This window comes from Xiphophorus hellerii, chromosome 3 (genome assembly GCF_003331165.1).
Source record: "Xiphophorus hellerii strain 12219 chromosome 3, Xiphophorus_hellerii-4.1, whole genome shotgun sequence".
Lineage (NCBI taxonomy): Eukaryota > Metazoa > Chordata > Actinopteri > Cyprinodontiformes > Poeciliidae > Xiphophorus > Xiphophorus hellerii.
In genome coordinates this window covers 7,069,722-7,128,514 of record NC_045674.1, presented here as the reverse complement: position 1 = coordinate 7,128,514, position 58,793 = coordinate 7,069,722, and the positions used below count along the sequence as shown (strand labels likewise).

Genomic DNA, 58,793 nt, shown 5'->3' with positions numbered 1-58,793 from the left:
GTCCTCTGTAAGCTGCAGTTAGCCCTATTCCGTGCTCACTTTTTTGTGTTTTTTCCTTCCACTCAACTTTCTATTTGCATTCTTGTATACAGAACAAGGAACAACCAGCTTCTTTAGCAAACAGTTTCTGTGGTTTCCATCCTTGTCAAATTTGATTGTGGTTGCGTAGCCCATACAATAGTCCTATTGTAACATTTTTTACTTTAATGATTCATAGTTATGCTGTAAATTTTACTTTAGAAAATAAAACTCTCCTTTCTTTTCTAATAATTAAAGATTCCTGCATAAATATTTTCAATATGGGAAAATGTTGCTTTAAGTTCAATAATCTCTCAGTGGAAGTATCACTTTTCATTAGGGATGCACCGATATCGAAATCCAATGTTAATATTACCGATATTTACTGATATTATATATATTTCACCATCGTTTTGACACGTTTGGAGAAAAAAAAAACAGAAACAGATGGAAATAAGATAAAAATAAATATTGGCCTGGTTTTATTCATTGGACCAATACCAATATGTTAAAAAATGACAAATATCAGCTGATACTGATGTTAGTGGCAATATATCATGCATCTCTACTTTTCATCAATATTAAGGAATTATCCTAAATTTATCATGTGATTAATTGCTTTTTGTGACCAGCTTAGTTATGATTGAATGTAATCAGATTTTAGTTAAATCTGCATAATTTCACCCAGAAAGGACTTGCAGATGATCTGAATAGTGAACAGATTAACAGGTTAACCTTTATCTTTTTGTTGCAAAAGATTTTAACTGAAATTCAAATTAAACATCTGTGCTTTTTTATAATATTTTGAAATTCTCAAGCAGCCAAAACTCCCATACATAACTGGATCCTTACAACTACAGGGGGATAAAAATCACTTTCTAGAAATCGTGTTGTTAGCGTCTCCTTGGTCTTGATCTGTTTTTGGGTAAATCTGGACTCCAGATGGCGAAGCAGGGAAACATAAGACTGACGTCCCTGAAGAAGCGATCCAGAGCCGCGCAGTAGTGGTGAATCTCTTATCTGGTGTTGTCCCTGTGGACCAGCAAACGTGTCTACCGTGCCACGTCTGTCTGCTTTCCCAAGTGGCCACAGGGGAGGCCCAATTAGCTGTTCCCATGGAGAGGCACTGAGGCCCTAATAAGAGACGGAAGGAGAAGGAGAATCAATTAAACCTGCGCTGACCCCTGGAAACAACATGGAGGGATTTATCTTTGAATAACCTTAAAAATGAGACAGCAAGATAACGGTGGGAATCTCTGCTTGTCGATTTTTATTTCACTGTAATGGCCTGAACCCAGCATGAATGTGTGAAACCAGGACTGAAACGGGTCAAAAAGAGACCTTTTTAGTACTTTATTTATTTAAAAGAGTCATGCTTATTTTTGTTTTATGTTTCTGACACAACTTCCTAAGATAACACTTAAGTGTTATAATTATGCATTTACACATTAATATGCTTTTTTTCTAATATTATGTTAAGTGTGTGTAAACGTTTTTGTAATAAATGTCTTGTGCTATGATGTGGACCCCAGGAAGAGTAGCCATTATTTCATCAATGGCTACTAGAGATCCACATAACAAACTAAATTTTTTAATTGTGTAGGAAACTCTCTTGTATGAGTCCCTTGCAAAGTGACGGAGGGAGCGCAAGATCCCGCCCCCATCTCCCTCCTGGAGGCCAAAAAGCTGCTTGCTAACAACAACTAGCATTGGTTTTAGCTGTCAAGTTATCAATATATCGCTCTAAGTCTTAAATGTACGCCTGATATATGAAAGAAAAAGGGAGGCAGTGCTTTAACTATGACAACTACAGTAGATAACAAAGTCAGGAAACTTTTAATTAAGAAAAAATAGCAAGGGAGAGGGAAGTAGTTCAGTTATGCTAGCTTGACTTTGACAAACTTAACATGTAGATGTGCTGTAGAATTTGGTGTGTTTTGATTCAGCTAAAAAATAAAAAAAGGCGACCCACACAACAACTCTGACAGATCATCAGAAGAGCAGGTGTTTAAATTAGCTAATTAGCCTTGGTAGGTTAGCTAATAGCAGCGGTAGCTAATCTGCCACAGCTAAACATCAAGACTAAAGACATAAAGATGTAACAGACTGAATGGTCTGTTCTTTGTGTGGGAAATATTTGAGTGTATTTTGGTGTTGAAGCCTGGAACATAAAGTGGCGTTGTTGTCAGTTGCTACGGCAACGAGTCTGCATATAGCGCAGCCAACACCGAGGGTGAGAAAAAAGTGGTTTTGAGTTGTTCGTCAACAGCTTTTCTGCGTTGTTTTTCCCTTTGCTGTGGCGCACTGCACTGAATTAATAATACCTACATCTCCAGGTTTCATTTAGTTAACATACAGTACAGACCAAAAGTTTGGACACACTTTCTCATTGAATTCAATGAGAAGGTGTGTCCAAACTTTTGGTCTGTACTGTAGTTGTTCCATATTAGCAGTGATCAATGTGTTTTTCCATCAGTACAAAGCATTCAGGGTGATTTCTATCTAGAAGAAACTGACAACTTTATCAGCATTAACAAGTTGTAATTTTTCTTACAGAATGGCTGCTAAAATATTATTTTCTTTTATCATTTTTCCCTCTCTGCATAATTTAGATCTCTAAAATATCCTCTAAACTTTGCAAAAGAAGGCAAATTGTGAGACTAAAAATAATTGTGGTGGATAAATGAGCTGATTTAGATGTTGCCTCTAGCTGTTGGCTTGACTCACCTGATGATTTAATTTGACTTCACATTGACTGTAGATGAGGGACTGACTATTCATAGTAACACGACTCTCATTTGACCTTTTAGTAGTCAGCAGTTTTTGTCTTTTCAAGTCTAACATTTTGGAAAGTTACCACTTTTTGATTCAAAGTAATTTCTCTACTAATTTAGCCTACTGTAAGTAAATATAGTAATTGTCATCTCCTGCAATATTTTTATGAAAATGAGACACAGGAGAGTCAAACTTAAAGCCTGACTTCAGTGTTTTAGAGTTTGACTATTAAAGAATCTGTTGCTTTAATAAAATCATAAAAACTTACATTCTCTCTGTCTTTATATCGTTTTCTATGCTTTCCCTGAATAAATCCAAATATTGAATATTAATATGCTTTATTTAAGAGATCATCTGGTTACCAAGGTCACAGATTGTTCCCAAGAAGATGGATTATTTCCACTTTTTAAGAGACATTATAGCTACTTACCTCTACAAGTAGAATCAAACTTGTTCAGGACCCAGCTGACAGATTAAATATATTTTATTTTTTGGTTCTTGGGTGTCCCCCCCGTTTACTGATACCATCCCAGGCAGCTGCCCACATCAAAAATCGCCTCTGTGTGGATGATTTCATAAAATGTTTAAGAAAATGTTTTATTGTCTCAAACCGAACATGTCTGAGAAGTCTGATGTTTTTATATTTAGGCATATTCAAAGGAAGTAACGTTAATTGAGAAAATGTCTCTCTCCATTCATTTCCCATGGCACTTGTGCGCCGAGGGACTAACAGTGTTTGTGCATGTAAAACTTTGAGCTCGTACAGGTCGATGTGCATCCGCCGGCTGGCAACACAACAAAAGACAGCTGAAAAAATTTCTCAGATGTTAGGTCAAAATAAGTAGTTAAAGTAATCTGCAATTAGTAATATTAACACGTTAAAACTTTCAGATTAATCACATGCATTGACAACACTATTTTAAACATATTTTATCACTTCAATCAAATAAATACATGCTGAACTGGACCCATTACTTAGTCTAAAACCCAGTCAACTGAGGCAAATTGAAGCGAGTAAAAATGAAAAATAACTGTGCTGTAAATTATAAGTATTGTTGGTAATTTGTGTTACCAGAAAACGGTGTGTAGCAAAATCATGGCGAGACCTCAGGAGGCAGAACACGATAATGAAAAGTTTGATTATGCAAGTTGCACTCTGTTTTCAACAGAAGTTAAATTCTGCATACAGTTCTCCTAATTTGACTTTAATTAAACAATACTCTATCAATGGTACTTTCAATGACCAAATGTTCCCTCGTAGCCCAGCGAAGGTTCCCAGCCGTCAAGCCTGATATGAAGTTGGTCTCAGGGGAGCTCAAGCAGAGTCTGACGTGCAGAAATGACAGCTGATGCCTTCAAAAAGTTAATTAACTTTTCAATTAGGACGAGTCTGATGCTCTTGTGTCTGCTTTGAAACAACAACACCACTGTTCGGAGAGAAAAACACACTTGTGGAGAAAGTGAAGCACTTCAGAGGCTTCAAACACTTGAGTTAAGGTTTGTAACGTGGGCCTGTGCAACTGAAGCACTGCGAGTTGTTTTTATTGTTACACATTTTGTATTATTATATTTTTTTAGATCCGATTTTTCTCTGCCGAAATCTGAAAATGGATCTAAAATGATGTGGCGATTATGGGAGACAATAATTTGGGAAACTCCTGCCTCTTTAGACAGAAAAACAGCAGGTAAATGGGACCCAAAACCAGATTTTATTTTTCATCTGAACTGTCCCTATTTCCCAAAAAAAATCCACTGTGTGCCATTTCGGTAATAATACGGATCCGATTGTTTTGAGTCTGAACAATCTCATTTTATCTGACTTTCACGTCATTAACGCTAGATATTCATCATTTTTGCACCAGAAGAAACCATACCTGGTAAATCAGAACGTAAACAATAACTTACAATTATTATTATGAACTTATGAAAGAAATCTGTCACTGAAGCGCATCACACTCTGACTGCACGTTCAAACAGACTTACCTGCAGAAGTTGCAGCCGATGCTCCGCTAAAAGACACTGCTACTAGCTAAGCCTTCTTTCTTTTCTTCTCTCCTTCTTTTTTTAAGCTTTGTTCGTTATGTTATGATCTTGTGACGATACTGTCGGCTTTTAAAGTTGCTGAACAAACTTTAAAATCATCCATGAGCAGCTCCCTCCATTATTACTTCCGTAAACAGTGCGCTGCTGTGTGACGTCAACGTTCTTTTCTTCTGCGCATGCGGGTCGCTTTGGGGACGTGAACCGTTCACACCAAAGCGTTATCCTGGTATGAACAACCAAGTAAAATAAAAAAAAATAAAAAAACATTTTTCATCTAAGAATCAAAATTTAGCTGTATTTACTTATACCAAAAAAAAGACAAACTTACAAAAAAAACAGCATAAATATGCAACAGCTACCAACTGTGCAGCTAAATATACATAGATAAAAAAAAAAAATCAGTTCACAAATAATCATAACTTCCTATATTTGTTAAAGGTGAAAGGATGTCTTGATGTATTCCGTGATGTATAGCGAAACCTTCTGAGATTTGTTTGCATGGTTTGCAGATTTTAAATATCAACAGACAAATTCATTAACTACATATGAGAATCAAAGTATGAAATATGTCAACATACGTCTGTTGTCACCCAAAAAATACATTTCAAAAGAACCATTTTAGTCATCTTGTTTCATGTCTGTCATCCATGTGAAACTTTCACACATCATTTTAACCAAGAACTTTTCTGTAAGGGCCTTTTCACCACCTACTGTATAAATTGCTGCAAACAGATTCGTACATCTGTTTGCAGAAGCAGAAGCTCTACTTCTGCTTGAAAAGCAGAAATAGAGCCTCCTGCACAACCAACAAGAATGCTGCAAGTGGTTTCTGGATAATAAGTCAACATGGAAACACTTTGGGCTTTCCAGCAGCCATTGTTCAGAATGTAAATTAGCCGACCAAATGTGCTGGAGCTCCACTTGGGTTGCTAGGTAACAGGGTGGAATTATGGGGTTGCTAGGTAACGTGTTGAGCTTCACTGGGGTTGCTAGGTGAGGGGCAATGCCTGCTGATTTTTGACATTGCATTCCGGTAGTTTTTTAAACATTTCATTTTCCAGGGACCAAAACGAAAACCATTAACTTATTGCCCAAAACAATTTGGCTTTTAGGTTGTTTTTATTAAACAGCCTAAAAATGGAAGAATAATAATGTACAAAAAGTGAATTTTGCATAATAGGTCAAACTTCAAAAAGGTGTTACGAGATGTTCATGTTCTTCCAAATAAATGTTTCACTTTTTGTTGTCTTTCGAAATTAATTTAGAAAAACAAGTTAACATAACAGTCGTGTTTTTGGCTTTACTCTTATACACAGTATAAGAGGAAATCAGAGTACCCAGAGAGAACTGATACCAACTTTAAGGCATAACTGAGAACTTTACAGGAAAACAATCCCAGAAAATCTCATGCTCATTTCCTTACAGCCGTAATTTTATTCAATGCTACACTTTTCATTAATGCGTTTTCCCTCCATTTTCAGGCTAATATCAGGGCGCGCGACAGAAGTGCTCATGTGCACTGATGTGAGGACAACGTGCCGTCGCGGAGCCACTCATTAGCCCGAGTCTGCCTTACACCTGGGGTTCATCCAGAGCACAGGTCAGGGGGCTCGGGATTTGCGCGATAATTATCGACAAGCAGATGTTATAAAATCATTTATGATAATGCAATCATAATAAATGGGCTTTGTGCAGCCGGCCAGATGAGTGGAGGAGAAGGAGGAGGAAGTTTACACGCGAGAGAGAGAGAGGGAGAGAAATTTTACACCAAGCTGCTTTGAGTGCATAAAAAAATAAAAACGTATGGATGAAGAGCAGCTGCTTGCAGCATAAGCACAGATAAAAATATCTTCATATCAGTGAGGATAAAGCTGCTTTAATTTGCTTTGTTTTCTGTAAGTTCATCAAAATCACTGCACATTCAGCACAGATATTTGGATCTAAATTAGGAAGTGAGCGTGATGTTTTCTCAGCAGCGTTTTCCCAGAGTCCCACATTAGTTGTGCATTTTTAGGTATTTCCATGTGTTGCTACTTTTGATCACAATGCTGCCATTTAAATATAAAAATAACCTTCATCTCCGATGCAATGAGGCTCCTCACAATAAAATATTAGGAACTAAAAGAGGAGGATGGGGGGAGTTAGGTGTCTTTACATATATTGTCATTTGCTATAAGACACCCTATCTGTCTCTCGAAATGTGTCAGGAATTACCACCAATTCCAAAAACATGCATTAGCCCCCACCTTAGGTGCAATACTTCCTTTTACAGCGGGCAAATATCGCAGCGAAACACGGCTGTGCGCGGCAGCTAACCTGGCAGCTGGCGGAGAATAACCCTGCGCAGGAAGAAAGCAACCATGTTATCATGCACACACATGTGGTCTGGGTAAAGATTAAGCCGTATTCATCCCTGGCTGCTTCGCTCTCTCCTGCCTCAGTCCATCACAAGATATGGCAGCCGTTCAGCCAGGAAGCCAGGAGAGGTGCCACGGATTTCACGGCGTTCCCAAATCAGGCCGTCTGGAGACTCGGGCGAGGTGCTCTGCATTCGCGCTTTGGCTTTCCCACAGATCACACAGCTCTGGGTTTGGGATTTTTTGCTGCTAGAAGCTCCCCTTCACCCACTCCAACACACACACACACACACCCCCACACACCCACGCACGCACGCACACACACCCACACACACACGCATTTAGCCTGAATACAATCCCCTGTTGTGTGTATGGAATTGGGAATCATCTGCTGATTCATCCTTTCTGAGGACTATTGTCTAACAGCATGTTAATGTTTTCAGGGAGTTTTTGTTGTGCTTTTTTTTTTTTCAGGAAAGTGGATTTACGTGAATGGAAAACCAGAATGTAAGAATGAAAATGATTATTTAGCATGGAGAAGTGAGGGATCACAGCATGTCCCTGCTGAGGTGTACATTATGACTGAAAAGGAGGTTGGGAGTGCTGTTGGCCTTGACTTGGGAGGGAGGCTTACACCCCGAGAGCTACTTAGAGGCCTCTCGATGCTAAGCTGCTAATAATTCCTGCGGTTTCCTTAAAAAACACAGAACAAAAAGGGGAAACAAAGTGATGAATGTGTTGGGGGAGGCCGTCATACTTCTTGCAAATGGGTGGGAAAAGAGGCGGACGAAAGGTCAAGAGCAGTGGCAAAGAGAATAAATAATTAGGCACAATTAGCATTTGTTAAATATAAAAGCTGCAGCTCATAATTATTTCACTGGGGGAAAAAAAGTGAGTTTTTGTCTCGTTATAATGCAAATATCTCGAAATAAGACAGAACTAACTTACAGGTAACAATAATTTCTTCAAATTCATTAAAAAGTTTTAGTTCCACTGGCAGATTATTTCACTTATAACAAGAGATTTTTCCCATGTTCTATTTGAAACAATCTGCTAGTGGAACATGTACTTTTTAATCAATTCTAAGGGATTAATTACTTAAAACATATTAATTTTGAATTGTTAACCTATTAAATATAGTTACACGTAAAAATACAAAATCTTACCAAGTATACGTTTGCCTAGTTTCCATTGTAAATGTTGTATTATACTTGAAACAGGACAAAATTAATTTGCAAGTCACTTTTGAGCAAGATATTGGAGCTTGAGTTTCATAAATAATTTCTCAGTATTGATGAAAAAGTATTAGGTCCACTGTCAAATTAATTCACTTATAAAATGGGGAAAATGTCTTGCTATAAGTGAAATAGTCTAGAACTTTTTCATCAATATTAAGAAATTATCTACTTAAAACAAGCTCCAACATCTTCTTCAAAAGTGACTTGTAAGTTAATTTTGTCTTATTTCAAGTATAATAAGACTTTTGCACTAGAACCTAGACAAACATATAGTTGATAAGATTTTGTATTTTGCAGTGTTATTAAATTTAAGATGTTGAATGCATCATTAACAGGTGAAAATTAATATCTTTTGAGTAATTAATTCCTTAAAATTGATTACAAAGTGTTAGTTTCACTGTCAGATTATTTCACTTATAAATAAATTTTTCCCATTTTATAAGTGAAATAATCTGCCAATGTAACTAGTACTTTTCCGTCAATATTTAGGATTAATTGACTTAAAACAAGCTAATTTATGTAACTGTAAAGTTACTTGTAAGTTAGTTTTGTCTTATTTCAAGTGTTACGAGACAAAAAAAACAGGTAAAATTAAAATTTTTTGCAATGTTGTGTCAGTCTTCTGATTATTATCTGACTCGGCAGCTGCAGAGGGTTAGAAAATACTCAACTGTGATCATTTCTGACAGATATAAATTCATCCAAGAAGTGAAATATTCCACTTTCAGAAGAATAAAAGCTGAAACTTCACTGAAATGAAAGCAGGAATTAATTTAATCTTATTTAATGTGTGATCAAAGACAGGAAACAAAAAGTACTGAGCCTCCCCAAAGTGACAACAGTGGTGTAAATGTGGCTGAAAATTTGATCATTTGCACCAGCTGTTACGTGGGAAAAATCACCTTCTCCTCGTTGTTGGTGTTTGTCAGAAAAACTGCAGACTGGTTTGCACTTTGCACGCGAACCGCAGGTTGTTGGAGCAGAAGAAATAACATTTATTGGGATGGTTAAGTCTCGTTGTGCGCTCTGAAACTTTTTAATGGAGGTGAATAAAGACAAAAGGCAATCTGCGTCGCCTTCAGGGAACTCAGAAGTGAAGCCAGGTAATGACAACAGCGTATCCAGGCAGAAACAATTAGCTTACCCATCTGAATATTCAAGGTGATGCCCGCGCCATTTGTGTTGGGCTTCCTACATCCTCGCTTCAGCAAACACAGACGAAGGAGGGGGCGCAAATCCAAAGTGCCTTCCCTATGTCAGTGGGTTTTTTTCTCCTTCTCAAAAAGCCACTGGTGCAGTGTATTAGTCATAATTTATGTTTATCATCTCTTGTACCCTGACTGACTTCAACAAACCGTTTAACGCTCAGAGTGTACGTGCATATGGCTGCTTTAATAGTTATTCTGCATGGAGGAGCACTTTAAAGACTCTAAATCACTTCTTTGTACAAACACTAATGAATTATGTCACCACAAGTGCAACTGAAAAGTGCAGGCAAACCGCCGGTAATCATTGGGAGTCTCTGGGATTTTAATTATCAGGAGTGGGCTCCTTCAAAGTGTAACTAAGAGGCTTCAGAGGGAGGACAGCAGCGGCAAAAAGAATCAGCTCTTCTGGAAATAAAGGACTCTGGACCTGCTTTAACTGGTCATAAACCTCAACACCACTTATGTATGAGTCACTATGTGTCTAAAAACTAAATAGACAAACATACAAATTATAAAATATATGTGTTTACGTATGACAAATCTAAAGATTTTAGGTGACACTTTATTTGAAGGGGTGTGAATAAGACTGGTATGATATTGTCATAAACATTAAGGAGTTTTTATGAATGTTTATTACTGTGGTCATGAAGTGTCATTTGGTAAATAATGACATTTTTAATGCAAAGTTACTTTAAAAGTGTTAGCTTTGCATGTAAAGTACGCTGATTTAATTTTGTATGCTGGAAAATGTGTGCAACAAACAACTTGATTGAACATTTAAAACAAGAAAACTTAAATGACCATTAGAATTTGCTTTACATGCGATCAAGATTAAGTGTTCAGACTCTAACATATAAACACACACCCACAGTAACGAGTGGGTTTATGATTTTCACCTCTAACACATTTTTTATAGTCAAACAGAAACTTTCCGTTTATTGCTGGCTGGATTTCTCAGAAAAGTTCTTGATGCCCATTTAAATTCATTTGTTTCCTGAAACTGACCCATTTTAAACACACTTAGTCTCAGTCAGCAGAACTGAAGTAAATGTTAGCTGAAGTTTTTAGTCCTGATGAACATTTTGAATCGTTGCATTATAAAAAACAGCCAGTTACCACCAGGTTTCATACATTTGGTTTTCTTTGACTTGTATACACACTCATCTTGTCAGATAACTTAATCATTGTCTTTTCCATGCATCCATTATCTTCCACTAATGGTGCATTCACACCAGCCCTGTTTGGTCTGCTTAAATCGAATTCAAGTTGCCTAGAAAGTCAGATTTGTTTTTGTGGAGGTGTGAACCAAAACAAACCTCGGTCTCAGGTCGATTTAGGTAAACTCTGGTGCGGTTTGAATGCAAATGTGAACAGCAAAACCAGGAAGTGGACTAAAGCGCAGGGCATTCTGGGTAAAAACAAAGCAAACACGAGAGTCTAATGCTAACAGGAGAAATGGCTCGTGGTCTTTTACCGAAGACAAAAGAGAAATCGTGCAACCGCTAAAATCTGACGCCGCTCCACTTTTGATTACAAGTTGTGAAGAAGGAAGTTGCGCTCATGTCTTCTTCTGAGGTTTTTCAGTCATTTCCATCAGTAGTTCTTGGTGCAGCGCCACCAGAAGCGAGGATGGGAACAGGTTTTTCAAAGAGTTTGGTTTATTTGACAGTGCGGTGTGAAAGTGAACTACAGCAGCTGAAAATGTAACAGATGTTGCAATTTTCGGCCCCCAATCAAATCCCAAACGCTCTTTAGCCCCTCCACTAGTGGCAGGACCTCTACTGTTGTCTTTTCTGACTATAAAACTTTGGTTTGTCCTAAGAAACAACTGTACACTTTAGTCAGGTTTGGTGAAGTTGGGTTTGTTTTGCGACAGCACTTTCTCTTGTCCCTGGTGACGTAAAACTGGCTTCACTACGGACAGAGATACTGGTGATCTCCAAAAGTTAATAGTTTCTGGTTTGTTTTTTTTATCTGCAGGTGTCACTTCAAGTCAGATGGTTAAATATTGAACAGTTTGGCTTAACAACTGGACATTGGTCTCAAATATACATAAAAATAGGTTTTCTATGCGAAACAATTTGCTAGTGGAATTAGTACTTTTATTTTAATCAAAATTAAGGAATTATTGACTTAAAACAAGCTCGTATATCTTGCTGAAAAATTTCTTGTAAGTCAGTTTTGTCTTATTTCAAGTGCAACAAGATTTTTGTACTAGAAACAAAACCAAAAAACTTGGTAATATTTTGTGTTTTTGCAGTATTGCATCAACCTTCTGATTATTATCCGACTCGGCAGCTGCACAAATTGTAAGTTATTTTTGTCTTATTTCAGATATTTGGACTATAAACTAAACAAAAGATACTTGGTAAGATTTTTAGTTTTTGCATAAAAGCTTAAAATCATGATGATGAGTGTAAACTTCTTAACACCTCTTCATATTCTGTACATTTTTGTTTATAAATTGTGAGAAGTTTCTGGTTTTAAAGGTGAGAAACATTAAGGTTTCCGCAGATGTTTAGCTGGGAGCAGTTTTTTATTTAACCACGTTAAAGCTGATTTTAAACGCCTTCTCTTCGTTGTCTTGAAACGGTAACTTGTCTGTCAAAAGCAGCTTAATGCATTCGATCCTGGCATCGTTTTATATGCCAAAATTTTTGGAATATTTACTGACATTTTATGGAGTTTCTGCTTGGAGCCAGAGGGGGATCTTAAAGCCCCTCTCAAGAGTATTTACGTCTGAATAGGCAAGAATGGCCATTTTTAAGTGTCCTAAAATCAGATTTATTTCTGTGACACAAAAAAAGCCCTCATTTTCAAATCATTAAAATGTCAAAACGCTCCATTTTTCCTTTTAGACACACGTTAGAAAATAGCTGAAATATTTCTTGTGAGGAATGTGCAAGGTGGCCATCTTACAGAAGGTGTAGAGGTGGGATAAATTTAATTACGGTTTCAAATATTCATTTGGCAAATGTATCAAGGTTGGAAACACGGGCCCAGAAATGCCAAGCCAGCCTGGCAGGCGCTTACAATAGTGGATGGCAAATGACGGTAATCCATGAAAAGAGACCAGACATTTATAGAATTTATAGCGAAGGACTCGCCATTCCACACCTCTGATGTTTGAGGGAATTGGCAAGATAAATGTGGGGAAAATATATAAAATAACCCAAAGCTGTTTTCTTTCCTTCACTTTGGTGGCTAAATGTCCAAATTCATTTGGGTTTAGAGACATGTGTGAACAAAATTCAAACAAATCTCTTTTTTTAGGGAATCAAATGTGGGTTATTTGGATTAACGAGGTGCATGAAGAGCGTTTTTTTTCCCCTCCGTTTCTGCTCATCTTTTGTTCTCAGGCCTCAGACGGTCGGTCACTCAACGCGCCGACAGACGCAGGAAGACACGCGTACGTCTCTGCTCTGTGATCTAACGCACCCGCCGTCTCGTCTCCAGCTGTGCAACGGGTTGTAGCGGCGTCGCCAGCGAGGCACCGAGCACAGGTGAAGGCACACCAGGGCACTTCCTCTTCCTGTGACAGCGAGCGAAGGCGGCCTACTTTGTCTGCGTTATCTCGCTTTTGCCCCGTGTAGGTTTGATTTAATCAGCATGTTGGGGGAAGAGAAGGATGGGAGGGGGGAGAGCTTGCCTCACCTTCCCAAAGAACGGAGCCGGAGGAGAAGACGGGGGCGGAGAGAGGAACCCACATTCACATGAACCCCCCACAAGCAGCAGCAGTAGCTCAGGTCGACCTTTGACCTCCAGCTTTACCGATCCACTGGGCAAACATCGGGGATCAGTTTTGCTGGAGCTGCACAGAAAATAAACGGGTGCACAACAGTTTAAACTATCATGGAAACTTGTTGGTGACCTACATTAGCGAAGCCACAAGCCATCTTCAGTTCACTTATTCACCACATGCGATGAAGTATAATCAAATTAAAGCCGCAGGGAGTTTGCAAATGCAAGATTAGCGTAGTGAGGTCAGACAAAAATGAACTGATAAGTGGTTCCAGAGTTTGCTGCTTTGTCGCCCTGTGCAAAGAGTCGGAGCCGCACCTCGCATCTTTAAGTTCACACACTGAAGAAAAGAAAAAAAAAAGTCCTCTTGTGGCCAAACAGGATCAAACGAGGAAGTCGGGTGATTTTCAGAGTAATAACATCACTCGCTGACATGTTTCGAACCAACAGCTCGGGGTTCCTGTAAATGTTTCCGGCTTTCTCGTAAAACCAGAAGCTAATAGGACGGCGCCAATGAGCCTAATCTGCTTTGATTAGTCAGCTCTGATGGCCTGAGCGTCTGCAAGCCCGCTACTCTGCATCAGCTCTGCACCAGTCAGGATGTGCCTTAACGTTGCGATACCACAAATGGTTGCAGAGCGCCGCCTCAAAAACAGCATCAAATACAAAGTCAGCATATTTTTTCACCCATTGTTGCTTTGACAAACAATAAAATTACAGCTGTTACACCTCAGAGAACTCTCCTGTCTAAATATGACAGCGTATGGCTTCAAATCGATTAAATTTGGTCACATTACTCAGCTGAGGTTTTACACAAAACACCAAAAGAAAAAGCGGGGATTTACCAAAAGGTATATCGGTCGATAAATACAAAGAAAACATTTTACCGGGTAAGAAAGTAAAAAAAAAAACAGTTTCAACCCAAAAGGTGGAAATCCCAAACTCTCTTTGATGATTAAAAATGTCTGAGTAGCGATTCTTTAATTTTTGTTCAACTACAAAGCAAAGTTCTGATTCCTTTAGTTTGAGCATTCAGCATTTATTTTATTTATCAGAGCCGTTAACGTTTAAGACATAAAAGAGAAACATGTTGAGCTCCAGGAAGAAAAAAAGCTGAAAAACCTTTTAATAAACCTTTTATTTTGGGGTGCAAGTTTTAAACAACTATTTACCAACTAACCACAAATTTAAGATATACTAAAAACTTTACAAAACAACCTACCAAACTGTAGTCATTTCCTCTTGGATTTTAACTTTCCCTCTTCTACAGTTGATAAAACCAGTTCAACTTTTACTTTCATAAATACATTTTTTTTTTTAAAAACCTTAACATCTTTAAATTAATTCGTGTTCAACTTAAAGAAATCAGGTTGCAAAGTTTTGGATAAAATGTTGTAGAAAGACCAGAAACTGAAGTGTTTTTATTGTTTGTATAGGCATTTTTTAAAAGTTCGATAGATTAAAGTATAGTAAAGTACCGTTCCTACAGCAAACGCCCATCAGAGTAGAGTCAGTTTTTAATATTTAATATTTTCTAAACTGAACAAAGTTGGTATTGCTACACAAACTACTAAAATATTTTCTTGCCGAGTCATCAGTAGGTTTTTCTTTTACATGATTCTCCTTTAAAATCTGATTAATAAAAACCTTTTCTCTATATAAGTCATATAATTGTACTGTATGAGTTTTACTGTGACTTTTGGTGAAGACCAGGTAAGGACCAAATGGAGTCAGGACAGCTAATGAGAAAAAAGTTGTAAACTTTAGCCCGATCTTTAACAGTTTTTACATTCTTATTTTCCTTTTTTTAACATCTGTGTTGCTTTAAAGATAATTAAACGGGCGGTATTTTGTATTTTCAAGGCACATAGTGCAAATAAGTAACTATTACATTCAGTTTTTATAAAAATGCTGCATATGTCAAACATAACTTCAAAGTCATTTGACTTTGCAATTGGTTGTCTGTCTCTTTAAAAGCTCCTACTCTTGGCGAGCTTCACAACAATACTCCTCCATCATGCCGTTTACAGCCGTTTTATCAGGTGCTTGCTAACTGCTGCTGCCGCTAGTCTGTAGGAGCCGCTAAAAGATGAATCGTTCAAACACACGGATATTTGTTTCAGGTGAAAACTAAAAGTAAAGAACATTACCAGAACACCCAGTGTAAACAAGAGCAGATTTTATTTCCCTTGAAGTTGATAAATTGACTTCATCAAAAAAATCAACAAGCTCCAAACAAGCAAACCGAAATGTTAAAATTATCCATCCGTTCGTCTCTGCTTTCTAAATGAACTTACTCACTTTTAGAAATTATACATTTTTACATGTGAAAGTTTGTATGTAAGTTTAATTAGATACAAACTGTCAGACGGGCAAATAAACTGTTTATTTTTGGAGAGTAAAAATAGAAAACAGCATCTTTCAACTCAAACTGCTGGAAAAGAACATTTCTTTTCTCTGTTTTGTCTTCATGAAGAAAACACAACATCCCTATTATTACTGCTTTACCTCTTTTCTGGAAAACTAAAGCTCATGTCACACCTGCCTCTTGATTTGTGTCTGACGATGTCTGTCAGTCAGAGAAATATTCCTCTTGCTTTACTTCTGATTTGAAATTATTCACAATTTGAGAAAATTTTGGAAAAGCTTTCCCATCAACACTGCAACTTCCACAAATCAGTGACCCAATTTGGTTTAATTTACTCACCTCAGGATGCCAGATGCTTGAAACTGAAAGTAAATTGACTATTTGTGGGCATTTAAAGAAAGTGCACTGCCAGGCTCTAAGAAAAATAAATAATATGAGATAAAGACACCAGGGGGAAAGTAATGATGGAGTGATCCCAAAACATATTTTTGATATGGGCAGCCGCCCAGGGCGGCACTGCAACAGGTTGGTGAGGGGAAATGCACCAGATAAAAAAAGTATATTTATCTGAGTTGGATTTTGAAAGAAAACTTTGTTTGGTGTAGGGGTGGGTGACATGGAGTTGCTAATTGTGATATTTTGTGGTAATTATAATAAAGATTATGATAAAAGTGTATATATGTTGCTTCTTTTTTAGGTAACTATATCTGACTTTGCCAAAAACACGAATATTGTTCTTAAAAAACATTTCCACAGGATGCCACTGACTTAATGAAATGTGGTTTATATCACTAACCTGCACACAGTAACTGCATTTAATCAAATTTTTGAATTTATTGATATTTATTGATGCTCTTATGGAAGTAACAATTTTTAAAAAATAGCAAAGATATAATTTCTGATCACACTTGCTTTTTTATTTTAAATTTATCATGACGGCAATAAATCAAAATTGTTATAAGAAATTTTTCACAATAAAAGATAAACTAAACGGTACCTAGTTTAGTGTTATGACTTTTATGACAAGTCAGAGAAGCACTGCTCTGCATAATGCATTTACAGCATTAATTTAATTAAAATAAAACATTTTGTCATCAATCTTGAAGTAGAGAGTATTAGGGCCATACTAAGAAAGCATAAATTACAAGAATAAAGTCAGAATATTACAAGACGTCCCAATAAAATGAGAATAGTCATAATATTTTGAGATTAAAGTAATAATTTTATGACGATAAAGTTGTAGTATTGCGACTTTATCCTCATAATTTTACCACTTTGTTCTTCTACGGCTTTATTTGTAATAGTATGATTTTATCCATGTATTATTTTGACTTTATTCTGATGCGCTTTATCCTCGTATTACTTCAACTTTAATTTCTTATAACTATATTTGCAATAGTATGACTTTATTCTTGTAAGAGTTTATTCTCTCATTATTTTGACTTTATCTTCGTACAACTATGTCCTAGTAATAGTATAACTTTATTCTGGATATATTATGACTATTATGACTTTATTTTTATATTACTTTGACATTATTCACATGCAACTTTATTCTCATAGTATGAATTTATTCTCCATCCCATCATTTTCGTAATAGTATGACGTTATTCTCGTATTATTTCGACTTCATTCACATTCACATGATTTTATTCTCAAAAATTATGACTTCTCGTGTTATTTCGACTTTATTCTCATAACACTATGATTATTCTTTTCATAACATTATGACTTTATTCTCTTATTTTTGCTCATTTTATTTTATTGTGGCTCTAATTTTCCGCCGTATTAAAGTATCTAGATTTACCTTTTACTCAACAACGATGGCTTTTTGTTTCTAAATAAGAGACTCTCATCACTCTTAGTGATGTGGAGGAATGAGAGATGATGGGACATTTACAGCAGAGGCAGGAAGAGAGTCGAAACCAGGATGGATGGATGGATGGATGGATGTAGGAGGAGGAGAAGAATCCTGATATATCCTGATCTGAGCCTTGGGGCATTTATGGCTGTTGGGGAGGCAGTTTGAGGTGGGGGGACGGGTGGGAGGAGGCATTGTGTGCTGTGTCCGTGCGTTTATAGGATTGAGCTCAAGTTTCCTTTGTGTTTCCATTTTGTTGAGGGATTATGTTCTTTGAGAGAGTTGTGCATGCAGGCAGACACACAGAGTGGAGGCGGAGAGGACGGGTGAGGCGGCTGGCGGGGGGCGAGGAGGGAGACGAGGAGGGAGGGAGGATGTCTTTGTTGAGAGCATTGATCATAACAAGACAGATAGCAGAGTGTAGGGGTGTGTGTGTGTGTGTGGTGGAGAGAAAACCAAGATGTCAGGACATGTAAACCAGCCCTGTAACAATTTAAAATCAATTTGCCTCCCAAGTAGGAATTTTTTTTAAATTTGTTTTTCCTCTGAGCGTTTTCCCAGGACTTCGTCCGATCTGAACAGATATCAGTTACATAATCAGGTTTAGTCTCTCTGCCCCTGGAAAGTTTGTCACGCCGTAATTACCCGACACGTTTTCCTGCTCGCCGTTGACATTTGCAGCATCACTGATCAAACACTCATAATGAAGACACAGAAGAAGAGCCGAGGTTGAGGCAGCGTGGCGAACTGAAGCAACAGTTTAACTCCAAGTCTCCTCCAACCCTCCCAAAAAACACTAACCTAGCCCAGCTTCCTCTCACTAATCGATTGGGGATAGATGAAAGTCTGCGTCGTGGTGATAATCCGGGCACTTCAAAGTTTTCCACCGTGTCTCATTTAAAATATACATCCTGGTGTGTTTGCGTGGCTCCAAACCCGCTGGGTAGCCATTGTGCTTTCCTCGACTTGTTAAAACACCACATGGTGCATTTGCATAGGATAACCAACATATAGCAAATCATTTGCATGCCTGAAAGTGCACTTGAGTAACCGTAATTACACGTGACACCAATTACTCTGTTACTTTGTATTAAATTATAATGGAAAATTCCACCAGAGAATTGGAGCCTAATTCCATCTTAATTTGCATAATTTTGCATATTAATCACATCTCAGATGAATAATAAATTTTGTTTCTTTTTTTTTTAATTTATGCATGGTTTAAAAAATAAAAAAAACAGGTTATAAGATAATTTGTAGGCAGAAACTATTACTAAGAACATTTTGGAGCTAATTACCTTTTGTTAGTTGTCGCTGAAGTTTAATTATTAACCCTCACTTTGAGTGAAAAAAAAAAACAAAGAAAATATGATTTTCCTCCAAACTTTGTTATTCCATTTAAATATAGAAATGCCAGATTCATTCAGCAACCACAATTTAAATCTTATTCGTCTCTTTCTTTCTTTCTTTCTTTTTATCCTGATCAACACCTGTGCCTGCTATTTTGTGAGGCTCCCTTCCAGCTCCCACAAAAACCAATACCTGTAGCCCAGACTACATTTGAATTTACAAAATCAACATATTTTCAGATTTAAAAAATGCAGTCCTCACCAGCACAGAGTTCTTCTAAAAACCCCTCACAATGACGACTAAAATGTACTTTTTAAGGTCTTCCATGAAAGAGGTAAGAAACATTTCAACTCTACTGATCAAATTTATCCAACCTCTACACTTGTTTTCAGAAATAGACGTTTTTATGACTTTCTTAATATTTTTGTGAGTATTTAAAGCTGCATCTCTTTCCTTTTTGTTGGAATTTTAATCCCTACACTGAAAAAATGTAACAAAAAAAAGCATATTTTAAACGGGGCGATGATTTTCTAAGTCTCTTTTTAGTGTGTTCTCCGTCTAGACTTTTTAAATTATTCAACCAATTTGATATGGTGTAAAACAAGTCGGTACGGATGTGTGGGAGCCTTCAGACAAATCCCACCGCGACCAAAAATATACAAATAAATTCAGGAATGTTTAAATTTGCCACTGCCTGCACACATGATTGCTGCACAAACCCAGGCCCAGTGTTCAAACGAACCTGCATCGCACACTTTGGAGGTTTTCCCCTGAATATCTTCAACCCTGTTGTGACCCAGAGGCTCTTAATGTGGACAACAGCGCCACTCAGCGGCAGCGGAAAGGAAACGAGAAACACGCAGCTGCTCGAGATGGACGTTCACTTAAAGTCTTAATAAAAGACCACAATAGATTAAAATACCGCTTTTAATTTGACTGCATTTATTCAGTGGGAGAATATTGAGTTATTGTTTTACACAAAACAATTTTTACAAAATAAAGACGGTTAGAGGATTTTTATTTATTTATTTATTTTTACTTTTTTTAAACGTCTAATACTTAATGCATGATGGGACACAGAAGAACTTTTCCCTTGGCTACTCTTCAAAATGGGAAAGACTACATTTGTATTTCAGGAAGAGCAATAATGACGGAGTTTAACACTGAAACTCTGCCAAAAAAAAATCATTGATCAATCACACATTTCAGCAACAAGGCAGTTTCAAATTGTGTTACATCATAAAAACACAAGAATAAAAAGTCATAAAAACAACATAAAGTCAACATTTGAGAAACCAGATTACATTTTGAGGAGTGCCATTATCAAACCCATTGAATCTGTGAGTCAATGTTGAATTTATTATGGTTCAGAAGCAGCTCTGAGCATTTAAAGGAACTCTGTGTTTCAGCTGTTTTGCAGTTTTCTGAAAGTTTGCTCCAGATTTGTGGTGTATAGAAGCTGAACGCTGCTTCTCCATGTTTGGAGAAGAGTTTGGATTCGGGCCTATTTTATCTCGCTGTTAAGGAAAGTGAGGACGGAGGTAATAAAATGTGGAAAGCTCACTTTTAGAAACTCGCTGCAAATCTTTAGCAGACGTGCTAACAAAAATGGAGAACATATAATGGCTTTAAGAACATGGCAACCCGCTTTAATTAAATGGAGGATTTTTAGAGAACTGTCATGAATCTATCAGGGATTAGTAAATTAAAACACTAGAAAGTCAAAGAAATATGATGTGAATCTTATATACTTACTCCAATACTGCAGTCTGAACCGCGTCAATTCATTGATCAGTTGATCAATCGTGTGTTTATGCCGTGTGCGCGCGCACAGCTGAAACCGTTTTGGTATCGACACGATATCACTCTGATCAGGTTTTATATTTAAATTATCTTTAAGAAAACAAAAACAAGAGGCCAGAAACAGCTTGGGCTACTGGCCGTTTTCTACTGGTTTTATTTTTTTCAGATGTTCCGGCTGGATATGACCGACATAAAATTAGTCCGCTGCTTTTCACAAACTTTAAAAACACAGAACCAGTGAAGCCCAATAAATTAGTATTTGTCTCCCCCTGCTGGACACGTTTGGTGAAACACCTTCAATTTGAACAGTTATTTATTTCAAATCCTTCAACTAAAAAGTTAAAGATTTTAAAATATTTGTGTCGTTCGAGAGTTATAAAGGACAGGTGCATTTACTTAACAAAATAAATATAATTTTACTGAGCAAGCAACGCAATCCTGGAGGACTTTAAAATTTCGTAACAAAACTCGTGGACTCGTTATAGTAAAAACAAAAAGTCTAAAATGTTTTAGAAGTACAATGGCGCTGTAAATCAATACTCAAAATTATCACCCAAATTAATAATGTTTGGGATCATAAAGCATCGGTTTCTTTTCCATAGAAATATAGAAACTGTAAAGGGTTTTATTTTGTCAACAAGATCATTCCTTTAGAGCCATGAGATAAAAGTGAAAAGCAAAAGCTAAAAGCACAAGTCTTTACTATAGAAAGCAAGTAGAAAACATTGAATATTTAATCTAAAATATTTAATCTAATCAAAGAAAAACTGCATTTTGTGCTTCAGCTTTAATTTGTTTACATGCAGACTCTGAAGTGTATTGATGTTTTCTTATATAACTTGAATTTCTCCGTATTGTTAAAAGTTATCTAAATAAGTCCAAGGGCTGACATTTCTAAAAAAGTTTCCATATGGTTGCAGTTGTAGAGTTTCCTACAGTACCTGAATGCAGCAGCAGTGACAGTCCGCGTCATGTTGACTAAAGCATTATGGGTAGAACATGGGGTGAATTGCGTAAGGTTACCATCGGTCTGAGAACCGGCGGATGCGGGGAGTGACCCGATTCTTGGTCCAGTGACTGGACTCCAGTCGCTGCCCGATGCAGCGGATCGCCGGCCTCGCTGCACGCCGGGACCTCCGCGGCCTCGCAGCCGGGGCTCAGGCCTGGAGCAGCGGCTCCATCTGCAACAGGGACCCGGCGTTCCGGTGCCAACAGCGGGGGAGATGGTGTTCGGGTCCTGGGCGTCCTTTAAGCACCGAACCCGGGCAGAGATGCTCCAGGCGGAAGTTCGTGTTTGCCGGGGGGAAATGCAGACTGTTCAGCTCCCGGGCAGGAGCCGAGGAGCCGCCGGGGAGCCCCGGATCCCAGCCCCACATCTCTGTGGTGGGCATCCCGGACCCGCTCACCTGGATCCGGTGTAGAGTCATAACGCTCCTGATTGAGCTTTACTTTGAGGTGGACATCAACTCTGCAGAGTTTCACAGAGGAGTAAAGCAGGTAAACTACAAAAAATACAAAAAAAATCCTTAAGTTTAACTGCAACAAACTGCATAAAAGTCATACAAAGGTCGATGTAAAGTTGCATAAATGTGTTTATGTGAAAAACAATAACACAGAAAAGTTCAACTGTTTACATAGCAATGATAATTTATTTCTAAATATTCACCAGCTGATATGGTAATCATAAATGTTGAGTTCAGTTCTAGACCTGTCACCATAACCAGTAGGAGTAGCACTATGTCAACATATTTTTACTCAACTAAAAGTAGAAAGTACCAGTCCACGAAATTACTCAAGTAAGAGTAAACAAGTATTTGGTTTACAAGCACAGAGTAACTGATCAAATTATCAATCATTTAATATTTAGAAATTACTCCATCAGATGGTCCAAAATATAAAGTTAAATGAAAATTTTAGTATTTTTAAAGACCAAAATCACAATAATTCATATAAGTAACAACAAAAACTCGGGTATAAGAAGATTTTTTTTTCAGATCAGTTTCTTTCAATAAAAAACTTATGAAACTTTAAGAAAAACTGCAGGTGTCAACTGTGTCTGATATTTTTTGTTTTTCATTCATTGGGTAGAGAATCAAGAAATTTTACTCAAATAATAGTGAAAAGTACAGCGTAGTAAAATTACTCCTAAAAGTTATTTTTTTCTAAACAGTTACTCAAGTAAATGTAACTAGTTAGTCTCTAACTCTGATCATAATAAATTTAGCTAGACGATAAATTGTCCCAGTAATTATTGCGATAAACAATAATGTTGTTGTTTATCGTTTTTTTTACACAATTTTTTTTTTTTTTTTTTTTTACCCCTCCAGGGCGTCTTTTGTGGGCTCTAGTGTCCCTTATATGATAGTAGGCTGACAGGAAATGGGGAAGACATGCGGCAAATGTCGTCGAGTCCGGGAGTCGAACCCGCGATGGCCGCGTCAAGGACTCAAGGCCTCCAAATACGGGTCGCGCTAACCACTACGCCACCACGGCACGCCCTTTTTACACAATTTTTAAGTAATGTATTGGTAGCAGCATAGCATTCCAAGTTCGGCTTCTCAAAGACAGTAAATGCCACAGATAATGTTTTTATCACATGAGAGTGGACAAAGGAAGACAAATTTATTTTTATTTCAACCAGTATCATCATAATATTTAGCAATAATGTTGCTAAATATTTTATAAAAGTATAAAAATATACTTTTATAAGATCTCTTATGCAGAAATATATGAGCAGCCAGATTCTTCAGCAAGATTTTTTTGTGGCTTGTGGAGGCCATTAGTAAAATAAATGTACTTTTCAATATTTTTTTATTCAATGTGTTTTCTGTAGGGCTAGACAATAAGTCAGTATCGATAACTATTGATTAGGTTTTTTTTTATGCATCTAAAATAATACCAAACTGATGGTATGACCTTTCCTGTTTTATCCAGTTTTCACTCCACGCCATTATTTTTTCATTCTAAGCAGTGATGAGGCACAATAGTGGAACCTTAAACTGAAAGGTTGTTGCTGAAAAGTAACTGAAAAGGTTGTTGCTAGGTAACCAAAGAGTGAGTGAGTTAGTTGAAGCCAAAGAGAAATCCCAGAGAATGCTCTGTTTCTTGATCAGAGGTCAGTGAAATTGTTGAATATTCTATTCAACAATAGAATATTGTAGATATCAGTAGACATGCTATCTACTGATATTGATTATGTGTCAATTGTTATAGATTGTTATTGATTTATTGTCCAGCCAATAGGTTTCTTTTTTTTTCATTTGTGGAAAATTCTCTAATTATACCATGACAAATAGCCAAAGCAAAGCCAAAAATCTGTTAAAATCTTTGGTTTTATTTGCCGCAAATCTATGTATAACACAATTAAAATAAAATATACGCATTAAAAACTAAATAAAAAAGATTAGCAATAAAATCATGATGCCAAAGTCTGATTAAAAACAAAGTTTTGAAAAGTATTTTCTCGTTTTCCATCGCAGGCTTTGGTCCATGTTTCCAGCAAGATGTCCAGAGGGAGATACCATGAGCTGAAAGGGGTCGTGACCGATGAGGTAGCACATTTAAGTAACCCAAAATTTACCCACAAAACATTTCATGATTAGTTTCAGGTGTAATGCTGACTCAAATCAACAACTTACAGAAACATTTTATTTAAAAAAACCCCCTAGAAATCCTTTTTTGTTTTGTTTCTGAAGATGAGGGAATACGTGGAGGAGAAGTGCAAGCCTCTCACTAAGGCGCAGAGGAAGCAGCTCGCCGTCAAAATGGAGGACATCATATTTGTGCTACCGGAGGACCTCTCTGTTGTCTTCGATGAACACGGTGAGTTCTCCTGACGTGAAACACTGAATTTCAGAGATTCACTCTAATTCTAAGGTGTTCATCCTGAAATTGTTTTTTGTTTTTGAAAATTTAATTTTTTCCCCCCACCAATTCAGTCCTGGGGTCTCTATATTTCAGAGTGATGTCATTAAGGCCGCCATCTTGTTTTAAAACTTCTGTTTATTTGGACTCAACTCTACAACGAAATATGTAGTGCCAGGCTAAAAAATGTTTACTTTAATTATGAGAATAAAGTTCTAATATTACAAGAATATTCTTGAATGACATTATGATTAAAACAAAACATATATACAAACATTAAGATACAACAACATGGGCTCATAATACTTTATCTTTGTTTCTTTAACGCAGAAAACAAACATTTGAATCCTGTCTGGAAAACAAACATTTTTCCATCCTAAATGGTTTTTCCAACCATTTTGGCTGGTCAGAGAGTCTGACCTTTTATAAGGTCAGACTCTCTTCTCTATGGCATCCTATAAGGTCCAAAAATAAACAAAACAAAAAAGTAATTGAAGACTACAAATACCATTAAATCAAAACAAAAACATTTATAAACAACCGTTATAGTTCACATCTAAACAAACAAACATCTGTGAACAATCCACACAGTTGAAAAATTAATTTGAAATAATTTACGGTCCATTTGAACAAAAATAAAGTGATAATATTAGGAGAATAAAGTTTTATGAGCTCATAAAAAAAATTCAAATGAGGAATGCTGACGTTATATTTTGGTATATGTTTTACTTAAAAGAAATAGTATAGAAATAGAAAGTTTCTATAATTTCTTTATGCACATATGAAAATATTTTCCGTCATTTGTAGTTTCTTTTATAAGGAAAAGAAAGACTAAAAGCAAAAGTGGCCTGAAAAAATCAGAGCATATATTTTAAAACTACAGTATATCACGCAGCTCTACTGAAAAGTTAAGCTTCAAAGTTTTTACACAGTTCCTGCTGCTAGCTGAGGCGCGGCGTCTCGGGTCTCCATAAATCCTCCCCACTGTCCCTGCAGGTAGGAAGTTCTGCTTTGTCGTCATGAGATTTTGGTTCCTGTCGTCACACGAGGGTCCGGATGACCCAGAGGGCACCAAAATCTTCAAGGTGACCTCTGGAGAAGACGGGAGCCCTCAGAAGAAACTGGCAACCGCAGTTTATGAGTGAGTTGACGACTCAAACTGTGAAAAATGTGGAGCAACGCTTAGGGAAGATGAGACCTGCGCAACATCTCAGATATAGGGCTGAAACGATTAATCTGATTAATCGTGATTAAAGGATTATTCAAATAATTAACTGTTTTAGTAATCGAGTCGTTTGATTATAAAGACTTTAAAAAAAGTAAGCTTGCATTTTTAGAGCAGTGATTAGGCCAAAACTGAACAAAAACAAACATTTTTCATTTAAGATGTAAACATGTTTTACTATGAACTCCTCAAGTCATAGTTTAACTTCACCTGGTTCAGATACTGTAGGAAAAAAACAAACAACTTCCTATTATTGATGTTAAATCAAGTAGAAAGGGCTGAAATTTTCAAATGTTGATGTTAGAAGTTTTTTTTAATGAATTATATTATCAGTTTATTTGCATTTTTTAAATTTATTTTTAATATTGTATTTTAAAAAGTGGTTAAATGCAGAATGTGCCAAATGTTTTATCCGGTTATTTGACTAATCGTCAGAATAACTGAAACAACAATAACCATTAGTTGCATTAGTTAATTTCTGCATTTATTTCCTCTGGCGGGATAGACTTTTTCTACGATTGATGCAGAAAACTACATTTTTATTCAGAGAGCGGTGCTAAAGCTCACAAAGAAAGTTGTTGGCTTTTTGATGAAGGAAAACATGGATAATGTGAGTTTCTCATTATGTCATCATCACAATTTCTTGGCGAAAATATCAGGTTTGTGTTTTCCTAACATGGTGCAGCCTTACTTTCACTCACAAATAAGAAACCAAGATATTCGAACGCATCTGCTCCTCTACATACAAAGAAAAACTGAGCAGAATATATTTCGACCCAGTTTAAAAATACATCTCGTATTTTTCTGAAACATTTGAGTCTTCTGGCAAACACAGTGTTTTTTTTTTGAAGAATAAAGAGTTACTTTTGAATTATATCTGTCACAATAGCAAATTTTACTGGACAATAAATTGTTGGAATAAATGAAATATTGTCTTTTTTTTAAATACTGGTATAATAATGCAGGTTTGCACTCAAAGACCAATAAACTTTCAGTTTGCAAAGAACACTTAACACTAGAACTGAAAATAAAACAGAACCACCAATAAAATTACCCTTCAAAAGATATGAATCATCAGAATAAAACTTATTGAGCTCATTTCAACTTACCAAATGATTAACGGATTGTTTATTGCAACATTTTTATTCAACACATTGTCTTTAAACACCCACACATACGGTCTTTAATATTTTTATATTCATTCATTAACCCACAGTACTTTTTGTATTCTTCCTTCTCATGAATGAAATGTTTTAATGCTATATAAATTGTATTTTGATGTGTAATAAATAAATAAATACAGTCTTTTAGGGAAAAAAATAATCTTCAGAATTGAAATGATCAAACTCATTTTAATTTATGATGTGATTGATTGATTAACTGCTTATTGCCACAGGCTTAAATGTAAGTTAGATTAATGTCAAATACATACATTATTCTGCAGAAACAGAAAAAACTTTATTAAATCCTCCAAGAGAGTAAAAATGCCTCTTCACTTCCTCCATGTCCAGGCTCTAATACAGCCGTTCAGAAAAAGCAGGATTTGGTTCAGTTTTTGTGAAACTGCAGCTCAAACAAAACGGAGGAAATCGGTTCTCAGTCAAAGCCTCTTTCTGCTCTTCCCCAGTAATCCAGTTAGTTGTTGGGCCGCAGTGTGTGGCGGTTCTGCCTAATACCGCCGATCTGGTTGGGCAGATTGTTGTCCCTGTGGGTTCAGGTCTGAGAAAGCCTGTTTCCTGCTAGCATTATCCTAAAGGCGAGCCGACCGACTGCTAAGCTGGATAAGAAACCTTCTTTCACAATCTTATTACCGTGAGTCGCAGATATGTTCACACGCTAAAACTTTTTCACAGTTTACTGTTACGACCAATGACTTCAGGGTTTCTGTTGTTGAGTTTTACGTGATAAACCAACACAGTAATTGTAAAAAAATAAATCAGTTTTTTGCAAATATAAATCTGAAAAGAGTGGGAAGGGTTTGTATTCAGCAGGGCTACAATTAACAATTATTTTAATAATCAAATATTCTGATGATTAATCGATTAATCATAAAAAAATTGGCATATTCTGCAGATTTTTCACATAAACCTTTTTATATAATATTTTTCAGACAATTTGTCAATTAATCAACCTTGATTTTGAAGTCTCTTAGATTTATGTTTTTATGTAGATCTGTTTGCTTTAATATGTATAGAAATATCTATGAGTAACAATTGTTGTAATGAATAAGATTATACAAGGCTGGACATAAATTTACATAGTAAATAGTGCATATATTTATGTATAGAGGAAGTCAGTGTTTATATACAGTGGCATATCCTTTAATTATACTCAAATATTTCACAAAATATATTTATACTGTGTAAATTTTCTGCTATTAATTTGTGTAACTTCTAGGTATGTTAATATTTTTCTTTTTTGATATCTAATAATGAGGGTCCATCTGAAAATATAGTATGAATTTATGCAGTTCATAAGTTTTTCTCTTCTTATTACTCCGTTTCGAACATGTTAAGATTACTGTGGTTACAAAAGTTATGTGTCTCTTGTATTTCCTGTTATGTTTGTTACTTTATACTGCTAACATTTTTGAAGTAAATATTAGATACTATACATTAAAAGGTGCAAATAAATTGACTTAACAGGAGTTTGGTTTTTTTTATTACAGAATTTGAATCAGGTGAAGCTAAAGTTTTTAGTGTTTTCTTCTGGAATTTCAATAAACAAATGAACATAAACCAGTTTTTGCTCTTTTTTAAAAAAAAACATGTTTGTCTCCATCTCCACAGATTCCACGGAGAGCTAAAACCAGGGACGTCTCCTGATTGGATGGTAACAACCGTCTGGCACTGGCACTGGAAAATGGCCGAGTGAATTCACTTTGCAACAACGTCAGGATTAATCTGGAGAACTGACTGCTGGATTTAAACGGTTTGAAACAACGCACATGATGCAGATTTCAGTCACGGGAGAAAAGACTCGGCAGTATGATGGAAAAATATGTAAGGTTTTACATATCAGGACATAGAAACATCTTCAAATTGTTTTAAAATTTGGGTAAATACAACCTCAAATGAACAATTTTAGACGTATTGCATCATTCTCCCAAATGCTGAAAATCTTGGAAAAACATAATCAATGACAGATAATAGAATAGAAAATCCTTTATTGTTAAAAAAACTGTTGGAAAATTCAACTGTAACAACAAATATACTTAACAACAAATATACTTGCAAATGGAAGCATTAATATTGAAACTACGGTAAGAAATATAAAACCTGAACATGTAGATTTTGGAAATGAAACTGGGAAGGGTTCTAAAAGGTCTCAAATTGACTTTAGTTTTCAACAAAAGAATTTTAAAAATCTTTAAGTGAGAGCTATTATGTAAAATGTACTTTTATAAAGCTTTATGTCATCTTATAATGTTATTGAGTGTTATTACTCTGACTCATCCATTGCATGGTTGAGAAATCCTTGAATTTTAAGATACGACTATGATGCAAAGTCAAATTTCCTTTAAGTTGTTTTTGAAACATACAGCATCTTCATAAAACTGGAAATAATATAGTTACTTGACTGTGCTGTAAAACGGCACGATGTGGGTCACTCTTTTTGTATTTAGCCGAGTTTATTAAATTAATTAAAAGCAGATTTGGGTGAAGCAAAATTCACTTTTGAGTAAAAGTCTCTGGTGCTTGAAGAGAATGCAGAAAGCGAATCCTTTGTACTGTATCCAACATTTTACTTGTTTGTGATAATTTTGTCCTAATTAAAGAAAGAAAGTCTCCATTTATATCAAGTACTAGATATAAATGGCCCCTGGGCTGCACTTTGGACACTCATGATTTAGCTGGTCTAAGGGTAAAAATGACTCTCAAAGGAAACAACCAAGCTGGTGTAATGGGACAGACACTGCATCTGCAAATATTGCTCTGAAAATGTACATTTTGTTTGTCTGTTGTTGCTTTTACCTTATTTTAAGACCTGTTTAAGACTGTGTACTTGTACGTTCTTATATGCAAAGCTAAGCATTGAACATGGGTGAGCCTGCTGTAAGCAAGCCCATATCCCACTTGAATTATTCCCTTGATGCCTTCAACGCTCCAGAACTAAATGTTGCCACAAACAAGCTTCACCTCCACTCCTTTAAGTTAGTTGTTCTTTTTTTTATGACTTTACCAACAGAAACCCATTTGACATTTCATCAGATAATTAAGTATGCAATCCCCAAAACAACTTGTTGAGCCATAAACTGAAAAAAATCAACTTTCTCTTTTTTACTCCAAAGTCTAGAATGTGACTCGGGACGACTGAGTTTTATTATTTTGTTTAAATAAAGTGCTTGATCTAAACTGAATATGCCACTCCTGAGCTTTATTTTTACACTTGTACTACAAACATCTTAGTACATTTGAAAAAAGACAAACCCAACCAAGCACTAGTTCCACTGGTAGGTTATTTAACTCATAATTAGCATTTTTCCATTAATATTAAGGAATTATTTACTTAAAACAAGCCCTATATCTACCTGAAAAGCTACTTGTAAGTTAGTTTTCTCTTATTTCAAGTATACAACTAAGATATTTGCACTAGAAACTACTTCAAAAATACTTAGCAAAATGAATGTCCAGTGTCTTTGAAATATGTGTGAGCCCTTTATTGCGTTCCCATTGTGAACAGTTTGATATATCTGAATTCAAATGAGGGAAATTCACAATGTTCTGCTGCGTTATGACCGGATACCTTAACTTTCCGATTTTCTTTTTTTTTTATAATTATGATCAACTGACCAAATTTTAACTAATTATTATTAGCTAAACTAATCAGATAGTAGATGTTAGGTTAAGCTGCTTCAGTTACATTTGGAAGAAATTTGTGATTTTTTAAAATAGGAGGGTTTTTTCCCCTCTGAAGGAATTTGCCATGAATTTTTCTACAAAAAAGTGTGAGATTATGTTTCTGCAGTAAAAGATTAACTTGAGCCTTTTATTTTTTATATCTTTGGGTGCCAACAAATGTGGAGGCTGCTGCATATTTGCATTTAAACATGTGAAAATACATACATTTAGAATAAATATGCACGGCTTACCTGTGCAGCTTGCTAAGTGCTGAAATAAAAACAAGAAAGCATCTGTACAAAATGTGAAGTTGGGATTCAGCTGCATTTAAAAAGTAATAAAAAATCTTACTTTTAAAAACAATTGAGGTGAAACAAACTACCAAACCACACAGCAAAGTGAAAGAAAGTCACTTTGATGCAATTTACAATTTATGTTTTTCAGAGGTGGGGACTCCAGTCACATGACTTGGACTCGAGTCAGACTCGAGTCGTTAAAACCAGGACTTGAGACTTGACTTGAAAAAATGCTCAAAGACTCGGACTTGACTTTGACTTTCATGCCATTGACTTGGGACTTGACTCGACTTGAAGCTGTTTACTTGAAAAGACTTGATATTTTTTACTCAAAGTCTTAAAATTTAAAACACATTATTTATAAAGTGGCGTCATTAATTAATGTCACTCATTCCGTATCAATATGCGCAGACCGTCACTATGTTTTTCCTCTCTCCTTATGTATGTATGTGTACGTAGCTGCAGCACAACCAATCAAATTAACAGGATTTGGACGTTTTAAAAAAACGCGGCAAAGCTACAGAGCTCAGGGAACGAAATACGAAATAACCGCGAATATGCTTCCGCGAGTAATTTCTTTTGGCTACGTAGGTTATGAACTTTCGACTAAAAAACGAACTGCAACTTGCAAAACATGCAAGAAGAGAATATCGGATGGAGATGCCATGACGTCCAACTTTGTCCGGCATTTGAAGCTTCACAAAGATCGGTAGGTGGCACTTTTCTTTTGCTGTAAGATAGTTGACTTTAGCTAACTTCGTGTTAGCATGTGTACTCCGGGTTAAATTGGTGATGATTTACCATAAATCCGGTCCTTCAAATGCCTCCACAAATAATGTGCACCGTGTTAGCTCAGGAAGCCGGTGGATAGTGAGCGGGGCTCCGGAACAGAAAGCAGATTCTGGACCTGAACACAGGGAACAGAGTCTCTCTGTCCCATCATGATGATGAGCCGGGTCTAGTATCATCTAAGGATGGTTGGTGTATTTGAAGACATCTACGTTGGTAAATTATATTGACAATATATTGTTTTGACAGGTCAGAGAAAAGAGGAAAAAACTGCTGTTATAGTTATTTGTATTGTGCTGTGGAAATGTCAGCATTTTCGTCTTTTTTTACTGAATATCAAGTTTAACAGAACTGCGCAATAAAGTGGTCCAATTTAAAAATGTTTTTTATACTTTGTGTTCAGCTACACATGTTCTATCATTTGAGATAAATACATATTTTAAAACGAACAAATGGTCTATTATTTGAATTTTATGTATAATTGCAAATTATAAAAAATAAAATAAAAACGACTCGAAATGACTTGAAATTAAAGGTTCCTGACTTGAGACTTGACTCGACTTTTGCCTGTCTTTACTTGAGACTTGACTCGGACTTGAGGACAGAGACTTGAGACTTACTTGAGACTTGCAACACAGTGACTTGGTCACACCTCTGATGTTTTTTAACAAAACAAATGGAGAGTACAGCATCTTCTTCTGTGTTTGTCTCAGGTCCAGCAGGCTGATTTCACAACAGACACATTCAGGTTCACTGTATTCTAACAAAAGAGGAAATCAAGTTGATGGTTAACACCAGTTCAGCCGCTTCTGCCCCTATACATTACATTAAATATAATAAATGACCTTAAACAAGCCACAAAGCAAAAGCTCCCAATGAGCAGTTAGCAGCAGTTAGCATTTGTAAAATTAAACATAGCTAAAATGGACAACATTAATAATAACAAAAACATATACAAAACATAGTAAGATTACTCGTAAAACACTGCATATGATTAAATATGTGTTAAAATATAATATTTTGTAAAGAAAACACAGATGATCCTAATACAGTTACAGAATGACAACAGAAAAAGGGGGCGGAGCTGTCAGTTGCTGGTTGCTACGGTAACCACCAACCGTCAAGAGCAGCGTAACAGAACTAGCAACAGCAGTAAATGTCAGGAGAAACAACTTCCTGACTAAACAAAATACATTCAAAGAACAAATAAAACAAATTTATTCAAACTTCACATCCATAATATTGTTCAAATAAAACCTTGTAACACATATTATGGAAGAGGATTAGGGCCACCAAAAAAAAAAAAAAGAGTTCTGACTTTAATCTCAGAATTCTGACTTTAAAGTCAGAACTCTTTTTTTTTTTTTTTCGGTGGCCCTAATCCTCTTCCGTACACATATAGCAGAATGTTTCTGCCATTTAAATATATATAAAGCATATTTTAAGGCAAAAATTGCACTTTCCTCTATTAGACAGTTGCAACACATCTTAATCGTTGTCTTTCAAAGAAGAGAAGTTGCTGTTGTTGATTTTCTGACCAGATGCATGTTGAAGAACACTTCTGTTGAATGGTGTTAGGATGTGTGTTCTTTCACCAAACGTTAGCTAAAAAGTGTCAAAATAGGAGGATTTAGCATTTATTGGTGACGCTGGTTGCCCACTTGAGGGCACTGGAGACCTGCAGACATCATCTCCACAGCTTTTCCTCTCATGAAGTGAAAGCTGTAGTTTTTCTTCTTGAACTCTCAACATCTCTTTGTCCTTTAATTTTGTGCTTTTCTTTTGTCTACAGGTTTTTAAACTCCCTGCTTGTAATGCAGACATCAATATAAATACTGCTGAGTCATCTGGAAACTTCAACTTCAGTCAAATATCATGAAAAATTATTTCAGTCATTTAATTTAAAAGTGAGTGATTTAATTCAAGTTTTTAAAGGGAAAATTTAGACTTTCTTAGCTTTACATTATATTTTAATGTTATTCTGTAATCAAAAACAAAGTATTGCTTTGATTCATTCTAGTCCTGCTGGGAATTTTAAAAAACGCATACTTTTTAATCTCAATTTCCTCCAGATTTTCAAAAGTAAAAAACAAAACTTCTTCTGTTCTGTGTAAGTTTTTGTTACATTTTTACTGGTCATCTTCAAAACGTTCATAACTAGCTTCTTTCAAAAGGTCAGTCCTTTAAAAATACGCCATCTTTTCCTGGGATCCTGTAAATGGATGTTTGTTCAATTATTTAAATTGATTGATTCATCTGGATGCTACATGATCGCATAATCAATTCTAACTTGTGGGTTGGCCATTAAATACCTTATCAGCCAATAAATGCATCTTTTTTTAACATCTGTACTGTTTTTTTATGATGCTACGGTGCTATAAAATTTTAAATGTAATTTTTTTTTTACGAGACAGAAAATTTAGGCCTAAGAAAATATTCCAATCTCTATTTCATCTGATGGTTGATGAACAACGAATTCTCCCCTCTGGCTGTTAAATTATATTAGAAATGTGTCACCTGTTTCTGAATACTGTGTCTCATTGCATTCTTCCAACTGGCTCCTGCATTATTAATTAAAACAAAAACCTGCCCTGGGAAACAGAAAGGTTGCTGTCATTAACAGCTCCTTCATTCATTTGTAGCGGCAGACATGGAGGATTAGTCTAATTTTTCTATGTCTGGAAGTTTGCGTGGGTTTTTTATTTTTTATTTTTTGGTTCCAGCTGAATCTCTCGTTGAGTCGTAATGAGATTAAATGAGTGTTGCTGGCCCGGCTCATGTCAAGACTCGAAAGAATTTAGCACGCCTGTGAATCACTGAAGCACACAAAAGCTGACGTTTTCTCGTAGTTTCTAACTGTTAAATGTTTTTTTTTGTTTAGATTAGTCGCTGCTGGGTGCCAGCCAGCGTCATTAATTTAATTAATCCAACCCTTCTAATGGGATTAATCTGTCTCACTCAGTTTAATGTTGGCTAATATAATGTCAAAATGTGTTCTCCATAAATCTTTAAAGAATAGCATAAAAATTATTGAATTAAAAATACATTTTTGTTGGTCTACGTTATACACTGAAGAAAACCAAGTGATCCAACTTTTAAAAAATGTATACAAGTAATCAAGTTGTCATGTAAACAAACGTACAAAGATCCGATTGCATGCAGCAAATTAAATTATTATTTTTTAAAGTTGGGGTCCCATTCACTTTTTTTAGTGTACTTTTCTGAGAAATGTACTTTGGGGTTTTCAGAATCTGTGTCATAATCATCAAAAATACAGACACAAACACAAAATATATCTCTGTGTGTAATGAGATGAGCTGCACTTTTAGTTTCAAATTTCTGAAATGCACATACTTACTAAAAAAATAAATAAAAGACAAGGAAAGACGGAGGTTTCAAACCTAAAAACATGCTATCATCTGTCAAGCATGATGGTGGCTGCATTATGCTAAGGTTTTTTTTTTTCTTTTTTCTGCTGGTTGCACAGAGACTAATGCAATATTCAATATTTTCAACAATTAATAGAAATTGTGTTGTACCACATTTTTAAAACCATTTAAACCCTAAATATTGGGAATGCCACACATTGAACTAAAATAATCTTAAATTAAAGCTGCAAGCAGCCTCGAGCGGCCCTCCCAGCTCAGCGCCGCTCCGGCCTCCTCGCGATACGCACCGATGCGTTCGGCAGCGCAATCCGACGAGGCACCAAAGATCTGGTGGAGATCCATTGATGCAGTGAGGAGATATGATATCTCAGCTATATCATATAGCTGATGGATAAACCCAGGGGGTGTCAAATTACTTAATTTCTCTTAGACAGAATTAAATATTTGGGTTTATTTTGGTTCATCAGAACCAGAACGTCAAGGTTCTCATTGTTGAGTGTGCCTTGCAGCTGTGGTCAACTGTTCACATAAATTCAAATTAAAAAATCCAAGATGGCAACCAATTTCGTAATGATCCGGATTCATACATGTCAATAAACGCATGCCCAATTCTCTGAAAGATTGTGGTTGCTGGTGTCTCTACCAGCAACAGGGTTTCTTCACTTCGCGTGACATCCTTTTGGGGGTCGCCTTTTGCCATATTGGATTTAATTCGGTCGAGTTTTACTTTCAAAACAACGATTTCCTTGTTCAGTTCATTGTTTTCAGCTTCAATCCATTCAATTTGTTTGGTCTTCTTGCTCAACTTGTGCTCCGCATTTTCTTTTATGGCCTTACATGTCCGTTCCAGCAGCACATTGGTTCTCGATATGGCCTCATAATCAGTTTTCAATTGTTCTGCTGTATGTCTTTCTTTCTCCAAATCTAAATTGAGTTTCCTAAATTGTTCTTTATAATATTTATTGCGATTTACCAGCATCTCGTTTTCTGTTTGCCAGCTTGTCCCATTCCTGGTGTTCTGGCTACGTTGGATGCGCTCGATTTTTCTCATTAACGTTGCCACCATCTGTTTAAGCTGCTCATTTTCACGCTCAAACTTCAAGCAACTCTTCTCTAAAATGCCTGTTGATGTCAACAGGAAATCATTTTCTCCCATTGCAGGGGCTTTTATGTCTGACGAAAATAAATCCTTCTCTGCCATATTTATGTCTCTGTGTCGAACTTAAAACTGCAAATGAATTTCTCTGTGGAATCTGGGAATACAGAGACAGTCACCAGTGATGTCACAGAGAGGATGAGTGACATCACAACTTCACATCAAAGCCACAAGAAGTCTGTTGCGTGGGTGGGGGAAAAGGGGCGAGGATAGTTTTTTTTTCACAAGTATTTGTGTTCTTGTCTTTTTATTTAAATTTACAGATATTGTTGAATGGAAAAGAAGTAGAAGAGATTTAAAAAATAGCAACATGTAATTAAAGCCGCAAGCGGCTTGGTGGCCCTCGCAGATCAGCGCTGCTCCGGCCTCCTGGTGACCGCTGGAGCTCTGGCGACGCCGCACTCCAGCCACCGCAGATGCTCTTGCACAGTTCCCGCATCTGTCCGCCAGGGGATACGCATCGATGCGTTCGGCAGCGCTCCCTGACGACGCACGAAAAATCTGGTGCAGATCGGCCAGAGGAGATAAGGAGATATAGCTGATGGATTAACCAAGGGGGCGCAGTGGAGTCAAATTACAATGTGATGCTGTTGGGCTCTGTAGAGATTCACATGAGTCAATCCTAACAAGTTTGGTGCAAATTGGATGATGCATGTGTGATTTAGAGACGATAGTATGCAAACGGCGAGGGATTGAAATTTGCCATTCGGCCACGCCCACATGGTTCAGCCAGCAACCAGCATTGACAGAATTCATCATCATGTCATTGTATGTGACTTGGCACAGGTTTTTTTTTTTTTTTACCCCTCCAGGGGGTCTTTTTGTGGGCTCTAGTGTCCCTTAAATGATAGTAGGCTGACAGGAAACGGGGAAGAAGAGGGGGGGAAGACATGCGGCAAATGTCGTCGGGTCCGGGAGTCGAACCCGTGGCCGCGTCGAGGACTGAAGGCCTCCAAATACGCGGTCGCGCCAACCGCTACGCCACCACGGCACGGCAATAAACAGGTGACTTCCTGTTGAAAGTGGGCGGGGTTAAGGTGATGTCATCAATTGACTATGTGAATGTGATCAGGGCTGGCCTATAATGAGACATAGAAAGTCTGATCCATCTGTGACCTTATGTGTGGAAGTTATTGCACCTTGATGTTTCATGGCGAATAGTCAAAGTTTGACACTTAGCCACGCCCACATGCTTTGATGTATGAAAAATCCTGTGATAACTTTTGTCCTTCAATATCTCAAGACTCTCCTGAGTGATTTTGAAGTCTGTATCTCAAAAGCTGTAGGACAGATTTGATCAGATACATCTATAAAAAATAAGAATTGGCGTCTTTGATCCAAAATGGCCGACTTCCTGTTGGGTTTGGACCATGGCTCCATGGTCCAGACTTTTTTGTAGGTCCTGACAAGATACACATGTGTACCAAGTTTCATAATTCTGGGTTAAAGCACGGCTTGGGGCTGGTCATTTAAAAACTTCTAGTGGGCGCTGTTGTGAAATTAGGCCACACCCACTAATGACTGTTATGGATTCCTGTTGGGGTGTGGATAAGGATCGATCCTAGTGAGTTTGGTGCAGTTTGGCTTGAAACTGTGGAATTTAGAGCCAAACGCATATGCCAAGTTTGGTGAGTTTTTGAATATGATAAAGCCTCCAAAAAGCCACCTCCTTAGGGTGGCAGAATCATAACAATAAACAGTATGATTACAATAGGCCTTCGCAGCGCTTAGCTGCTCGGGCCTAATAATAAAAAGAAGAAACGCTATGATTACAATAGGCCTTTGCAGCGCTTAGCTGCTCGGGCCTAATAATAAAAAGAAGAAACGCTATGATTACAATAGGCCTTTGCAGCGCTTAGCTGCTCGGGCCTAATTATGAATAATTTTAAATTGCATGTAGTTCCTTTAGTGTCTGACGGAAAAGCTCGACACAAACTTCCCCGCTGGGTTTCTTCATGGACGCCAGCTTCCAGGCCTCCTCAAATGTCTCGTCAGAAATGTTCACACCGATATTTCTGAAAATCTCCTCAATCTGTGACGGAGAGGTTAAAAGGAGTCAAAAAGTACAGCAAGATGAAGTAAATGTAACTGAGCAAAAGCAAAAAACGACTTTGTGTTTGCGGCTCACCTCCTGCTTGGTTCGAGGACCGAAGTAATGCTTCGCGTCAACTCCATGGAGATCAGGCACTGATGGATGCAGGAGCTCTGGAAGTGTGGCTAAATCCCCGTAGTCCGTTCTGTCGCTGATTCGTCTGATGAGTGGAGGTAGAAGGTCGTAGCGTATGGATGGGATCCCGTAGGTGCGACCACCTGAAAAGGAAATGATTCAAACAAGGAAACTGATCAGTTATGGAATCCGCAAATAGAATTAAAATTAGGTCAACATAAAGTTGGTTTGATTAGTTCAGCCTTTGTCTCACCCAGTGATAAACAAATAGTGTGATGGCTGTTTTTTGTGTTAGTTGGGAGTGTAAAATATAATTAGTATTCTCTTACTCCATTTTAGGGTTTCATATCAGTCGATGTTAATGATTATTAATTAATTTTTTGTTTTAAATATCTGAAATGCTGACAAACTGGCAATGTGGCCTCCACAGTTTTCACTCTGCTGTTTTTTATTTTAAAGCAGTTTTGAGGCATGGTGGTGGGACCTTAAACTGCTGCTGCGCAAGTTAACTCAACAGGTTGTTGCTAGGCAACCAAAGAATGAGCAAGTGGTTGCTAGGTAACCAAAGAGTTAGTGGCGTTTGCTCATCAAACTAATCTTGCTTGTCAGCTAGCTGTGAGAGGCTGAGCGGCTAAAGCCTTTTCCTCTGCCTACATCTCCCAGAATGCTGTGCAGTTCTGGATAAATTCACTGAAATTATTGAAAATTCTATCAAACTTTTATTGATTTATTGCTTAGTCCTATCTACTACTATTAAAGCTTTGGTTAAATCAATGACTAATAATTAAATTAGCACTTTGTAGATAATCTAGAGTAAATACACAGTATCGGTCAAACCAAAAGCCCTGCTCTGGACTCACTAGGTGTGGGCATCTCATCACTGGTGGAGGATACGAGGTCTGAATCTGGTTTGTGTTTCCTGATGGTCCTGATAATATTCTTTGAGCTGCCTGGTTTCACTGGCTCCATGTCGTCAGGCCCAAACAAGGCCAGCGAGGGAATAAATTTAGATAAATCTGATGATATCTTGTCGTTCATACTGATTGGCGGTAATCCGAAAAAATTCTCTGCAGGAGACAAGAAACAACACTAGAAACTTAAAACTGAATCAGAGTTGAGAAAATAAATGTTTAACTCTGTGTAAGGGACACAATGAGAGGTGGTATGTGGTTTAAAGCTGAGCCTAAGTCTTCTTTCACTGACCGCGGATGGGCATCATGTCCTTATATGTTAGAAAATTAGCAAATTCCACGAGGTTGAGGAATCCATCTTTGTCTACATCGCAGTACTCCATCAGTTCATCCAGAAGTTTGCCATTCAGGGCCAGCTTGAACTCACGACAAACTTCCCACAAATCTTCTTTACCAATCAGGCCCCTTCCTTTCTGGAAAGCAAAAAGAAACACCACAAACCTTTTCTACTGAGATATTTTTACCTAACAATAACCAATAACTCTACAATGCTTCCAAATGTGTGGCCTGAATGTGTTATTGCAGGTTTGGAATAAAGTCAATATGATGGCTTTCATATTTGGGTTTAAAAGTGATATACATATACATATTGCAGCACATTATAAAGCAAACTAAACTTTATGTGACTTTCTTGAATCCTGAAATTATTCTTTAAAAGTTTGTGGAATAATGGAGCCAAAATTACAGCAGAAAACAATTGGATATTGTCCACCATGAGCAGAACTGTGTCGTAACTTTACTATTAGCTTCTTTCAGTATAAAACTTATGAAACTTTAACAAAAACCGCAGGTTTTGTGTCTGTTTCTGGTGAATTTTTGGAGAAAATAAGCAAAATTTTCAGAAAGTGAAGTTACGGTGGGCAGAGTAACCAGAAATTTTACTCCAGCAAGAGTAATAAAACATCATAATAAAATTACTCACGTAAAAGTAAAAATTACACCATAATGAGAACACTCCTGAAAGTAATTTTTTTTCAAAAAAGTTACTCAAGTAAATGTAGTGTAGTAAATGTAATTAGTTACTACCCCAAAGAATCATAATCATTAATTTCTGATACTCTTCAAGCTGACAAACCAACAATGTATCTTTGTCTACAACAAAGACAAGATGCCAGATATAAAAACACATTAAAGAGGGTAAATAAACAATTAAGAAAATCTATAGTTTATATTGATTAAGGCTGTGATAGTGAGATTATTTTAGATTACCTTCCCTCTGCAGCACGTGTGAGCCGAAATAAGATAGAAAACTCAAAAACTTGCCTGCATTAGTCTCATCCATACCTTGTCATAATATTTGAAAGCGTGCAGCAGACTGGGAAAGTTGTTAAAGTTGACCCTCTTGAGGAAATGTCTCGCTATACCAATCGCGCTTCGCTGCCAATCTGGACCTCGAGGAAACGTCCCCGGCTCAGCGTTGTGGAGAAGATCTCCAGCTCCTGTGGAGGAAAGAAAAGTGCCAATCTCTGCTTCCCACTAAGAAGTTTCCCAATTTGTGTTTTAGCACTTAGAAAGGCTTTTTTACCATAGGGACCCATTGGAGAGACATATCCAAATGTGTGGTCAGGTGGAACGGGCAGAGGACATTTCTTCCTACCACCACTAGTGGATGGATAAAGTCAAACATCAGGAACTTTAGTTGGACATGAGGGAAATTAACCAAAGAACAACAGAAGCCTACACGAAGATGGTGTTGCCAGTTTCCAATGCCAACTTTTCCTTGTTTCCAGATCTCTTCAAAGCAGGATTTGGATTGTGAAACCTGCAACAATATATTAATGGAGAAAAACATCTGAAGCTAAAAAGTTACTGAAATTCTGTATAGGTCACACTTGTGGCTAAAGTTTGGTACAGAACTTACTTGTGTGATTCTCCTAACCAGTGAACAATTTTGGCAGTAAAACGACCATTGTTGCAGTGTGGTGTGGGATCCCCAAACGTCTTGTCTTTATGGACGCCACTAAAATCAAACCTTCCAATGTTCATGGCTGACAGTAAGTGAAATAGACATTATTAAAAGGTTTCACTTCAGAATATACACGATTCATCAACAAAATCAGAATAGTGACTAAAGATTAGTGCTTTCTGTCCTTCCTGACCTTCTATCGCCAACTGCTCTGCTGTTTTTGGAGGGAACAAGACTTCACCCATCTCATATTCTGGATGAAAGAGATGCGGGACAAAATTCAAAACTTCAACAATAGCTATGATTATTGCTATTAAGAGAGCTAACACAACATTTTGAAGAGACTAGAAGAGATTGTGGTTTGGCATTTTTAATTTTCTACATTTACGGAGACAGATTGAGGAGAATGAAAGGTTTCTGTTACGCATATAAATTAGAAATAGACTAAATCAATTTAGCTTAAATGCAAACATTTTTTTTAAACAATATTTGTAATTATGCTTTTTTAAACACTTCTTCGAAACACAACATCCTTTTTAGAAATGTTTTTGTTCATGCAAAAATCACTCAAAATTTTGCGGTATGTAATCTAAGCCTGTATCTATCAAGACACATTTCTGAAAAGCACCAAAAACAAAGAAGGACGTGATAGGTTTGTATTTGTGACATTCAAAGTTGAAAACTCACTAATTAAAAACAATTCCAGCAACCAAAAGCAGCCAAGGGTCGACCACAATGCCTGGCTCTAGGAGAATGAAGACTTTCTCAGGCGAGGTTTGCCAAAGTCTTTTATTTTCCATTAAGATCCTTAAATTGGTTTGAGTCCGATTCCTGGTGAATTTCCACTGGCAGACCCTAAAGTTGATGCAAACTGTGGCTTTAGCTAACAAATGCAAATGTATAAAACTCAGGACCATCCAATTTGAGAAACTTAGCTTTATTTTAATTTAATTGGGTGTTTTCCCAGACATGTTGTGCCATTTTATAGAACAATCAAGTAACTAAGTTAACTACAGTTGTTACAAAAATGCAACATCAAATATGACTTTACAGAAATTTGGAAAATTTTGACATTTGGCCTTGATTTTGGGCCTCTGTTGCTTTAAAAACTCCCGCTCTTTCTGAAACTCCGCCTTCAGGAATTCATCATAACAGTGCTTTGCTATGAACCCTTTAACATTTTTGTTGTTGTTGTTTTTTACCAGCAATTCACTGAAAATTAATTCCTATTTGTTTGCTAATTGCTACTGGCTAATCTGAAGGAACTGAGAGGGGGATTCTTTGAGATTCTGTGAGGTGGAAGCTTGGAAACTGCAGCTTTGAGGAGGAGCTGCATCTTGGAGGCGGAGCTAGGTCCACCCTGGTGTTTTGTGCAGCAACAACGGTTGCCATGGAGATTAAAGGACTTCTCAAACATCCATGAAAGAATCAACGCAACACTTTAGGTATGTTTTGGATCAGGGAACAGAATTACAACATGATGTAAAGCTCACACAAATTGATTTTACGTGATCCTGCCCCTTTAATCAGATTCATTTAATTGATGTTAGGTGTGAACAGAAAAGGACTAAGCAGTGAAACTGAACCAGAATATGCTTTGTCAAGTGTTACTACCCGCTCTGTGGTATTTGGAGCAAAAAGTATCATTAGGGAACATGAGATACCTCTAACTACTTTATCTCCAAAGGTAGTCCCTTGGTTGATCCAGTCGGGAAGCTCAGAAAACGGGGCAGGTGTCTGGCCCAGCAGAACTTTACTCGAAGCATAAACAGACTCATTGAGTTCATTTATCTTGTGCTGGAAGACTGACTTATCGGGAGGAAATATCAAGTCATTGTCCTGCTGGAAAAATCACACAAACATCCTGATTGCAAAACAGCTCAGAAAGACCAAGTTTCATTGTATTAATTATTTTTGCAGTGCCAGCTAGGAAGATCTTACCAAAGATCCTAAATTTCTCTGTGCTACTATCATGTAACACACGGTAACAAACCTTACTATCAGTAAATGAAAGACATTTAGTGTGATCAAAACTGGCAGCATATTTTTTCTGAAATTAAATATTAATTCTGGATTAAATATTTATGGGTTACCAAACTTCACAGAGTAATAGGATCTGTAAGAGGCCTAATCATGAGAAATTTAGAAATTCCAAAACAAAATTGATTCCTGCACATTTTTCTTAACCTAAAATTTAGTTTCCATCCTTTTCTAGACTGTGAAGGAGCCCTGTGAGGTATTGTACCTAATAAATGCGTAAATTATGACACATGGTGCAAGTTAACCCAGGAAACCACGAAAAACACACAATCTTACAAAGTAATTTTTGTCTACTTTACAGTGAAAATATCTTAGAACACTTGAAATAAGATAAAACTAACTTACAAGTAACTTTTCGGCAAGAAATATGAGTTTGTTTTAAGTCAATAATTCCTTAACATTGATGAAAAAGTACTAGATCCGTTGGCAGATTATTTAACTTATAACAAGACATTTTCCCCTTGTTATAAGTGAAATAATCTACTAGGAACGAGTACTTTTTCCATCAATGTTAAGGAATTATTGACTTAAAACAAACTCATATTCCTTTTGTAAAAGTTATATATACACTATTCAAGTGGGCTAAGATATTTGCAGAAGAAACTAGACAAAAAAATACTTGGTAAGATTTTGTGTTTTTGCAGTGTAAGGTTTTGTGCTTTTCTCACAGAGTCGGTTGAGTTGGTTCTGATGCCATGAACCATGACGTTGATAACCTCTGGGTCTGTCACCCTCCATAAGGGCCGTCTGATCCCTCGTGGTCCTGCCCGTACGGTGCTGCGGAAGTGCTTTACAAGCGGCGGGGTCGGGGGCTGGTTGTTGAAAAAGTATAATGTCACACCATAAAAAAACATGAATAAGTGTGTCTCAGATTATGATCCCCTGTCTTAGTATATTGCAGGTAAACTTGATGCAAATGTCTGCACAGATTTGGTAAGTTATGCAGTTAATAACGACAAAAGAACAAATAAGACAATGGCACACAACAGAGAAGGGAACAGGCAGGAGCATAGCAGGCAAGTTGAGGATTTTAAAGGGCCAGTTGTGCCAGAATGTATTGTATTGTACTGAAATATTAACAAATTCTTCAAATTAAATAATGTTGAACATCTTTTCAGTCCCTCCAGGATTTCACAATTGCTTTTGTGATTTATTGCACTAAAAATCAAAGTATTTCTGACACTAATTTGGAAATATTTGCTATGTTTTTTTATTACTCGCTGTACAGATCATGGACTATAATCAGACATCAGCTAAAGCTGAGGCAGCTGTTTAGTAAAAGTAAGAAAGTTTTTGACAATTTTTAAGAAAAATCTGCAATAAACTCCCAATTACGTACTAGCGCAGAAAGTGTAAGAATTTGTTGATTTTGAGTGAATTTCCATGATAAATCATGTGAAACTGGAGGGACTGATTGATATAGTTTGGCAGTAAACAGATAAAAACTGCATTGATTTGAGTGATAATATAATATTTAACCACACTTGGTGTTTAGTTGAGAATCTAGAGGGCCACATAAAAAGCTATGGCGGGCCGGATTTGACCTTGAGTTTGACACATGTGATCTAAAGGAACTCAATGTTTCAGCAGTTTTGCAGCTTTCTGGAAGTTTATTCCAGATTAGAGAAACATAAAAACTGTATGTTGTTTCTCCATGTTTGGTTCTGATTCTGAGTGATCTGAAACGTTGATACGTCAACAGCAGATCTTTAATGTATTTTGGTGCTAAACCATTCAGTGACTTATAAAAAAGCAAATGTATTTTACAGTCTATTCTCTGATCCAGTCTAAGTTCTTTCCCTATTTTCTTAGTTTTAGTGAGCATCATGGATACGTTGCAGCTGTCTTAGTGAGTTTTTTGGTTGGGACATTGGTCCTTCAATTAATGTTCTTCAGGTGACAGAAGGCTGACTTTATAACTGTCTTTTTTGAAGGTTCAGGTCTGAGTCCGTCACTACGCCCAGATTTTGGCCCTGATCAGTAGGGCGATGACTTTTGACTCTTTAGGTCCAAAGATAATTACTTTATTTTTGTTTTTGTTCAGCTGAAGAAAGTTGTGACACATTGACGCATTAATTTGTTGAATATTTGAATGGGTTCAGAGTCACTTGGTGACATTGCAATGTCGAGTTACATATCATATCAATAGTTATGGTAGCTAATCTTATTTGTTAAAATCTGAACTTGCGGGAGCATGTAGATAAAATTGCAGGAAATTGGAGTTAAATTAAGCTGAAATGAAATTAGAGAAACACACACACAGGCACACAAACTGACTCACACAGCTTGATCTATGTATAAAAAAAATCCAAACTTACATATGAAATCCCTTGTAGACAGCCCTTTACGGTGTGTTCAATGGGTTTTAGTTTCCTAGGTGGAAACTAAAACAAATGAAATAAATAAATACAGGTGCATCTCAGGAAAAAAGAATACCATCACTAACTTTATTTCAGTAATTCAGTTAAAAAAATGAAATAAAATGAATAATAGAGAATCTATAAACAAATGGAAATTATTGAGTTTGTTTTAGTTTATCATCTAATTAATTGATTTATTTCTTATTGTGACAGACCAATAATTAATTTCCCTTTGGGATTAATAAACTGTTTTTTTTTTAATTGAATTAAATAAACCTCACCAGTGCCACAGTTTAGAATTATCATCCTGTAAGAAAACTATTTTAAATAATTCATCAAGCTTGGCTTACCCTTGATGTGTTTTGGTGGATCAGATCATATATTAGTTGGTTTGAGATGTCTTCTTCTTTTACATCCATCTTGCATTAAGGAACCAACCCGGTTTCTTAATAGTCGGGTCTTCGGTTAAGGAAAAGCGAAACGTTTTAGCTCAAGAATTTATCCGCGAACGGTTTCCAAGTTCTGTTGCCTAGCAACGTCAGTTACCATGTAAACTGAAGTCGCTACAAAATGTTTCCCCCCCTCCACAAAAAAAAACTGTTCCACTTGAACTACCTGTAGTTGTTATTTGTTATTATCAACTCTCTCATTTTTTGTGGGTTTTGTTGCTGGAATGAATCATTTTTATTTAAAATTTGGATAAATGTAAACACTTGATTGGTCCGGGCCACTGAGACGCAGGCGGATTGTCAGTTGTAGTCATACGATCTGTCATCATCCTTCGTACAATGCGAAAAGGGAAGTTGAAAGAAGTGGGAGAGGGACGCCGCGGAGCCTTACGAAATCTACCGATTCAGTACCTGTCCGGAGAGTCGGCACACTGTGAAGAGACTCTGAAGTGCTGCGTATAAATCGGGCCGGAGACAACACCCCCATTATCCAGGCTGCCCTTCTTTTCTTTTTGGTGAGTGGCTAATATTAGCGACCTATATGCTAACACTGGAGGGCTCCTCCCGAAGCGGCCGCAGCTAAACAACATTCACCCAGCTAGCCAACACTTGGTAGGGCCGTGCTAGTTAGCAGTGTAAATAAGGCTGCTCACTCGGATGGATCAACACTAGCGTCGTTATTCACTTTTAATGCAACAGAAATGCAGACTGAAATCACTGACTGATGAAGAAGTTTGACTACTTTTACCCTTTTTCGGACAACGCTAGCCAGCTTACATTAGCTGTACACACCCAAACCTGCATCATCATCCGAGTTCTGACATTCTCAAACGTTACGTAAGTGTGTAAACCTGTAATGCACAATACTAACTGCGATTTAATTTATTTTCCACTGACTCAATCAGGTGTCACTGCTAGTTGATCGGGAGCTTGACAGAATCAACATATGAGTTAGCTGTGTTGCTAACGCTAGCTATTTGCTAATTGAAGCTAATAACAGGTTATATGTGGTTATCCCGATGTCGTAACGCGATTTCGGGGAAGTTGTTGGCAATTAAAGTGGGAAGGAGAGCTGTGTGACTGTCAGAGGTAGTTTGTTGTTGTTACATTTTAGAGCGGTTAAAAATGTTAGTCTTTAAACGACGCATCCTCAATTATAACTTCTACTAACTATGTTAGCATAATTTCCAAATATTTAAAAGGTAAATAGCTTCGAGAACGTGAGTCAGTAATCGGAAAAGAGAAAGTAAACAACATTTAATTAAAATTGAAAACTGTGGACATTTGTCTGCTAATCTGCTAATTTTGATGACTGGCTTACAGGAAATGAAATAAAAATCAGTAATACACAACAAAAATTTAATAAATCCTTTAAATAGAGAAATGTCTACTGAAAGAATATGATCAGTATATGCGTTGAGCACTTGGCCAGGGCTCCTTTGCATGAATTACTGCATTAATGCCAGCTCTTTTATCTTTTTCTTGATCAGGGAGTTTGCTGGCCGACCAAAGAGGTATTGGTACATTTAGCAGCGTGAGCAGGTGCCAAGTCCTCCTGGAAAATGAAATTCAGCAGAATGAAACGGAATGTGCTCTAAAGTTCCTTGGTGAACTGATGTGCTGACTTTGATTTTGATAAAAACGTGTTGGACCAACAGTAGCGCATGATACTGCTTCCCAAATGATTACAGATTGTGAAAACTTTATACTTTTAGTGTCTCCCCCACTCTCCCTCCAGGCGCTGACTCTTTTTGTTTCCAAATAAAATGCTAAATCTTTTTTCCATCTGAAAAGGGACTCTGAGATTAAGCAACAGTTTATGTATTTTTATTTACAATTCAGTCACTGAATCTCATTTAAATCAGTCATCTTCTTTACAAAAAGACACCTGGTTAAGATAGCACTGCTACTGTATAAACCACATGTAATACACAATAAAACAGAATATTATTGTAATGATAGCTGTAATTCCATGGGTTGTGGTTTTGGTCCAGAATTTATTTAACTGAGAAAATGTCCCTGCCAGGTTGCAAAATCACAAACCCACTGAACAAAGCCGAAACTGCAGCTCATAGTATCAAACCTCTTCTTACCTAACCTAAGGAGGTTTTCCCTAATGTGTTGTCCAAACTTGTCCGCTAATCTTCTTTACTCATAACTTAAATCCTCTCAAAGGCATTGCTGGAGTTTTTCACAGCTGCAGGATTTGGGGCCAACATATTAGTTGTTGGAGTGGCTGCTTCAGCAGAAATCCAATCTGTGCTGTTTGTATGTCACTGAAATAAAGAAAAATTGAGTTCATTCATTTAACGACAGTTCACAATAAACATATTGTGGCACTTTACAGAAAACAAAAAGAAAGAAAGTAGTTCGGTTTTAATGAAAAAGACAAAATAAATTTTGAGCAGGTTTTGAAAGTAGCAGATGTCGGTAATATAATGTCAAAGGGAACAAGCAGCTACAGTAAAATACAGGTGCAACTGCAGGCACAATGATGCCTCTTTTTTTTATTTAACTAAGCGTGAGTGCCCTTTATGTTATGGACAGATATAAAAATGTTTAATTTAAAAATAAACAACAGGAATCCAGTGAAAGGACTGTTGAGATGTTGTGTTGGAATTTTAGAAGTAAAGCTGCCTGGCCTGTCGCAATAAGTCAGGAGTGTCAAACTCCAGTCGTCAAGGGCCGCTGTCCTGCAGTTTTTAGATGTGCCACAGGTATAAAACGCTGGAATGAAATGGCTTAATTACCTCCTTCTTGTGTAGATCAGTTCTCCAGAGCCTTATTGACCTAATTATTCTATTCAGGTGTGGTGCAGCAGAGGCACATCTAAAAGTTGCAGGACTGCGGCCCTCGAGGACTGGAGTTTGACACCTGTGCAATAAGTCAGTAAATCACAGGGTAAATTGGGATGATTTATTGTTTTTCTCTTTTCTCTCTTTCTGCCAAAAACTGCATGAAAGTCTTCAGTCTGGTTAATTGGTCTCAACAATTTCTTTTTGTTAAGGACAATTTTGTTTACAGACTTCCTAATTCATTTTATTTGTTGTTTTATTTATTTTTGATAATTAAACTTTCTTCTAGTGTTAAATGTTCTTTAGATTTTAAAGTTTATTGATTTTTGAGAATTGTTCTTGCATTATTATGCCAATTTTTTACCATTATGCTACTTGAAAATAGTCTAAAAACAACAATAGTATCATTTATCACAATAACGTCTGGGACAATTTATTGTCCAGCAAAATTTGTGATTGTGACAGGGCTGAAAGCTGCTGCAGTTTTCAAGTTGAAAACAGAGACTGAGATATTCTAAATCCGAACATTTGAGAAACAATGTGACATCATGAAGGAGCCCAAGTAGAAAAAAAATGTTTTTTACAACTTGATTTATCAGTTTTTTTCTTTCTTCCTCTCTCTGTTATGTAGGTGTTATTAAAGGTTTTTACCACCACATCAGCGCTCAGGGGGAGAGACCACACAGAGTGACATGGCAAGTAGAGGTGGAGCCACGCGACCCAATGGACCTAACGCCGGCAACAAGATCTGCCAGTTCAAACTCGTGCTTCTAGGAGAGTCAGCAGTGGGAAAGTCAAGTCTCGTACTTCGATTTGTCAAGGGTCAGTTTCACGAATTCCAAGAGAGCACAATCGGAGGTATGGATGATGACGACTTTGCTGCTTTTCACATGGGAATCAGTGATGTGGTGGATATTAAATAAGATTCATAAACAGTTGTCACAAGAGTCTCAGTTCCCAGTTATAAATCACAAATCTGGCAATTTTTCTGACGTTTATTGAGGAACAATATTGTTATGCGTCAAATAAAGGAGTAGAAATATCTTTTTATTAAACCTTCTAAATATAGCTTACACACATAAATATTCACAGCATAATTCTTCATTTTCGGTTTTGTTCACACTTGTTGCTCATGATAGTTAGATTCATCTATGTAAAGAGAGGAAAACATCAAAGAAATAATGCGAGCATAAGGCAGTGAAACTTGCGGGGGAAAAAGTGATGTTACATTTGAAACATTCACGTTGAACATCGGCGAACAACACAATGTGCATTCAAGTCAAAAGTTGAGATGGCAAAGTCTGCAAAAAGAAAGGAAGAAGTCAGGAAGAGGACAGTTGCTTGAAAAGCAAACAAACCGGCACCCTGTGGAGAGATTTAAAAGTGCATGGTTGCTTGTCCCGTCTGCATATAATTTACCACAATGGAAAATGTAACACTAAAATTCTGGTAGCATTCATGTATATTGTAGATGTATTTTCTTCTTTCACTCATATCGGTGTTGTTACTCTCATCAGCACAGATAGAAGGAGGTGACATAAAATTGCTTACATAGAGTCACACTGCAGCTGTACTCAGACACTGGTCCAGACATTTCAAAAAGCAAAACAGTTGCAGCTCAAGCTAATTATCGTGGGTAAATATTAATTACGTAGCGTGACCAGTTATCAGTTTATTTTTTTAAATTTATAAGCAAATGTTCTGACAGAGGATACATAAAAAGTAAAAAGAAAACAATTTCTTACCTACTAAACTTTGTGCTCACAAACAACACCCCCAGTTTCACCTAGCATGACTTGCTGTGTCATAAAGTGTTTCTAACAGAGAAACTGGTGTTTTTGTGGTTTGCCTAACTGGTTTTACTTCTAAGAAGCTCACAAACATTTCTTACATTGATGATCTTTGTTGCAAAATTACTTGCTCATTCCTTGATTTGTCACTAATAAACATTTTCACATTCATTAAAAAGTCTTTTATGAAGAAAATGAAACATTCTGTGATCTTCTGAAGAAATGGAAGCTACTTTATTCTCAAATGTTCTCAAATGATTTATCCGTTTTCAAAATGGAAATGCCAAACTTGATAGAGGTATACTTTGAATATTTTTAGATTTCCTGGTTCTGAAACATAAGGATGTTTGTACTTAAAGTTTAACTCGTGTTTAGAAATCTGTGAGGAACCAAGAACCGCAGAAATACTGAGGTGAATTCCTAGACGTTCGCTCATAGTTTCAGGTATCTTTTTGTCAGGTGAAAGCTGTGTGTTGTCTATTGTAGCATAACCTTTAACCTCTTCCTGGAATTGCTATTGCTTCCTGCTATTGAAAATTCTGCCATTGTCCAGATAAAAAGGATTTCAGGAGTAAATAGGTCCGTATCTCACTGCATGATAATACAAAACAAGCCGACTGATTTATCTAAGCCAATTTTCCTCATTTTGGGAAATCGGTGATCAGCCAGTGCACTGCAAAACACAAAATCTTACCAAGTAATTTAGATTTTTTCACTTATAATGTGGGAAAAATGTCTTGTTAGAAGTGAAATGATCTGTCAGTGGAACTAGTACTTTTTCATCAATATTAAAGAACTATTGACTTAAAACATTTGTACGTTAGTTTTCTCTTATTTCAAGTTTACTAAGCTGTTTGCACAAGAAACTGGACCAAAATTACTTGGTAAGATTTTGTGTTTTTGCAGTGTGTCCTCTCCCGCTCTGCAGAGGTTTGACTGGCAGACCAGCCCATCAAGTCATGTCCGCACGTTTGGAGTCAACAATAGTCACCCCACTGCTACAAACTCCCTTTCTTGCTATATTTAGCGACATTTCAAGCTAAAAATAATTGGCATCAGCCAAAATTAGAATCAGCAATCGCCCAGAAAAATGCTATTGTTGCATCCCTAAAAAGCCACAACCTTTGTGTCAGGAAAGCCTTTCACAGAAGTTAGTTTATCAAATCCTGGAGCTTCAATCTCGGTGTAAACACGGAGAGGCGATCAACTCTGCCTCGTGTTACTTTCACTGAAACCCTCTCTGTGTGACTCAGGGTGATTTATCTGCTTTGTTTGCCTGCAGCTGCCTTCCTGACTCAGACAGTATGTTTGGACGACACAACAGTCAAATTTGAAATCTGGGACACAGCTGGTCAGGAGCGCTACCACAGTCTGGCTCCTATGTACTACAGAGGCGCCCAGGCAGCCATTGTGGTCTATGATATCACAAATGAGGTAAGCCAGGCTTTTCTCTGTCGTCTTGTTGTTGTTGTTGCTGCTTCTACCTGTTGCTAATCTTCGCCAGCTTGCACAGAAATGTGGCATATGAGGAAATGGGCGTGGTGGGGGTTTCCATTTTCATTATACATGTTTTTTTTTAGCAGCATTCAGAAGCTTATTTTTAAGCACTGAGAGATGAGTCACCATTGAGCATCACAGTGTTTAAAGACTTTCTGCACTTGACTCATTGATATCTGAAAGACTAATGTCTGGATGTTCAACAGCGTGATTTCCTTATCTGAAGGAGACTTTGAAAACACTCAATGTAGTTTAATCATTGAAAGTAAACACCTTAGTCTCAGCGTGATTTATTTTACACTGCAAAAACACAAACTACTTTTGGTCTAGTTTGTAGTGAGAATATCTTAGTAAACTTGAAATAAGACAAAAATAACTTACAAGATATAATCACATCTTTTAAAGGATATTGGAGCTTGTTTTATGTCAATAATTCTTTAGTATTGATGAAAAACTACTTGTGCAAGTGGCAGATTATTTCATTTATAACATGGGAAAATGTCTTCTTATAAGTGAAATAATCTACAAGTGGAACTAGTATTATTTTATCAATATTAAATAATTATTTACATTAAACAAGCTCCATATCTTGCTGAAAAGTTACTTATAAGTTAGTGGTGTCTTATTTTAAGAGTTGTAAGATATTAGCAATAGAAGCTAGACCAAAAATAGTTGGTAAGATTTTATGTTTTTATAAGTCAAGTTTGTTTGATTAGCACATTTCAGCATCGAGCGTTAAAATTATAAAAACATAACACAATTAAACAAAACAAAAAAGAAGCATTATATTACAGCAGCAGAATAAAGAGAAGTGATGAAATCCAGAGAAGTTTTTTTTTTTTATCCAGAGAGGTATTTAGCCTCAACTTAAATTAACTCAATGTTTCAGCATTTTTGCTGTTTTCTGGAAGTTTGCTCCAGATTAGAGAACTGGATTCTGCTTCTCCATCTTTCACCAAAACTTTCTGTCTCTTGAGATGTTTCTGTTTGTAGGATCAGTTCAATAAAAAGTTCTTCTGGCCCTGTTCGCCATCGTTTGGGCTTGGTTGTTATTTTCCTAATTGAGGCGACCCTTGCCCCTCTGTGCTCTGTTTTCCAGGAGTCATTTGTACGAGCGAAGAACTGGGTCAAAGAGCTTCAGAGACAAGCCAGTCCAAACATTGTAATAGCCCTGGCTGGGAACAAGGCCGACCTCGCTAGCAAGAGAGCTCTGGACTTCCAGGTTGGTCCTCTTACAACTTTAATGACTTCATTTGTCCTTTTTAGAAGATATAAACATCAGTGGCACAGCTTCCAATCATTTTAGGAAATATTAAAAATATTTCCAACATATTAAAAACAATCTTTCTGAAAAACAAGCAAAGCTAAGACTATGTTTCTACCTTGACCTAAGACCAGCTAATCATTGTCTAAAATTTTACTCTTTCACTCTAAAATAAACATGTCTTTTTAAACCATAGGTGTCAAACTCTGGCCCGCGGGCCAAATTTGCCCCGCAGTGTAATTATATTTGGCCTGCGAGGCTATTTGAAATTAATATTAGAGCCGGCCCGCCGGTATTATACGGTGACAACGCTGTGACGCCGCATTCACGGCTTATACTACAAATCCCATAATGCTCTGCTGTTTTTTTGGCGCGTCAATCAAGACAGAGTCAGACACGCCTCCTCCTCTGTGTCAGTAGCACTTATGGTAGCGGACATGGATGTATTAGGAAGGTGGTGATCCGCCTTCTTGCGCGCTCCTTCGATTGAAAGCCCCGGCGCACCCCGCATCCCCGTGCCTCTCCCCCAAACCACACTGCGACCTCAAACTACAGCTGTCACTGTGTTACCCCACCAAAAAATGGCAAAAAGAAAGGCAGAAAATAGAACTTTTCTGGACAGGTGGGAGACAGAATATCTGTTTACATATGTATGTGAGCAACTTTTCTCCTCAGTGAAGATGACCAAAACGTCTCACAGGAGACGTCTGACTGACGAACACCTTTGTTCGATGATGAAGGTTTCCTCAGCTCAAACTCTGAGCCCCGACATTGATGAACTGGCATCCAAAAAAAGATGCCAGATATCTGGCTTGGCCGCATCAGAGCAGATCAGTGTGTCGCAAAATGAGCAATAAATAAGTTTTCTATGCACCTTTTCTTGTTACTCCAAGGCCTGAATGGTTTATTCATAGTTTATTTAATGGTTTATTCATAGTTGTTATGTTATTTTATTTTCAAATTTATTAGCCTGTGTACGAAGCTAATTTTGACATTTACCTCAGAAAGGAGGCATTCAATTTTTATTAAAATTTTATTTAATATGCCATTTATATGTTTTATTATTATTATTAGCAACTCAATTTTGCACGCCTGCACTTTTAAGTTATATAAGCCTTGCTTGTTCAATATTTATTGTTAAATCAAAACTTGTTTGGGTCCATATTAAAAGATTCATTTGTTCAACCTTGGCCCGCGGCTTTGTTCAATTTAAAATTTTGGCCCAGTGTGTATTTGAGTTTGACACCCCTGTTTTGAACAGTTTATTTAGAGTATTGTGTTTTTCTGTAATTGGTCATGATCTTTGGCAGGATGCACAGTCATACGCAGATGACAACAGTTTGCTCTTCATGGAAACTTCAGCAAAAACCTCCATGAACGTGAACGAGATTTTCATGGCCATCGGTAAGAATTCCCTCCTCAATTTCTTTTCATGTTGTGACAAAGATTTTTAATTTATCTTAAATTAAGATTAAAATGTTATTTTCACTATTTTCTCTACTGTTTTTTTCCCACAAGAGAGTCAATAAAGTCTCTATGTGCAGTTTAGTGAAATAAATCAAACTTCTCTCAGGAACAGTACAGTTATCCAAAAAAGTAGTAATGCATATTTTTTATCATCATTTTTATTGTTATCACAATAATACTACAAAATATTGTGATAAATTGCATCTTAACTAAACATTTTAGATCCTCATATCTTTTAATTAACACTCGCTGCTTTATAAACTGTCTTTTTTTTAAACACTTAAATCTATAAATATAACCTAATATTACTTTATCAAATTATTCAATCATCATGTCTCCAGATTATTGTTTACCGGGAGAAACATTTCGACTCATTCTGCAGTTTTCTTTTCTTTCATTAGTTTTCCATAATTATTTTGTTAGGAAACAGTAGAAACATGAGTGAGCTCCACTCTGACATAACACTTTATTTTTATGATACATGCTCTCTAAAGTTTTTTTTCTCTCTTTATTCATAAATTTCAATTGTTTCAAACTAAAAACAAACTGTCAAGCCAGGATTCTTCCCTATGATTCTCGAGGCCACAACATAACATTTCTTAATCAAAAATAAATGTTTATTGAACTTTTGTAGTCTCGATTCTAAATGAACATTGGGTTTTAATCTGCTGCAAGCCATAATCATAAAAAAATTAATAAATGCACTTAGTGTAATAAATCTGTATAATAAATTATATTTGGTTTTTGTTTTGGTATAGTGACAAAAATTAACACATCCTTTAAAAAGTCCTATATTCATATATCTAGAATTAAGGCCTTAAAATCTCTTCAATTAATTTAAAACATGTAAGTTGGTCTGAAGTTTGTTAATAACTGACTTTAATTGTATTCTGTGAAGTTTTTTTATTTTGTGAGACTTTTCTGTCAGTCAAAAGTTTAAGTTGCAATTGAGGCTACCGCTAACTAGCTGCTAATAATCCCTTGCTAGCTAGCCTTGCTAGTGTTTCTGCATTTATTATTATGAATTTATTGTTAATTGACTGAACTCTGTTCACCTCATTTGTTTTTTTATTCTTATATATATATATATATATATATATATATATATATACACAATATATATATAGCTAATATAAAATATGTGATAATGCTTTGTGGATTTCTGCTGTGATATAAGTCTTAAATTTCATTAATAACTGTCTTAAAAAGTCTTAAATTAGAGTTGATAAAACCATGTTTGTGAAATAATGAATTCAGGACGTTCCTGTAAATTAATTAATATAATTGATGTATTTATCATTAATCACAGATCTTCTGTGTGTCTTAATTTAAGTAAAACGTAAGCTTTGAGTCATTTTTGTGAAACGACTTGTTGATATTCATGTAGTAAACAGCTGAAGTCTAATCTTTATTTTTCTGAAACATATGACCCCCATATGAACATAAAGGATTTCTTAAATTCATACAATTTGAATTATTGTAAAAAAAAAAAAATCTTTGATTCAGAGGAAAAGAGGAAATGCTCCCAAATTTGGTAAATATTTAAAGCTATTCAAGTGTTTACTCTTTGATGGGTGTCAGTATTTTATTATTTTTTCCCTTTTTTTTATTTCAATTACTTGTGAACACGTGCTACTTGTTGAGAAGGAGAAAATATCTGAGATGTGGGGAAACGAACCCCAGGAAAAGCTACAATTTATTCCTTAAACAAATTCCAGGTGTGGACAGTGAGTTTAATTCACATTGTGGCCACGAGATGGCAATGTTGAGCTTATAATGTCTTTCTTGAACTCTGATTATGTCAGCAGTGTCGTAAATAATGAGAAAAATAAATCTGAAATTAGTCCAGTATCTTTGTATTCATTTCTCTATCAAAATTATCAACATTTATAAAGCTGGTTCACCAGTTTTGCTTGTTTTTTTTCAATCTTAAAATAGTTTTGAAATGTTGTTTGAACAAGAAAAGCGACTATTTTAACTGATCAAGGAGAATATTTACCAGAATATTTTTTTTATTATGTTGATATTGCATAATAATTTAATTAAATGTAGGATTTGGAATTAGATTTTGGTTTTAGTTTTGTTTTACCCTTTATGTTTTCATGTATTGTTGACATGTGGAATAATCTGAATAATAATCTGATAAAAGCAGTTCAGAGTTCGTTCAACTTTAAATATTATTTAAACTGGTTTAATTTTTCCTCTGTTGATTCTTTTAGCTCCATTGAAATCAATCAATCAGTCAATCAATCAATCAATCAAGTCTATTTGTATATCACAAAGTTCTTGACATTATAAAACACAAAACTACCCAGTCATAAAAAACACCATACACCACTGCAAGTGTTTATCAAGAAAAATAGTTTGCTGATTTATTGTCTCTGCATGTCATTCAAGATGGACTTTGACTAGGCCACTGCAATTTTAATTATCAGCCATTCTGCTGTAGATTTTTACTTTAAGCTTAGATTAGTTTTCTTTTTATAATTACCATGTCATAAACTTTTACACTTCATAAAGAACTCTTTGTTTCTTTTTTAAGTAAAGTTTTAAGTTAAGTGGGAATTTTGGTATTTTAGGGGCCAAAATGACAACAAAAAAAAATAACATAATCAGATAAAAGATATTTTTCCAAATCAGTTTCTTTCAATTAATAACTGATGAAACTTTAACAAAATCTGCAGGTGTGTGTTTGTTTCCAGTGAATTTTTGGTTAAAACATGTTAGTTTTTCAATCAGTGGTAGAAAATCCACAACCTTTACACAAGTAAGAGTAGAAATACTTCATAATAAAATTACTCAAGTGAAAATAAAAAGTACAAAGTAGTAAAAATACTCCTAAAGTTTCAAAAAAGTTACTCAAGTAAGTGTAATTGACATGACGCCGGCTCCGCCCCCATGCTGACGTAGAGCAACCCTCCCCCAATCATTCCACTTGTCAGCAACTGACCAATCAGCGTTCCAAGTTCTCCGAGAATATTGACAGCATCTATCATAGAAAACACGCTGCAGTCAGAGAGATTTGAGGAAAATAATAGATAATCACGGTCCAAGTTGTCAGTGGGTAATATGCAATCCCGACAGCCGTCACCCAGAACATACAGAGGGCGGAATACAATTTATTACATTTCCAAAATCAAAAAGGAGTCTGGAATAATGCAACAAATGGATCATGAATTGCAGCCCACCTCACGTCCAGTTGAATGAAACTGATGGATGGGAACTACCACGTTAGTCAGCACCACGAAGGTAACTGGTAGTAAACATCCCAATTTTTGTCATAACGATACTTACTGATAGCTCCGTGCTAACGACTCAGGGCTCCATGCTAACGACTCACAACTCAGTTAAATTAAAATAACAAAGCTAAACATCTAATCATTTCCAGATCAATAAGTGAAGGTAGTTATGCTGGATTTTATGCGTATAGATTCCTACGGTAGCTCTACGGCAGCATGAAAACAGACTGCGCTAACTGCTATATTGGCATTTAAACACCGTTTCATGCTACTGTTTATTTCTAAGCATTTTCCTGAAGGCAGATTTTCACAAGCCGGTATTATTTAAGTCATTACTCACCCATTTTGTCCCGCAGTGTTCACACTTTCATCCAGTCAGACTTTTTTGTCCCTCATTTGTCCTCTTGGGCTTTATCGTTGATTTCTGTGGTTGTCGGAGGACATGGGGGCGGAGCCGGCGTCATGTCAATTAAATAAAAGTAACTAGTTTCTACCCAAATCTGCCATTGTCCTAAATGTTCAAACA

At 36.5% G+C, this 58,793-nt stretch overlaps 3 protein-coding genes across 5 annotated transcripts in view; 2 read left to right on the top strand and 1 right to left on the bottom strand.

Annotated features, from left to right (window-relative positions):
• Positions 1–21,737: 21,737 nt before the first annotated feature.
• LOC116717798 (m-AAA protease-interacting protein 1, mitochondrial) lies at positions 21,738–30,211 on the top strand. Its single transcript, XM_032559421.1, has 5 exons — positions 21,738–22,259; positions 24,242–24,313; positions 24,458–24,584; positions 25,623–25,767; positions 28,641–30,211. The coding sequence occupies exons 1-5, from the start codon at positions 21,861–21,863 to the stop codon at positions 28,723–28,725; spliced, it is 828 nt and encodes a 275-aa protein (XP_032415312.1). The 5' UTR covers positions 21,738–21,860; the 3' UTR covers positions 28,726–30,211.
• Positions 30,212–38,153: 7,942 nt separating this feature from the next.
• efhb (EF-hand domain family, member B) lies at positions 38,154–46,363 on the bottom strand. Its single transcript, XM_032558492.1, has 13 exons — positions 46,117–46,363; positions 45,725–45,790; positions 44,075–44,218; positions 43,031–43,208; positions 41,560–41,619; positions 41,322–41,448; positions 41,142–41,222; positions 40,986–41,062; positions 40,745–40,899; positions 39,693–39,873; positions 39,350–39,556; positions 38,451–38,632; positions 38,154–38,354 (listed from the first exon to the last, which is right to left on the bottom strand). The coding sequence occupies exons 1-13, from the start codon at positions 46,183–46,185 to the stop codon at positions 38,208–38,210; spliced, it is 1,674 nt and encodes a 557-aa protein (XP_032414383.1). The 5' UTR covers positions 46,186–46,363; the 3' UTR covers positions 38,154–38,207.
• Positions 46,364–46,562: 199 nt separating this feature from the next.
• Positions 46,563–58,793, top strand: part of rab5ab (RAB5A, member RAS oncogene family, b) — a 15,054-nt gene continuing 2,823 nt past the window's right edge. Inside the window, exons 1-5 of one of the 3 annotated variants that reach the window (XM_032558493.1) lie at positions 46,563–46,730; positions 49,642–49,868; positions 52,083–52,234; positions 53,397–53,519; positions 54,872–54,965. In XM_032558493.1, coding sequence (XP_032414384.1) covers positions 49,703–49,868; positions 52,083–52,234; positions 53,397–53,519; positions 54,872–54,965 — 535 coding nt within the window. In that variant the 5' untranslated portion in view covers positions 46,563–46,730; positions 49,642–49,702. Of the gene's footprint in view, positions 46,731–46,870; positions 47,053–49,032; positions 49,117–49,641; positions 49,869–52,082; positions 52,235–53,396; positions 53,520–54,871; positions 54,966–58,793 lie in introns of those variants that run through there. The other 2 variants (XM_032558494.1, XM_032558495.1) reach the window with 2 other exon arrangements.

Excerpts from the sequence above, each read along its gene's own strand:
- LOC116717798 (XM_032559421.1), top strand. The coding sequence starts at position 21,861 with ATGCAGCGGATCGCCGGCCTCGCTGCACGCCGGGACCTCCGCGGCCTC. Across the intron at positions 22,260-24,241 it reads TTCACAGAGGAGTAAAGCAG|GCTTTGGTCCATGTTTCCAG; the intron begins GTAAACTACAAA and ends TTTCCATCGCAG. Across the intron at positions 24,314-24,457 it reads AAGGGGTCGTGACCGATGAG|ATGAGGGAATACGTGGAGGA; the intron begins GTAGCACATTTA and ends TTGTTTCTGAAG.
- efhb (XM_032558492.1), bottom strand. The coding sequence starts at position 46,185 with ATGGATGTAAAAGAAGAAGACATCTCAAACCAACTAATATATGATCTG. Across the intron at positions 43,209-44,074 it reads GAACCAACTCAACCGACTCT|CAGGACAATGACTTGATATT; the intron begins GTGAGAAAAGCA and ends TGATTTTTCCAG. Across the intron at positions 41,449-41,559 it reads AGAGCAGTTGGCGATAGAAG|CCATGAACATTGGAAGGTTT; the intron begins GTCAGGAAGGAC and ends ACTTACTGTCAG.